Source organism: Bubalus kerabau, chromosome 20 (assembly GCF_029407905.1).
Source record: "Bubalus kerabau isolate K-KA32 ecotype Philippines breed swamp buffalo chromosome 20, PCC_UOA_SB_1v2, whole genome shotgun sequence".
Taxonomy (NCBI): Eukaryota; Metazoa; Chordata; class Mammalia; order Artiodactyla; family Bovidae; genus Bubalus; species Bubalus kerabau.
Window position 1 is genome coordinate 110,791 of NC_073643.1, and position 71,492 is coordinate 182,282.

Genomic DNA, 71,492 nt, shown 5'->3' on the forward strand with positions numbered 1-71,492 from the left:
ACAAAGGCTGTGAAAAGAGACAAAGAAGGTCACTACATAATGATCAAAGGATCAATCCAAGAAGAAGATATAACAATTATAAATATATATGCACCCAACGCGGCAGCACCACAGTATGTAAGACAAATGCTAACAAGTATGAAAGGAGAAATTAACACTAACACAATAATAGTTGGAGATTTTAATACCCCACTCACACCTATGGATAGATCAACTAAACAGAAATTTAACAAGGAAACACAAACTTTAAATGATACAATAGACCAGTTAGACCTAATTGATATCTATAGGACATTTCATCCCAAAACAATGAATTTCACCTTTTTCTAAAGTGCACATGGAACCTTCTCCAGGATAGATCACATCCTGGGCCATAAAGCTAGCCTTGGTAAATTCAAAAATATAGAAATCATTCCAAGCATCTTTTCTGACCACAATGCAGTAAGATTAGATCTCAATTACAGGAGAAAAACTATTAAAAATTCCAACATATGGTGGCTAAACAACACGCTGCTGAATAACCAACAAATCACAGAAGAAATCAAAAAAGAAATCAAAATTTGCATAGAAACGGATGAAAATGAAAACACAACAACCCAAAGCCTGTGGGACACGGTAAAAGCAGTCCTAAGGGGAAAGTTCATAGCAATACAGGCACACCTCAAGAAACAAGAAAAAAGTCAAATAAATAAACTAACTCTACACCTAAAGCAACTAGAAAAGGAAGAAATGAAGAACCCCAGGGTTAGTAGAAGGAAAGAAATCTTAAAAATTAGAGCAGAAATAAATGCAAAAGAAACAAAAGAGACCATAGCAAAAATCAACAAAACCAAAAGCTGGTTCTTTGAAACGATAAATAAAATTGACAAACCATTAGCCAGACTCATCAAGAAACAAAGGGAGAAAAATCAAATCAATAAAATTAGAAATGAAAATGGAGAGATCACAACAGAAAACACAGAAATACAAAGGATCATAAGAGACTACTATCAACAATTATATGCCAATAAAATGGACAACGTGGAAGAAATGGACAAATTCTTAGAAAAGTACAACTTTCCAAAACTGGACCAGGGAAGAACTAGAAAATCTTAACAGACCCATCACAAGCACGGAAATGGAAACTGTAACCAAAAATCTTCCAGCCAACAAAAGCCCAGGTCCAGACGGCTTCACAGCTGAATTCTACGAAAAATTTAGAGAAGAGCTAACACCTATCCTGCTCAAACTCTTCCAGAAAATTGCAGAGGAAGGTAAACTTCCAAACTCATTCTATGAGGCCACCATCAGCCTAATACCAAAACCTGACAAAGATCCCACAAAAAAAGAAAACTACAGGCCAATATCACTGATGACATAGATGCAAAAATCCTTAACAAAATTCTAGCAATCAGAATCCAACAACACATTAAAAAGATCATACACCATGACCAAGTGGGCTTTATCCCAGGGATGCAAGGATTCTTCAATATCCACAAATCAATCAATGTAATACACCACCTTAACAAATTGAAAAATAAAAACCATATGATTTTCTCAATAGATGCAGAGAAAGCCTTTGACAAAATTCAACATCCATTTATGATAAAAACTCTCCAGAAAGCAGGAATAGAAGGAACATACCTCAACATAATAAAAGCTATATATGACAAACCCACAGCAAACATTATCCTCAATGGTGAAAAATTGGAAGCATTTCCTCTAAAGTCAGGAACAAGACAAGGGTGCCCACTTTCACCATTACTATTCAACATAGCTTTGGAAGTTTTGGCCACAGCAATCAGAGCAGAAAAAGAAACAAAAGGAATCCAAATTGGAAAAGAAGAAGTAAAACTCTCACTGTTTGCAGATGACATGATCCTCTACATAGAAAACCCTAAAGACTCCACCAGAAAATTACTAGAACTAGTCAATGACTATAGTAAAGTTGCAGGATATAAAATCAACACACAGAAATCCCTTGAATTCCTATACACTAATAATGAGAAAACAGAAAGTGAAATTAAGGAAACAATTTCATTCACCATTGAAATGGAAAGAATAAAATACTTAGGAATATACCTACCTAAAGAAACTAAAGACCTATATATAGAAAACTATAAAACACTGGTGAAAGAAATCAAAGAGGACACTAATAGATGGAGAAATATACCATGTTCATGGATTGGAAGAATCAATATAGTGAAAATGAGTATACGACCCAAGGCAATTTATAGATTCAATGCAATCCCTATCAAACTACCAAAAGTATTCTTCACAGAGCTAGAACAAATAATTTCAGAATTTGTATGGAAATACAAAATACCTCGAATAGCCAAAGCGATCTTGAGAAAGAAGAATGGAACTGGAGGAATCAACCTACCTGATTTCAGGCTCCACTACAAAGCCACAGTTATCAAGACAGTATGGTACTGGCACAAAGACAGAAATATAGATTAGTGGAACAAAATAGAAAGCCCAGAGATAAATCCACACACATATGGACACCTTATCTTTGACAAAGGAGGCAAAAATATACAATGGATTAAAGACAATCTCTTTAACAAGTGGTGCTGGGAAATCTGGTCAACCACTTGTAAAAGAATGAAACTAGAACACTTTCTAACACAATACACAAAAATAAACTCAAAATGGATTAAAGATCTAAACGTAAGACCAGAAACTATAAAACTCCTAGAGGAGAACATAGGCAAAACACTCTCTGAAATACATCACAGCAGGATCCTCTATGACCCACCTCCCAGAATATTGGAAATAAAAACAAAAATAAACAAATGGGACCTAATTAACCTTAAAAGCTTCTGCACATCAAAGCAAACTATTAGCAAGGTGAAAAGACAGCCTTCAGAATGGGAGAAAATAATAGGAAATGAAGCAACTGACAAACAACTAATCTCAAAAATATACAAGCAACACCTACAGCTCAACTCCAGAAAAATAAGTGACCCAATCAAAAAATGTGCCAAAGAACTAAATAGACATTTCTCCAAAGAAGACATACAGATGGCTAACAAACACATGAAAAGATGCTCAAAATCACTCATTATCATAGAAATGCAAATCAAAACCACTATGAGGTACCATTTCACGCCAGTCAGAATGGCTGCAATCCAAAAGTCTACAAATAATAAATGCTGGAGAGGGTGTGGAGAAAAGGGAACCCTCTTACACTGTTGGTGGGAATGCAAACTAGTACAGCCACTATGGAGAACAGTGTGGAGATTCCTTAAACAACTGGAAATAGAACTGCCTTATGATCCAGCAATCCCACTGCTGGGCATACACACTGAGGAAACCAGAAGGGAAAGAGACACGTGTACCCCAATGTTCATCGCAGCACTGTTTCTAATAGCCAGGACATGGAAGCAACCTAGATGTCCATCAGCAGATGAATGGATAAGAAAGCTGTGGTACATATACACAATGGATTATTACTCCGCCTTTAAAAAGAATAGAATGAATCAGTTCTAATGAGGTGGATGAAACTGGAGCCTATTATACAGAGTGAAGTAAGCCAGAAAGAAAAACACCAATACAGTATACTAACACATATATATGGAATTTTGAAAGACTGTAACAATAACCCTGAGTACAAGACAGCAAAAGAGACACTGAGGTATAGAAGAGTCTTATGGACTCTGTGGGAGAGGGAGAAGGTGGGAAGATGTGGGAGAATGGCATTGAAACATGTAAAATATCATGTATGAAAAGAGTTGCCAGTCCAGGTTTGATGCATGACACTGGATGCTTGGGGCTAGTGCACTGGGACGACCCAGAGGGATGCTATGGGGGGGAGGAGGGAGGAGGGTTCAGGATGGGGAGCACATGTATACCTGAGGCAGATTCATTTTGATATTTGGAAAAACTAATACAATTATGTAAAGTTTAAAAATAAAATAAAATTTTAAAAAAAATCCACAGGAGGCTTGACTCCCTTTAGGCCACTCAGTGGTCTCCAAGAAATACCCGTCGGGACTCGAGAGCAGAGCAGAGTCCTTTCCTTCCTCTCGAAATGAGGACTGACTCCTCGGGTGCGTCTAAAATGCAACCCCGAGATCTCTGTCGCCCCTGGAGAGGAACATTAGGTCCTGGACACAAGCTTAAATGAGGTCTCTTTTGCCCTGACTCGAGAGCAATCCCTAGCTCTCTCTCGCAACTCGAATGGAGGATTGGACTTCCCTGGGCCAACACAAGAGGAAGCCTGAATTCCCCATCGTAACTCAAGAATCCCGCCGAAACTCGAGAAAAACCACATGGTTACCCCGTCATCGCAAGATGAGGCCCTTGCCCGCTACAGCGTCTAAAGAGAAGTCCCACGTTTCTTCTTGAAGTGTTTTCACACTTCAAGTGTGAAAACTCGGCACCCTTGATGCGATTCCAAAAGTTCCCCGACACCCTGTTCTCTCTCGAGGGGAACACCGAGGTTCCCGGTACGACTTCATCTGAGTCACTTCTCCCCTCCTGATTGCGACTGGAGGGTCGACTCCCGTGCTTTGTCTGGAAGGGGTTCCCAACCTTCCCGGCGCACCTCAGGATGAGGCCGGTCTAACGAGAATATTTGAGACGTAGCTTCATGGGTGGTAACACATGCTGAAAGACCCCGATTCCCCGGTCCGCTCTTGATAAGAACCCGATGCCCGGACACCTCTTCAAAGGCAACCCTGTGGAAGAAGGCACTACACGAAGGGGCACTGACACCCTCGTGCATCGTCTGGAAAAACCCGCAGATTCCAAACACAGTTCGACAAGTTGCCTGTCACCGCGTGAATAACTCGAGAGGCAAGCGTAGTTCCATTCCTCCTTACAAGACGAGGCATGACTCTCCTGTCCCAACTCTGCAGGGACCCTGCGATCAGAGTCAGAAATGGAGACGAACCCTGAGGTTCCTGCCTCCACTCGAGATGAGGCCCTCTTCTATTGCACCAAACCCGGTGGAGTCCCGAGAGGGCCCTCCCAACTCCAGGGTATCCCTGACTTCTCAGAGGCACACTGAGAAGCTCCCTGAGGCCACCGGCACTAGTCGAGGGAACCCAGGGTTTACTGCCGTGACCCAAGAAACACCTTGAAAGTCCTTCTTTAACGGTTCTTGAGGCCCGATACACCTACCATGACTCTAGAGCAATGACGCGCTCCCCCTCGCAATGCGCATGGAGACCTGACTTCCCAAGTGCCACATGAGAGGCTCCTTGAGCTCCCCGTAGTACCTCATGAGAAACCCCACACTGGCGCTGCAGCTCGAGAAAACCCACGAGACGCCCCCTTCATCGCGAGATGATGGCCTTCTTTTCCTGCATGGCCTGGAGAGCAATCCCGAGTCCTCTCTCCAAACTCCACAGGAGGCTTGACTCCCTTTAGGCCACTCAGTGGGCTCCAAGAGATACCCGTCGCAACTCGAGAGGAGAGCAGAGTCCTTTGCTTCCCCTCGAGACAAGGACTGACTCCCCGGGTGCATCAGGAAAGCAACCCCGAGATCCCTGTCCCCCCTGGAGACGAACATTATGTCCTGGACACAAGCCTAGATAAGGTCTCTTTTGCCCTGCAGTAACTCAAGCGCAATCCCTAGCTCTCCCTCGCAACTCGAATGGAAGACTGGACTTCCCTGGGCCAACACAAGAGGAAGCCTGAATTTCCTGACCTAACTCGAGAATCCCGCCACAACTCGAGAAAAACGACGTGGTTAACCCGTCACCACAAGATGAGGCCCTTGCCAGCTACAGCGTCTCAAGAGAAATCTCACGTTCCGTCTTGAAGTTTGAAACGGTACTTAGCACCTTTGATGCGACCCCAAAAGTTCCCCGATATCCCAGTTTTACTCGAGGGGAACATCGAGGTTCCCGGCACCACTTCATCTGAGCCCCTTCTCCCCTCCTGATCGGGACAAGAGGGTCGATTCACTTGCTTTGTCTGAAAGGGTTACCGACTTTCCTGGTGCACCTCAGGTTGAGGTCCGTCTCAAGAAGAAATTCGAGACGTAGGCTTGTGGGTGGTGCCACATGCCGAAAGACCCTGATTTCCTGGTCTGCTCTTGATAAGAACCTGAAGGCTGGATACCTCTTCGAAGGCAACCCTGTGTATGAAGGCAAAAAACAAAGGGGAACTGACACCCCCATGCATCGTCCGGATAAAACCGCAGGTTCCACACACAGCTCGACAAGTGGCCTGTTATCCGGTGAACAACTCGAGAGTCCAGTGGAGTTCCATTCCTCCACACAAGACGAGGCCTGACTCTCCTGTCCTAACTCTGTAGGGACTCTGTGTTCAGAGTCAGAAATGGAGAGCAACCCTGAGGTTCCTGCTTCAAATCGAGATGAGGCCCTCTTCTGACAAGGTCCAGCCTCGGCTGGTCCAGGGTTTTCGAAGGGGAGACAGAGTAGGCGACCTATTGATTTATTTATCAAAGATATAAAGAGTAATAGAATGAGGATAGCTCAGTAGGAAAATTTAGTGGAGAAAAGAAGCTGAGTAGCTTGGTTTATGCGGAAAATCAGTATAACCCGTGACACCAGGTTAGCTCTGACCACGGAGGCCGCAGGCTCCCTCTCGAATAGCGAAAAGTGCCCCACCTTAGACACCTTCTCAAGTGGTCATCGAAGCCCAGGCAAATAAATGGTCGCAGAAGATATCAGCGCTCCAGACGGACACTCATCTGAAAATTGAGGGGAAGAATGACATTAGGAGACTAAGCGTTGGCAATCAAGGCCGTAGCTTTATTTTCAACAGGGTTTTTTTTTACCCTAAGTTACACATAGAGGATAATGGGGATGCAAAGTCAGCAGCCTTTGATCCTTATCAAAAACCAGGGTTTCTTTCCTGCAAATGTATCTTATACAAATGGTTTAGGTGATTTACATCATCTTCTAGCCAGAAGGCCTATTAACATTTTATGACTCTTGACAAAGACTTATCAACCGTAAGACTTATTTTCTCTAAGAGTAATTATTTTAAGGTTTGGCCCCATCTTTCGAAGATAAAATTGCATTCCTATAGGGCGGATGTGTAATGGGTTTACAACAAAGGAAAGAATTTATTACCTTAAGGGTCTAAAGTTAGTAACACCAAGGCCACTACTTATTTCTTCTACATACCAACTATATTAATTAATACACATTCAAGGATACAATTCAGGGGATGTGGAAACTTGGCAACAAGCATTGGTTCATCAATGAAATCTTTTACTAGTTTTATTCTGACAGTTTCTAACTCTCTGAGAGGCTCTAAGCTATTTGAATATCTTAAGCTTCCCGTGCCTCTCGAGGCTCGGAGACTGTAAACAATTGTATGCCTTGCTGTAGGAGACCGGGTAAACTTGTCAGGAGAGTTAGAGAGCCATCTGACGTGTTTGGATTTAAACACTCCTAATTGCCCAGGAACTTTATTAACTGGAGCTGTAAGTTAGCTCTTTGACAGAAAGAGGGAGATGGTGGTGGGGGACAGCCCCCAGGAAAGTCAGAGGGGAGAGCACAAAGCAATAAAGTAGGCAGACTCTGGTTTTGGGGGGTAGATGCTCAAGAATATCCGGGAGGACTCCCGAGGCTCGATCCCGCCTTTGTGTATGCCCAGCCTCCTTCCTCATGACCTTTGTCACGAGTGGAATGTCTCTCGCCGGCTCCCGGCATCTCCCCATTTTTTATTTCTTAAAACAGCCAGATGTAGCTCAGTCGCGAACCTCTGAATACTCTGCTGAAGAATCCTGACAATACAAGGAAGAATGATTATGAGAAGCAGAATTAAAGCAGCCACCGCAGCATAGCTAAAGACATGAGACAGAATATTCTTTCCTGAGATGTAGTTAGGGAAAGTATGGAAGAAATCATTTGCTGTTCCAGCAGCAGTAAAATCTAATCGGGAGTGCTCCATGGTTGCTATTTGATAGTGAAGTTTCCCTACGTCTCAACCAATGTCAGAGCTGTTCCAGATACCTGAAATATGGTTTTTAATCTTTTTCCATTCAAAATCTGTCTCATTTACTTTCAGGGGTGTTCCACATATCCACCGATAGTCAGCATGACAAGACAATGCCATTTTCACCTTTAAAGCCTGCAATTCAGTCCCAATATGTATTACTGCTTCCTCTAGGGCGTCTACCCTCATTTCTAATTTTCTCTCTATAGCTTCCTGTGTTGCCAATGTTAAAGAAACATTTTTGGACATAGAATCAACATATTGAGCAGTATGTACTTGTTGAGTCAATGATATTTCTGCCACAGTAACAGAAGTGATTGCACTTATCAAAGCTGCTGTTCCCAAGATAATTAAGCCCACAAACCGTCGTGTTTGCATTAAATCCTGTAGTTGTTGTAATACAACAAGACCATAATTCAATAAGTGGTTACATCATAAGATAAGGTGGATGTTGTAGCATTACAAAGGAGCAAACATTATATTGAGGGTTTAAACAAGATGAACCAGGGAGCAGCTGTAGGCGTCGGCCCGGGGGAGCAGTGTCCCCAGCATCAGGAGGCAGAACGCGAGCGGCAGGCTGTGGGCCAAGGCGCCTATGGCGGGCGGAGGGGCAGGGTTCATGGTTTAGGGCTAGCCGCCACCGCTTGGGCTCAAGGCGGTCCCCTCTTGCCAGTGGGGCCACGCTGGTCTGGATGGCACTCCGCAGGCGCGCTTTCCTCTCTGGCCCTCACTCGCTGCACAGACTTCTTTGCTCTAGGTCACGGGGTGCAGCGAGGAGGGTGCGAGGCGCTGCTGGTGGCATGGAGGTGAGAGCTGGCTGGGGGAGGGGGAGCAAGTGAGTGCGCACGCCGCGAACCTGGTCTTTGGGGAATGTGACATGACGAATTTGTCTGAGATCCAAACCGGAGAATCTGCATTCTGTAGAAATATACAAGCATACCCTCTCCCACAAATTAGCAACACATCTGGCTTTTTCACTCTCCCGTAAGGAGGCCTTTTTACTTGACCAGGGGCCGAGTCGTAGCCTGTAATTCAGGCATCTAGTGTCTCATCATTGTAGTCTGCCCCTGTGTGTTTACGTTTAAGTGATTAATTACAATTGGAACATAACTTCACTATTTGTCTAGCTGTTTCCCTATGGATATGTTAATTTAGGTCTAATGTTTAGTTTAGGTCTCTGTATAAATTAAAGTAATAAATGTATAACCTCCTTATCTCATTTTGGTATACAGGTATACAGATATACCTAAATGCAAAATGCATTTATATATGTATTTATATATGGCAACAAGTATAAAGTTATTGACATATAATATATATAAATCAATATACTTGAATTAATCTTTATAATTAATATATTAATTAATATATATTACAGCAATACAACACATACACAGCTAATACCAACCAACACAAACCAATATACTGTAATAATACATGTCACACATTTATAATTATACAGTATATAGAACATATATCATCACAGCACATCAATCCATACCAATTAATATCAGCCACACACACATTATATTACTGCCATATATATTTAATTATACAGTATATATATATGTGTGTGTATATAGTATACATATTAATTTATATACAAATTAATTAAGTATAGATCTATAAATAGAATTAGGTATACCTTTATTATATTTTATTTATACCCATACCTAATTAGGCAAACTGTAATTAGGCAAATATATTTATATTATGTATTTATAAAAATATATAATGTATTGTTAAGTGTACCACCTGTACAGCATCTCCACCCCACATACCACTTTCTCTAATCCCACCAACTCATTTTCAGTATTATGTGTTGGCCAGGAGCTGGGCCAGTCTTTCCCAGCAATGTTAAGAGACGTCTGTTCCTGTGTCTAATAGCCCTGGCGTTTTATTCTCTTGAAGTAAAAGATATTTTAAAGGCCTTGAAACTGTAATTTCCTGCACCCAAAAGGCTAGATCACTAGATCCAAATGTTTTGTGGCTCTTAGCTTGAGAAGTCAAGTTTTTCCTTGTCTGATAGTATGGTAAAAGTAAAAGCTGTGTTACTCTTTGACCTTTATTAATTTGTACAGTTTTGATAGGCAGTGAGATCAAGACTTTAATTTCTCAATATCATCAGAATCTACTACACCATGCACCAGCGAAATTTCTTTTCTTTCTTTTTTTTTTTGTTTAATTTTTTTTTTAAAAGAAAGCGAGCTACGCCCCAGGACAAATCTTACAATGTCGTCAGATAGGGGGCCAGCCACTCCGGTTGGAATTGGAGTAAGCGGCACATCAGGGGTTAATATTGTTATTAAATCTCCTTGCCTTTTTGCTTTTCTCCTAGCCTGGGTGAGACCCCCCTGAGGGAGTTTTCTCCAAGGAGCACGCTCTGAATATTGTGTACTAAAAGCTCCTTTGTTTAAAAAACTTTTTATCTTCCTCAGTCTTAGGCAACACTTTGGGAGGCATTTGGGGCAAAGTGGGGAACTCCTGGGTCCTGGGAGGCACAATCGAAGGCGGTGGCGGTCTCCTTAAATCAGAAAGTGGTGGATAAGTTTTTTAAACGTTTGTGCAGAGGGGGAGGGAGCTCGCCAGGGCTCTCGGCCGCAGCGTCCTGTAAGCCCTCTCCTTCCTCGGGAGGTAGACCACTTTCCCCCTCCTTTTTTTTTTTTCAATGGCAGAAAATATGATCTGTGCAGTAAATGGAGACTCACCACCATCCACCTCTATAGCCTCCCCCATAGGCTATTTAACAGCCTCGTGACGGAGGTCCAGGACATTTCTAATCATATTCCACAGTCAATAAATATTTGTCTATTCTTTGATGCAGAGAAATCCATTTTTAATTTTTTTTTTTAATTTTAGAGAATATTTTTATTTATTTTGTAACCTCTTTACCCTGGCTAAACTGCAGAGGGGACTAGAAAAGAAGCCTCAAGGTGAGGATCAAGTTCATCCTTGGGACTAGAGAAAATCCTTCTCCGGGAAACTCCTAGCGGTGGCCCTTTACCCTGACATGGAGGAGGAGGCATAGGGGGATGGGAGCGTCCCGAAGTTTTCCTCTTCTGTTCCGGAGATCCTTTAACTGTTTGGTAACTAAATCTTACGAACTGTCTGATCGGGGATGTTTCCCTCAACCTCCTAGGAGCGGATGGTCTGATTAGGGATGTTTTCTTAAACTTTTAGGAGCATCTTTAGCTAAAAAAAAAAACAATCCTCATCAGAATGGCATCGAGCTGCTCTTTCCTCTAAACCTTTTTCAAATTGAGGGGAGAGCTGATCTTTCTTTTCATCCCTATCTTTTACATGCTCATTGGCAGTCATAGCGGCTAGCCATTCATTTAGCTGTCGATAGCTAGGTATAGCCTCTTCATTTTCACTTTTCTTTATAACAGGTACCTTTTCAGATTTGCTTTTTTGTTTAACAGGTACTTTTCCAACTTTACTTTCCTCTTTAACAGGTACCTTTTCAAATTCATGAGCTGGATCTAAAACATCTCTAGTCATATTCCACAGAGGAAAGGTGTAAGTAGGGATTTTTTCCAAACCTTGCTGAGCACAATAAGCTCTTAGCTGTCTTCCTAGTTTTTTCAAGATACCTAGGTTAACAGTGCCTTGTTGTAGAAACCAAGGGCAGTGGTCTTGTACAAATGTAAAAAATGATTGAATGGAAGATGTTTTAACCTTGATTCTTCTTTTACTTAATAACTGTAAAATTACTCCTATAAAGAGCTGTCTTTCATTTGATTCAGTGTTGCCCATGTCAGAAACTTAAGGATAGTAAAAGATTTTGCTTTTAGCTATCTAAAGATTAGGCCTTTTTTGTCAGCCTTTTTAGAAACCGTTTTTTCTCTCTAACTCTTCAACACTTCCCACTCCTCTCGCCCTGTCTATTCTACAGGGGGATCTGCAGCCCCCTAAGTGGGATCCTATCTGTCCCGAAAACTGAACACTGGGGGAATGGGGTTGGGGATTTACCTTCGAAATGCCTGTCTCGGGCGCCACCTGCAGAGGTCCAGCCCCAGCTGATCCAGGGTATTCGAAGGGAAGATGGAGTAGGCGACCTATGTATTTATTTATTTATTCATCAAAGATATAAAGAGTAATAGAATGAGGATAGCTCAGTAGGAAAATTCAGTGGAGAAAAGCAGCTGAGTAGCTTGGTTTACGCGGAAAATCAATATAACCCGTGACACCAGGTTAGCTCTGACCACGGAGGCTGCAAGTGCCCTCTAGAATAGAGGAAGGTGCCCCACCTTAGACACCTTATCGAGTGGGTCTTCGAACCCCAGGCAAATAAATGGTCGCAGAGGATATCCGCGCTCCAGATGGACACTCATCTGAAAATTGAGGGGAATAATGACATGGGGAGACCAAGCGTTGGCGAGCAAGGCCCGTAGCTTTATTTTCAACACAGGTTTTAATACCCTAAGTTACACATAGAGGATAATAGGGGATGCAAAGTCAGCAGTCTTTAATCCTTATCAAAAACCAGGGTTTCTTTTCTGCAGATTTATCGTATAAAAATGGTTTAGATGATTTACATCATCTTCTGGCCAGAAGACCTATTAACATTTTATGACTCTTGACAAAGACTTATCAACCATAAGAGTTATTTTCTCTAAGAGTAATTGTTTAAGGTTTGGCGCCATCTTTCGAAGATAAAATTGCATTCCTATAGGGCGGATGTGTAATGGGTTTACAACAAAGAAAAGAATTTATTACCTTAAGGGTCTAAAGTTACCAACATCAAGGCCACTACTTATTTTTTCTACATACCAACTATATTAATTAACACACATTCAAGGATACAATTCAGGGGATGCGGAAACTTGGCAAAAAGCATTGGTTCATCAATGAAATCTTTTACTAGTTTTATTCTGACAGTTTCTAACTCTCTGAGAGCCTCTAAGCTATTTGAATATCTTAAACTTCCCGTGCGTCTCGAGGCTGGGAGACTGTACACAATCGTATGCATAGCTGTAGGAGACCGGGTAAACTTGTCAGGCGAGTTAGAAAACCATCTGAGGGGTTTGGATTTAAACACTACTAATTGCACAGGAACATTATTAGTTGGAGCTGTAAGTTAGCTCTTTGACAGAGAGAGTGAGATGGTGGTGGGAGACATCCCCAGTAATGTCAGAGGTGAGAGAACAAAGCAATAAAGAAGGCAGACTTTGGTTTTTGGGGGTAGATGCTGAAGAATATACGGGGGAACTCCCGGAGGCTCGATCCCGCCTTTGCGTATGCCGAGACTCTTTCCTCATGACATTTGTCACGAGTGGAATGTCTCTCGCTGGCTCCCGGCAATCTTCCATTGCACCAAACGCAGTGGAGTCCCGAGAGGCCCCTCCCAACACCACAGTATCAGTGTCTTCTCAGAGGCACCCTGAGAAACTCCCTGAGGTCACCGGCACAAGTCGAGGGAACACAGGGTGTCCTGCCGCAACCCGAGAAAGACCTCAAGAGTCCATCTTCAACGCGTCTTGAGGCCGGATTCCCCTACCATGACTCGAGAGCAATGACACGCTCCCCCTCGCCATGCGCATGGACACCTGACTTCCCTGGCGCCACATGAGAGGCTCCCTGAGCTCCCCGTCATACCTCGTGAGAAACCCCACACTGGTGCCGCAGCTCGGGAAAACCCATGAGACGCCACCGTCATCGCGAGATTGGGGACTTCTTTTCCTGCCTGACCTGGAGAGCAATCCCTGGTCCTTTCTCCAAACTTCACAGGAGGCTTTACTCCCTTTAGGCCACTCAATGGGCTCCAAGAGATACCTGTCGCGACTTGAGAGGAGAGCAGAGTACTTTGTTTCCCCTCGAGATGAGGCCTTACCTCGGGTGAGTCTGGAATGCAACCCCGAGATCCCTGTTGCCCCTGGAGAGGAACATTATGTCCTGGACAAAAGCCTAGATGAGGCCTATTTTGCCCTACAGTGACTCGAGAGCAACACCCATCTCTCCCTCGCAATTCGAATGGAAGATTAGTCTTCACTGGGCCAACACAAGAGGAAGTCTGAATTTCCCGTTGTAACTCGAGAATCCCGCCGCAACTCTTAAAAACCACGTGGTTCCCCATTCATCGCAATATGAGGCCTTTGCCCGCTATAGAATGTCAAGAGAAGTCCCATGTTTCGTCATAAAGTTCGAAATGCTACTTGGCACCCTTGATGCGACCCCAAAAGTTCCCCAATATACCGGTCTCACTCCAAGGGAACACCAAAGTTCCTGGCACCACTTCATTTGAGCCCCTTCTCCCCTCCTGATCACGGCAGGAAGGTCGATTCCCCTGCTTTGTCTAGAAGGGGTTCACAACCTTCATGGCGCACCTCAGGATGAGGCCAGTCTCACGAAGAAATTCGAGATGTAGCCTCATGTTGGTGCCACGTGCTGAAAGACCCCGATTTCTCGGTCTTGCTCTTGATAAGAACCCGATGCCCGGACACCTCTTCTAAGGCAACCCTGTGGATGAAGGCACTACACAAGGGGGCACTGGCAACCCTGTTCATCGTCCGGAAAATCCCGCAGGATCCACATACAGCTCCACAACTGGCCTGTCACCCCTTAAACAACGAGAGAGGCAAGCGGAGTTCCCTTCCTCAGACAAGACGAGGCCTGAGTATCCAATCCCAACTCTGCAGGCACGCTTCGATCTGAGTCAGAAATGGAGAGGAAACCTGAGGTTCCTGCCTCAACCCGAGATGAGGCCCTCTTCCATTAAAACAAACCCAGTGGAGTCCCGAGAGGCCCCTCCCATCTCCACAGTATCCCTGACTTCTCATAGGCATTCTGAGAAGCTCCTTGAGGCCACCGGCAAACGTCGAGGGAAATAAGGGTTTCCTGCCACAACCGAAGAAAGACTTCGAGAGTCCTTCTTCAATGCGTCTTGAGGTCAGATTCCCCTACCATAGCTCGAGAGCAATAACCCGCTCCCCCTCGCCACGCACAAGGAGACCTGACTTCCCTGGCGCCACACGAGAGGCTCCCTGAGCTCCCTGTCGTACCTCGTGTGAAACCCCACACTGGCGCCGCAGCTCGAGAAAACACACAAGACCCCTCCGTCATCGCGAGATGAGGGCCATCTTTTCCTGCATGGCCTGGAGAGCAGTCCCAAGTCCTCTCTCCAAACTTCACAGGATGCTTGACTCCTTTTAGGCCACAAAGTGGGTTCCAAGAGGTGCCCGTCGCGACTCGAAAGGAGAGCGGAGTCCTTTGCTTCCCTTCGACACGAGGCCTGACTCCCTGGGTGAGTCTGGAATGCAAACCTGAGATCCCTGTGGCCCTTGGAGAGGAACATTAGGTCCTGGACACAAGCCTAGATGAGGTCTCCTTTGCCCTGCAGTGACTCGAGCACAACCCCCAGCTCTCCCTCGCAACTCGAATGGATGATTGGACTTCCCTGGCCCAACACAAGAGGAAGCCTGAAATCCCCGTCGTAACTCGAGAATCCCGCCGCAACTCGAGAAAAACCACGTGGCTCCCCCGTCATCGCAAGATGAGGCCCTTGGCCGCTACAGCGTATCAAGGGAAGTCCCACGTTCCATCCTGAAGTACAAAACGGTACTTGGCACCCTTGATGCGACCCCCAAAGTTCCCTGACATACCGGTCTCACTCGAGGGAAACACCAAAGTTCACGGCACCACTTCCTGTGAGCCCCTTCACCCCTCCTGATCGCGACAGAAGGGTCGATTCCCATGTTTTGTCTGCAAGGGGTTCCCGACGTTCCCCGCGAACCTCCGGATGAGGCCGGTCTCATGAGGAAATTCGAAAAGTAGCCTCATGGTTGGTGCCATATGCTGAAAGATCCCGAATTCCCGGTCCACTCTAGATAAGAACCTGACGCCCGGACATCTCTTCGAAGGCAACCCTGTGGATGAAGGCACAACACGAAGGGACACTGACATCCCCATGCATCGTCTGGAAAAACCCGCAGATTCCACTCACAGCTCCAAATGTGGACTGTCACCTCGTGAACAACTCGAGAGGCAAGTGAAGCTGCATTCCTTCACACAAGACGAGGCCTTACTCTCCTGTCCCAACTCTTCAGGGACCCTGCAATTGGAGTCAGAAATGGAGAGGAACCCTGAGGTTCCTGCCTCAACTAGAGAAGAGGCCCTCTTCCATTGAACCAAACTCAGTGGTGTCCCGAGAGGCCCCTCCCAACACCACAGTATCCCTGAATTCTCAGAGGCTCCCTGAGAAGCTACCTGAGGTCACTGGCACAAGTCGAGGGAACCCAGAGTTTCCAGAAGTAACCCGAGAAAGACTTGGAGAGTCATTTTTCAACGTCTTTTGATACCCGATTCCCCTACCATGACTCCAGAGCAAGGACGCGCTCCCCTCGCCACAAGCAGGAAAACTGACTTCCCTAGTACCACACAAGAGGCTCCCTGAGTACCCCATCGTGCCTCGTGAGAAAACCCACACTGGCGCCGCAGTTCGAGAAAAACCACAAGATGCCCCCGTCAAGGAGAGATGGGGGCCTTCTTTTCCTGCCTGACCTGGAGAGCAATTCCTGGTCCTCTCTCCAAACTTCACAGGAGGATTGACTCCCTTTAGGCCACTCAGTTGGGTCCAAGAAATACCCGGTGCGACTCGAGAGGAGAGCGGAGTCCTTTGCTTCCCTGGAGACGAGGCCTGACTCCCCGGGTGAGTTTGGAATGCAACCCCGAGATCCATGTCACCCCTGGAGTGGAACATTATGTCCTAGACACAAGCCTAGATGAGGTCTATTTTGCCCTACAGTGACTCGAGAGCAACCTCCATCTCTCCCTCACAATTTGAATGGAAGATTGGTCTTCCCACGGTCAACCCAAGAGGAAGTCTGAATTTCCCATCGTAATTCGAGAATTCAGCCTCAAGTCTTAAAAACCATGTGGTTCCCCCTTCATCGCAATATGAGGCCCTTGCCAGCTAGAGTCTCAAGAGAAGTCCCACGTTCCATCTTAAAGTTCGAAATGCTACTTGGCACCCTTGATGCGACCCCAAAGTTCCCCAACATACTGGTCTCACTCCAGGGGAACACCGAAGTTCCCGGTGTCTCCAGGGAAGTCCCATGTTCCGCCCTGAAGGGCGAAACGGTACGTGACACCCTTGATGCGACCGCAAAAGTTCCCCGACACGCTGGGTTCCCTCGAGGGGAACACCGAGGGTCCCGGCACCACTTCATCTGAGCCCCTTCTCCCCTCCTGATCGTGACAGGAGAGTCGATTCCCCTGCTTTGTCTGGAAGGGGTTCCCGGCCTTCCTGGCGCACCTCAGGATGAGGCTGGTCTCAGGAGGAAATTCGAGACTAGCCACGTGTGAGGTGCCACGTGCCTAACGACTCCGATTTTCCGGTCCGCTCTTGATAAGAACCCGATGCCCAGACACCTCTTCGAAGGCAACCCTGTGGGTGAAGGCACAACACGAAGGTGCACTGACACCTCCGTGCATCATCCGGAAAAACCCGCAGGGTCTACACACAGCTCGACAAGGGGCCTGAGACTCCCGGAACAACTCGAGAGGCAACCAGAATTCCATTTCTCAGACAAGACGAGGCATGACTCTAGTGTCCCAACACTGCAGGGACCGTGCAATCGGAGTCCGAAACCCAGAGGAAGCCTGAGGTTCCTGCCTCCCCTCGAGATGAGGCCCTCTTCCATTGCGCCGAACCCAGCAGAGTCCCGAGAGGCCCTGCCAACTACACAGCATCCCTCACCTCTCAGAGGCACCGTGGGAAGTTCCCTAAGGTCCCCTGCAGAAGTCGAGGGAAACGAGGGTTTCCCGCCGCAACCCGAGAAAGACCTCGAGAGTCCTTCTTCAACGCCTCTTGAGGACCTAGCCACTTCCCATGACTCGAGAGTGATGACCAGCTCCCCCTCGCCATGCGCATGGAGACCTGACTTCCCTGGCGCCGCACGAGAGGCTCCCTGAGGTCCTCGTCGTGCCTCGTGATAAAACCCCCATGGGCGCAGCAGCCTGAGGAAACCCATGAGACACCCCCGTCATCGCGAGATGAGGGCCTTCTTTTCCTGCCTGGCCTGGAGAGCAATCCTGAGTCCTCTCTCCAAACTGAAGAGGAGGCTCGACACCCTTGAGTCCACTCAGTGGGCTCCAAGAGATCCGTGTCGCGACTTGAGAGGAAAGCGGAGTCCTTTGCTTCCCCTCCAGGCGAGTCCTGACCCCCCGGGGGAGTCTGGAATGGAAACCCGTGATCCCTGTCTTCCCTTGAGAGGAATATTAGGTCCTGGACACACGCCTCGATGAGGTCTCTTTGGCCCTGTAGTGACTCGAGCAGAACCCCCAGCTTTCCATCGCAACTCGAATTGAAGATTGGGCTTCCCAGGGCCAACCCAAGAGGAAGCCTGAAATTCCTGTCGTTTTCGAGAATCCCGATGCAACTCGAGAAAAACGACGTGGTTCCAACGTCTTCACAGGATGAGGACCTTGCCCGCTACAGCATCTCCAGGGAAGTCCCATGTTCCGTCCTGAAGTGGGAAACGGTACTTGGCTCCCTTGATGCTACCCCTAGAGTTCCCTGAAACGCCGGGTTCCCTCGAGTGGAACACCGAGGGTCCCGGCACCACTTCATCTGAGCCCCATCTCCCCTCCTGATCGCGACAGGAGAATCGATTCCCCTACTTTGTGTGGAAGGGGTTCCCGGCCTTCCCGGCGCACCTCAGGATGATGCTGGTCTCACGAGGAAATTCGAGATGAGCCACGTGGGTGGTGCCACATGCCGAATGACCCCGATTTCCCGGTCCGCTCTTGAAATGAACCCGATGCCCGGACACCTCTTTGAAGGCAACCCTGTGGGGGAAGGCACAAAACGAAGGGGCACTGACACCCCCATGCATCTTCTGGAAACACCCGCAGGTTCCACACACAGCTTGTCAAGGGCCCTGAGACCCCCTGAACGACTCGAGAGGCAAGCAGAGTTCCGTTACTCAGACAAGACGAGGCCTGACTCTCCTGTCCCAACTCTGCAGGGACCCTGCGGTCGGAGTCAGAAATGGAGAGGAAGCCTGAGGTTCCTGCCTCCAATCGAGATGAGGCCCTCTTTCATTTCGTCAAACCTAGTGGATTCCCGAGAGGCCCCTCTAACTCCTCAGTATCCCTCACCTCTCAGAGGCACCTGGGAAGTTCCCTAAGGTCCCGTGTAGAGGTCGAGGGAAACGAGTGTTTCCCGCCCCAACCCAAGAAAGACCTTGAGAGTCCTTCTTAAATGCCTCTTGAGGCCCTAGTCCCTCCCATGACCTGAGAGCAATGACGCGATCTGCCTGGCCACACGCATGGAGTCAGGCTTCTCTGGCGCTGCACAAGAGGATCCCTGAACTCCCCATCATATCTCGTGAGAAACCCCACACTGGCGCCGCAGCTCGAGAAAACCCATGAGACGCCCCCGTCATCACGAGAGGAGGGCCATCTTTAACTGCATGGTATGCAGATCAAGCGTGAACCTTCTGTCCAAGCTACACAGGACGCTTGACTCCCTTTAGGCCACTCATTGGGCTCCAAGAGTTACGCGTCCCGACTCGAGAGGATAGTGGAGTCCTTTGCTTCCACTCGAGACGAGGCGTGACCCACTGGGTGAGACTGGAATGCGACCCCGATATCCCTGTCGCCCCTGGAGAGGAACATTACGTCCTGGACCCAAGCCTAGATGAGGACTCTTTGCCCTGAAGTGACTCGAGAGCAACCCCCAGCTCTCTCTGACAAGTTGAATGGAAGATTGGACTTCCTGGGCCAACACAAGAGGAAGCCTGAATTCCCCGTTGTAACTCGAGAATCCCGCCTCAACTCGAGAAAAACCACGTGTTTCCCTCGTCATCGCAATATGAGGCCCTTGCCCGCTACAGAATCTCCAGAGAATTCCTACGTTCCGTCTTGAAGTGCGAAATTGTACTTGGCACCCTTGATGCGACCTCAAAAGTGACGTGACATACCGGTCTCACTCGAGGGGACCACCGAGGTTCCCGGCACCACTTCATCTGAGCCCCTTCTCCCATTCTGATCGCGACCGGTGGGTCGACTCCTCTGGTTTGTCTGCAAGGGGTTCCCGAGCTTCCCGGCGCACCTCAGGATGAGGCCGGTCTCCCGAGGAAATTCGAGACGTAGCCTCGTGGGTGGTACCACATGCTGAAAGACCCCAATTTTCCGGTACGCTCTTGAAAAGAACCCGATGCCCGGAAACCTCTTTGAAGGCAACCCTTTGGATGAAGGCACAACACGAAGGGGCACTGACACCCCCGTGCATCGTCCAGAAAGACCCGCAGGTTCCACACTCAGCTCAACAAGTGGCCTGTCACTCCGTGAACAACTCGAAAGGCAAGGGGAAATCCATTCCTCCACAATAGACGAGGCGTGACTCTCTTGTCCATACTCTGCAGGTACCCTGCGACCCGAGTCAGAAATGGAGAGGACCCCTGAGGTTCCTGCCTCCATTCGAGATGAGGCCCTCTTCCATTGCACCAAACCCAGTTGAGTAACGAAAGGCCCCTCCCAAATCCACAGTGTCCCTGACTTCTCAGAGGCACCCTTAGAAGTTGCCTGAGGTCACCGACACAAATCAAGGGAACCCAGGGTTCCCTGCCGCAACCCGAGAAAGACCTCAAGAGTCCTTCTTCAATGCGTCTTGAGGCCCGATTCGCCTACTATGACTCGAGTGCAATCACGCACTCCCGTTCACCACTCGTACAGAGACCTGACGTCCCTAGCACCACACGAGAGGCTCTCTGAGCTCCCCGTTGTACCTCGTGAGAAATCTGATACTGGCGCCGCAGCTGGAGAAAACCCACGAGATGCCCCCGTCATCGCGAGATGAGGGCCTTTTTTCCTGCATGGCCAGGAAAACAATCCCGAGTCATCTCTCCAAACTCCATAGGAGGCTTCACTCCCTTTACGCCACGCAGTGGGCTCCAAGAGATACCCGTCGCGACTCGACAGGAGAGCGGAGTCCTTTTTTTCCCCTCAAGACGAGGCCTGACTCTCCGGGTGAGTCGAGAATGCAACCCTGAGATCCCTGTCGGCCCAGTAGTGGAACACTAGGTCCTGGACACAAGCGTAGATGAGGTCTACTTTGCCCTGCAGTGACTGGAGAGCAATCCCCAGTTCTAACTTGCAACTCGAATGGAATACTGGATTTTCCTGGCGCCATACAAGAGGCTCCCTGAGATCCCCGTGGTACCTCATGAGACACCCCACACTGGCGCAGCAGCTCGAGAAAACCCATGAGACGCCACCGTCATCTCGAGATGAGGGCCTTCTTTTCCTGCATGGCCTGGAGTCCAATCCCGAGTCCTCTCTCCAAACTCCACAGGAGGCTTGACTCCCTTTAGTACACACAGTGGGCTTCAAGAGATACCCATCCCGACTCGAGACGAGAGCGGAACTCTTTGCTTACCCTCGAGGTGAGAACTGACTCCCCGGATGAGTCTGGAATGCAAACCCGAGATCCCTGTCGCCCCTGGAGAGCAACGTTAGATCCCGGACACAAGCCTAGATTAGGTCTCTTTTGCCCTGCAGTGACTCTAGCGCAATCCCCAGCTCCCCCTCGCAACCCGAATGGAAGATAGGATTTCAAGGCCAACAAAAGGAAGCCTAAATTCCCGGTCATAACTCGAGAATCCCGCCGCAACTCGAGCAAAACCACGTGGTTCTCCCGTCATCGCAAGATGAGGCCCTTGCCCGCTACAGCGTTTCAAAAGATGTCCCAGGTTCCATCTTGAAATGCGAAACGGTACTTGGCACCCTTGATGCGACCCCAAAAGTCCCCCAACACGCCGGTCTCACTCAAGGGGAACACCGAGGTTCCCGGCACCACTTCATTTAAGCCCCTTCTCCCCTCCTGATCGTGACCGGTGGGTCGATTCCCCTGCTTTGTCTGCAAGGGGGCCCGACCTTCCCTGCACAACTCAGGATGAGGCCGGTCTCATGGGGAAATTCGATACGTAGCTTTGTGGGTGGTGCCACTTGCTGAAAGACTCCAATTTCCCGGTCTGCTCTTGATAAGAATCCGATGCTCGGACACCTCTTGGAAGGCAGCCTTGAGTATGAAGGTACAACACGAAGGGGCACTAACACACCTGTGCATCATCCGGAAAAACGGGCAGGTTACACACACAGCTCGACAAGTGGCCTGTCACCTCGAGAACAACTCGAGAGGCAAGAGGAGTCCCATCCTCCAGAAAAGACGAGGCCTGACTCTCCTGTACCAACATGCAGGGACCTTGCGATCTGAGTCAGAAATGGAGAGGAACACTGAGGTTCCTGCTTCAACTCGAGATGAGTCCCTCTTACATTCCACCAAATGCAGAGGAGTCTCGAGAGGCCCCTCCAAACTGCACAGTATCCCTGACTTCTCAGAGGCACTCTGAGAAGCTCCCTGAGGTCGCAGGCACAAGTCAAGGGAACCCTGGGTTTTATGCAGTGACCCGAGAAAGACCTCGAGAGTCCTTCTTCAACCCGTCTTGAGGCCCGATTACCCTACCATGACTCGAGAGCAATGACGAGCTCCCCCTAGCCATCTCATGGGGACTTGACTTCCCTGGCGCCACACGAGAGGCTCCCTGAGCTCCCTCTCGTACCTCGTCAGAAACCTGGCACTAGCGCAGCAGTCTAGAAAACCCACGAGACGCCGCCATCATCGCGAGATGAGGGCCTTCTTTTCCTGCATGGCCTGGAGAGGAATCCCGAATCCTCTATCCAAACACCACAGGAGGCTTGACTCCCTTTAGGGCACACAGTGGGCTCCAAGAGATACCCATCGTGACTCAAAAGGACAGCAGAGTTCTTTGCTTCCCCTCGAGACGAGGCCTGATTCCCCGGGTGAGTCTGGTATGCAACCCCAACATCCCTGTCGCCCCTAGGGACGAACATTAAGTCCTGGACACAAGCCTAGATGAGGTCTATTTTGCCCTGCAGTGACTCGAGAGCAATCCCCAGCTCTCCCTTTAAACTCGAATGGAAGATAGGACTTCCCTGGCCCAACACATGAGGAAGACTGTATTCCCCGTCGAAACTCAAGAATCCCGCCACAACTCGAGAAACGCCACGTGGTTCCCCCGTCATCCCAAGATGAGGCCCTTGCCCCCTACAGCGTCTCAAGAGAAGTCCCACGTTCCGTCTTGAAGTACGAAACGGTATTGGCACCCTTGATGCGCCCTCAAAAGTTCCTCGACACACCAGTCTGACTCGAGGAGAACACCGAGGTTCCCGGCACCACTACATCTGGGCCCCTTCTCCCCTCCTGATCGCGACAGGAGGGTCGATTCCCCTGTTTTTTCTTGAAGGGGTTCCCACCTTTCCCAGTGCATCTCAGGATGAGGCCGGTCTCACGAGGATATTCGAGACATACCACGTGGATGGTGACACATGCCGAAAGACCCCGATTTCCCGGTCTGCTCTTGATAAGATCCTGATGCCCGGACACCTCTTTGAAGATAACCCTTTTGATGAAGGCACAACACTTAGGGGCACTGACACCCCTGGGTATCATCTGGAGAAACCCGCAGGTACCACACACAGCTCGAGAAGTGACCTGTCACCCCGTGAACAACTGGAGAGGCAAGCAGAGTTCCATTCCTCCACACAAGACGAGGCCTGACTCTCCTGTTCGAACTCTGCAGCGAAACTGCGATCCGAGTCAGATCTGGCCCAGGGGAAGTCAGGAGAGGAAACATGAGTTTCCTGCCTCCACTCAAGATGAGGCCCTCTTCCATTGCACCGAACCCAGTGGAGTTCCGAGAGGCCCCTCCCAACTCCACAGTGACCCTGACTTCTCAGAGGCACGCTGAGAAGCTTCCTGAGGTCACTGGAACAAGTCGATGGAACCCAGGGTTTCCTGCTGCAACCCAAGAAAGACCTCGAGAGTCCTTCTTTAACACGTTTTCAGGCCCAATTCCCCTACCATGACTCGAGAACAATGACGGGCTCCCTCTCACCACGTGCACAGAGACCTGACTGCCCTGGCACCACATGAGAGGCTCACTGAGCTCCCAGTCTTGCTTCGTGAGAAACCCCACACTAGCGCCACAGCTCGAGAAAACCTACGAGACGCCCCAATCATCAGGAGATGAGGGCCTTCATTTCCTGCATTGCCTGGAGAGCAATCCCGTGTCCTCCCTCCAAACACCAGAGGAGGTTTGACTCCCTTTAAGCCACTCAGTGGGCTCCAAGACATACCCGTCCGACTCGAGAGGAGAGCAGAGTCCTTTGCTTCCCCTCGAGACGAGGCCTGACTCCAGGGTGAGTCTGGAATGCAACCCCGAGATTCCTGTCGCCCCTTGACATGAACATTAGGTCCTGCACACAAGCCTTGGTGGGGTCTCTTTTGCCTTCATTGACCAGACAGCACCTCCAGCTCTTCCTCGAATCTCGAATGGAAGATAAGACTTTTGTGGGCCAACACAAGAGGAAGCATGAATTCCCTGTGGTAACTCAAATATCCCACCGCAACTAGAGAAAAACCAAGTGGTTCCCCAGTCATTCGAAGATGAGGCCCTTGCCCGCTGGAGCACCCCAAGAGAAGTCCCACGTTCCAATTTGAAGAGCGAAACGGTACTTGGAACGCGTTATGCGACCCCAAAAGTTACCCGACATACCTGTCTCACTTGAGGGAAACACCGAGGTTCCCAGCAGCACTTCATCTGAGCCACTTCTCCCCTCCTGATCGCCACAGGAGGGTCGAATCCTCTGCTTTGTCTGGAAGGGTTTTATTACCTTCGCGGCACACCTCAGGATGAGGCCGGTTTCATGAGGAAATTCGAGACTAGCCACGTGGGTGGTGCCAAATGCGGAACGACCCCGATTTCCCAGTCCGCTCTTCATAAGAACACGATGCCCGGACACCTCTTCGAAGGCAACCCTGTGGATGAAGACACAAAACGAAGGGGCACTGCCACCCCCGGGCATCGTCTGGAAAAACCTGCAGATTCCACAAACAGTTTGACAAGGGGCCTGAAACCCCATGAACAACTCGAGAGGCAAGCGGAGTTCCATTCCTCAGAAAAGACATAGCCTGACTCTCCTGTCCCAACTCTGCAGGGACCCTGCGGTCGGAGTCCGAAACGGAGAGGAAGCCTGAGGTTCCTGCCTCCCCTCGAGGTGAAGCCCTCTTCCATTGCGCCAGACCCAGCGGAGTCCCGAGGGGCCCCGCCACCTCCACAGGATCCCTCGCCTCTCAGAGGCACCCTGGGAAGTTCCCTAAGGTCCCCGGCAGAAGGCGAGGGACACGAGGGTTTCCCGCCGCCCCCCGAGAAAGACCTCGAGAGTCCTTCTTCAACGCGTCTCGAGGCCCTAGTCCCCTCCCGTGACTCGAGAGCCAGGACGCGCTCCCCCTCGCCACGCGCATGGAGACCTGACTTCCCTGGCGCCGCACGAGAGGCTCCCTGAGATCCTCGTCGTGCCTCGGGAGAAAACCCCCACGGGCGCCGCAGCTCGAGGAAACCCCTGAGACGCCCCCGTCCTCGCGAGCTGAGGGCCTTCTTTTCCTGCATGGCCTGGAGAGCAATCCCGGGTCCTCTCTCCAAACGGAAGAGGAGGCTGGACTCCCTTGAGGCCGCTCAGGGGGCTCCAAGAGACCCGCGTCGCGACTCGAGAGGAGAGCGGAGTCCTTGGCTTCCCCTCGAGACGAGGCCTGACTCCCCGGGGGAGCCTGGAATGCAACCCCGAGATCCCTGCCTTCCCTGGAGAGGAATATGAGGTCCCGGACACACGCATAGGTGAGGTCTCTTCGGCCCTGCAGTGACTCGAGCGCAACCCCCAGCTTTCCCTCGCAACCCGAGGGGAAGATTGGGCTTCCCAGGGCCAACCCAAGGGGAAGGCTGAGATCCCCGTCGTAACTCGAGAATCCCGCCGCAACTCGAGAAAAACCACGTGGTTTCCATCTCTTGGCAAGATGAGGCCCTTGCCCGCCACGGCGTCTCAAGGGAAGTCCCCTGTTCCGCCCTGAAGGGCGAAACGGTCCCTGACAGCCTTCCTGCGACCCCCAAAAGTCCCCCGAAACGCCGGGTTCCCTCGAGGGGAACACCGAGGGTCCCGGCACCGCTTTCTTTGAGCCCCTTCTCCCCTCCTGATCGCGACAGGAGAGGCGATTCCCCTGCGTGGTCTGGAAGGGGTTCCCGGCCTTCCCGGCACACCTCAGGAGGAGGCCGGTCTCACGAGGAAATTCGAGACGAGCCACGTGGGTGGGGCCACATGACGAACGCCCCCGATTCCCCGGTCCGCCCTTGAGAAGGACCCGAGGCCCGGACCCGTCTTCAAAGGCAACCGTGTGGGTGAAGGCACAACACGAAGGGGCACTGCCACCCCCGTGCATCGTCCGCAAAGACCCGCGGGTTCCACGCACAGCTCGACGAGGGGCCTGAGACCCCCTGAGCAACTCGAGAGGCCAGCGGGGTTCCCTTCCTCAGACAAGACGAGGCCTGACTCTCCTGTCCCAACTCTGCAGGGACCCTGCGGTCGGAGTCCGAAACGGAGAGGAAGCCTGAGGTTCCTGCCTCCCCTCGAGGTGAGGCCCTCTTCCGTTGCGCCAGACCCAGCGGAGTCCCGAGGGGCCCCGCCACCTCCACAGGATCCCTCGCCTCTCAGAGGCACCCTGGGAAGTTCCCTAAGGTCCCCGGCAGAAGGCGAGGGACACGAGGGTTTCCCGCCGCCCCCCGAGAAAGACCTCGAGAGTCCTTCTTCAACGCGTCTCGAGGCCCTAGTCCCCTCCCGTGACTTGAGAGCCAGGACGCGCTCCCCATCGCCACGCGCATGGAGACATGACTTCCCTGGCGCCGCACGAGAGGCTCCTTGAGGTCCTCGTCGTGCCTCGGGAGAAAACTCCCACGGGCGCCGCAGCTCGAGGAAACCCCGGAGACGCACCCGTCCTCGCGAGCTGAGGGCCTTCTTTTCCTGCATGGCCTGGAGAGCAATCCCGGGTCCTCTCTCCAAACGGAAGAGGAGGCTGGACTCCCTTGAGGCCGCTCAGGGGGCTCCAAGAGACCCGCGTCGCGACTCGAGAGGAGAGCGGAGTCCTTGGCTTCCCCTCGAGACGAGGCCTGACTCCCCGGGGGAGCCTGGAATGCAACCCCGAGATCCCTGCCTTCCCTGGAGAGGAATATGAGGTCCCGGACACACGCATAGGTGAGGTCTCTTCGGCCCTGCAGTGACTCGAGCGCAACCCCCAGCTTTCCCTCGCAACCCGAGGGGAAGATTGGGCTTCCCAGGGCCAACCCAAGGGGAAGGCTGAGATCCCCGTCGTAACTCGAGAATCCCGCCGCAACTCGAGAAAAACCACGTGGTTTCCATCTCTTGGCAAGATGAGGCCCTTGCCCGCCACGGCGTCTCAAGGGAAGTCCCCTGTTCCGCCCTGAAGGGCGAAACGGTCCCTGACAGCCTTCCTGCGACCCCCAAAAGTCCCCCGAAACGCCGGGTTCCCTCGAGGGGAACACCGAGGGTCCCGGCACCGCTTTCTTTGAGCCCCTTCTCCCCTCCTGATCGCGACAGGAGAGGCGATTCCCCTGCGTGGTCTGGAAGGGGTTCCCGGCCTTCCCGGCACACCTCAGGAGGAGGCCGGTCTCACGAGGAAATTCGAGACGAGCCACGTGGGTGGGGCCACATGCCGAACGCCCCCGATTCCCCGGTCCGCCCTTGAGAAGGACCCGAGGCCCGGACCCGTCTTCAAAGGCAACCGTGTGGGTGAAGGCACAACACGAAGGGGCACTGCCACCCCCGTGCATCGTCCGCAAAGACCCGCGGGTTCCACGCACAGCTCGACGAGGGGCCTGAGACCCCCTGAGCAACTCGAGAGGCCAGCGGGGTTCCCTTCCTCAGACAAGACGAGGCCTGACTCTCCTGTCCCAACTCTGCAGGGACCCTGCGGTCGGAGTCCGAAACGGAGAGGAAGCCTGAGGTTCCTGCCTCCCCTCGAGGTGAGGCCCTCTTCCGTTGCGCCAGACCCAGCGGAGTCCCGAGGGGCCCCGCCACCTCCACAGGATCCCTCGCCTCTCAGAGGCACCCTGGGAAGTTCCCTAAGGTCCCCGGCAGAAGGCGAGGGACACGAGGGTTTCCCGCCGCCCCCCGAGAAAGACCTCGAGAGTCCTTCTTCAACGCGTCTCGAGGCCCTAGTCCCCTCCCGTGACTTGAGAGCCAGGACGCGCTCCCCCTCGCCACGCGCATGGAGACATGACTTCCCTGGCGCCGCACGAGAGGCTCCTTGAGGTCCTCGTCGTGCCTCGGGAGAAAACTCCCACGGGCGCCGCAGCTCGAGGAAACCCCGGAGACGCACCCGTCCTCGCGAGCTGAGGGCCTTCTTTTCCTGCATGGCCTGGAGAGCAATCCCGGGTCCTCTCTCCAAAAGGAAGAGGAGGCTGGACTCCCTTGAGGCCGCTCAGGGGGCTCCAAGAGCCCCGCGTCGCGACTCGAGAGGAGAGCGGAGTCCTTGGCTTCCCCTCGAGCCGAGGCCTGACTCCCCGGGGGAGCCTGGAATGCAACCCCGAGATCCCTGCCTTCCCTGGAGAGGAATATGAGGTCCCAGACACACGCCTAGGTGAGGTCTCTTCGGCCCTGCAGTGACTCGAGCGCAACCCCCAGCTTTCCCTCGCAACCCGAGGGGAAGATTGGGCTTCCCAGGGCCAACCCAAGGGGAAGGCTGAGATCCCCGTCATAACTCGAGAATCCCGCCGCAACTCGAGAAAAGCCACGTGGTTCCCACCTCTTGGCAAGATGAGGCCCTTGCCCGCCACGGCGTCTCAAGGGAAGTCCCCTGTTCCGCCCTGAAGGGCGAAACGGTCCCTGACAGCCTTCCTGCGACCCCCAAAAGTCCCCCGACACGCCGGGTTCCCTCGAGGGGAACACCGAGGGTCCCGGCACCGCTTCCTCTGAGCCCCTTCTCCCCTCCTGATCGCGACAGGAGAGGCGATTCCCCTGCGTGGTCTGGAAGGGGTTCCCGGCCTTCCCGGCGCACCTCAGGATGAGGCCGGTCTCACGAGGAAATTCGAGACGAGCCACGTGGGTGGGGCCACATGCCGAACGCCCCCGATTCCCCGGTCCGCCCTTGAGAAGGACCCGAGGCCCGGACCCCTCTTCGAGGCAACCCTGAGGGTGAAGGCACAACACGAAGGGGCACTGCCACCCCCGTGCATCGTCCGCAAAGACCCGCGGGTTCCACGCACAGCTCGACGAGGGGCCTGAGACCCCCTGAGCAACTCGAGAGGCCAGCGGGGTTCCCTTCCTCAGACAAGACGAGGCCTGACTCTCCTGTCCCAACTCTGCAGGGACCCTGCGGTCGGAGTCCGAAACGGAGAGGAAGCCTGAGGTTCCTGCCTCCCCTCGAGGTGAGGCCCTCTTCCGTTGCGCCAGACCCAGCGGAGTCCCGAGGGGCCCCGCCACCTCCACAGGATCCCTCGCCTCTCAGAGGCACCCTGGGAAGCTCCCTAAGGTCCCCGGCAGAAGGCGAGGGACACGAGGGTTTCCCGCCGCCCCCCGAGAAAGACCTCGAGAGTCCTTCTTCAACGCGTCTCGAGGCCCTAGTCCCCTCCCGTGACTCGAGAGCCAGGACGCGCTCCCCCTCGCCACGCGCATGGAGACCTGACTTCCTAGCGCCGCACGAGAGGCTCCCTGAGATCCTCGTCGTGCCTCGGGAGAAAACCCCCACGGGGGCTGCAGCTCCAGGAAACCCCTGAGACGCCCCCGTCCTCGCGATCTGAGGGCCTTCTTTTCCTGCATGGCCTGGAGAGCAATCCCGGGTCCTCTCTACAAACGGAAGAGGAGGCTGGACTCCCTTGAGGCCGCTCAGGGGGCTCCAAGAGCCCCGCGTCGCGACTCGAGAGGAGAGCGGAGTCCTTGGCTTCCCCTCGAGACGAGGCCTGACTCCCCGGGGGAGCCTGGAATGCAACCCCGAGATCCCTGCCTTCCCTGGAGAGGAATATGAGGTCCCGGACACACGCCTAGGTGAGGTCTCTTCGGCCCTGCAGTGACTCGAGCGCAACCCCCAGCTTTCCCTCGCAACCCGAGGGGAAGATTGGGCTTCCCAGGGCCAACCCAAGGGGAAGGCTGTGATCCCCGTCGTAACGCGAGAATCCCGCCGCAACTCGAGAAAAACCACGTGGTTCCCACCTCTTGGCAAGATGAGGCCCTTGCCCGCCAAGGCGTCTCAAGGGAAGTCCCCTGTTCCGCCCTGAAGGGCGAAACGGTCCCTGACAGCCTTCCTGCGACCCCCAAAAGTCCCCCGACACGCCGGGTTCCCTCGAGGGGAACACCGAGGATCCCGGCACCGCTTCCTCTGAGCCCCTTCTCCCCTCCTGATCGCGACAGGAGAGGCGATTCCCCTGCGTGGTCTGGAAGGGGTTCCCGGCCTTCCCGGCGCACCTAAGGAGGAAGCCGGTCTCACGAGGAAATTCGAGACGAGCCACATGGGTGGGGCCACATGCCGAACGCCCCTGATTCCCCGGTCCGCCCTTGAGAAGGACCCGAGGCCCGGACCCCTCTTCGAAGGCAACCCTGTGGGTGAAGGCACAACACGAAGGGGCACTGCCACCCCCGTGCATCGTCCGCAAAGACCCGCGGGTTCCACGCACAGCTCGACGAGGGGCCTGAGACCCCCTGAGCAACTCGAGAGGCCAGCGGGGTTCCCTTCCTCAGACAAGACGAGGCCTGACTCTCCTGTCCCTACTCTGCAGGGACCCTGCGGTCGGAGTCCGAAACGGAGAGGAAGCCTGAGGTTCCTGCCTCCCCTCGAGGTGAGGCCCTCTTCCGTTGCGCCAGACCCAGCGGAGTCCCGAGGGGCCCCGCCACCTCCACAGGATCCCTCGCCTCTCAGAGGCACCCAGGGAAGCTCCCTAAGGTCCCCGGCAGAAGGCGAGGGACACGAGGGTTTCCCGCCGCCCCCCGAGAAAGACCTCGAGAGTCCTTCTTCAACGCGTCTCGAGGCCCTAGTCCCCTCCCGTGACTCGAGAGCCAGGACGCGCTCCCCCTCGCCACGCGCATGGAGACCTGACTTCCTGGCGCCGCACGAGAGGCTCCCTGAGATCCTCGTCGTGCCTCGGGAGAAAACCCCCACGGGGGCTGCAGCTCCAGGAAACCCCTGAGACGCCCCCGTCCTCGCGAGCTGAGGGCCTTCTTTTCCTGCATGGCCTGGAGAGCAATCCCGGGTCCTCTCTCCAAAAGGAAGAGGAGGCTGGACTCCCTTGAGGCCGCTCAGGGGGCTCCAAGAGCCCCGCGTCGCGACTCGAGAGGAGAGCGGAGTTCTTGGCTTCCCCTCGAGCCGAGGCCTGACTCCCCGGGGGAGCCTGGAATGCAACCCCGAGATCCCTGCCTTCCCTGGAGAGGAATATGAGGTCCCGGACACACGCCTAGGTGAGGTCTCTTCGGCCCTGCAGTGACTCGAGCGCAACCCCCAGCTTTCCCTCGCAACCCGAGGGGAAGATTGGGCTTCCCAGGGCCAACCCAAGGGAAAGGCTGAGATCCCCGTCATAACTCGAGAATCCCGCCGCAACTCGAGAAAAGCCACGTGGTTCCCACCTCTTGGCAAGATGAGGCCCTTGCCCGCCACGGCGTCTCAAGGGAAGTCCCCTGTTCCGCCCTGAAGGGCGAAACGGTCCCTGACAGCCTTCCTGCGACCCCCAAAAGTCCCCCGACACGCCGGGTTCCCTCGAGGGGAACACCGAGGGTCCCGGCACCGCTTCCTCTGAGCCCCTTCTCCCCTCCTGATCGCGACAGGAGAGGCGATTCCCCTGCGTGGTCTGGAAGGGGTTCCCGGCCTTCCCGGCGCACCTCAGGATGAGGCCGGTCTCACGAGGAAATTCGAGACGAGCCACGTGGGTGGGGCCACATGCCGAACGCCCCCGATTCCCCGGTCCGCCCTTGAGAAGGACCCGAGGCCCGGACCCCTCTTCGAGGCAACCCTGAGGGTGAAGGCACAACACGAAGGGGCACTGCCACCCCCGTGCATCGTCCGCAAAGACCCGCGGGTTCCACGCACAGCTCGACGAGGGGCCTGAGACCCCCTGAGCAACTCGAGAGGCCAGCGGGGTTCCCTTCCTCAGACAAGACGAGGCCTGACTCTCCTGTCCCAACTCTGCAGGGACCCTGCGGTCGGAGTCCGAAACGGAGAGGAAGCCTGAGGTTCCTGCCTCCCCTCGAGGTGAGGCCCTCTTCCGTTGCGCCAGACCCAGCGGAGTCCCGAGGGGCCCCGCCACCTCCACAGGATCCCTCGCCTCTCAGAGGCACCCTGGGAAGCTCCCTAAGGTCCCCGGCAGAAGGCGAGGGACACGAGGGTTTCCCGCCGCCCCCCGAGAAAGACCTCGAGAGTCCTTCTTCAACGCGTCTCGAGGCCCTAGTCCCCTCCCGTGACTCGAGAGCCAGGACGCGCTCCCCCTCGCCACGCGCATGGAGACCTGACTTCCTAGCGCCGCACGAGAGGCTCCCTGAGATCCTCGTCGTGCCTCGGGAGAAAACCCCCACGGGGGCTGCAGCTCCAGGAAACCCCTGAGACGCCCCCGTCCTCGCGAGCTGAGGGCCTTCTTTTCCTGCATGGCCTGGAGAGCAATCCCGGGTCCTCTCTACAAACGGAAGAGGAGGCTGGACTCCCTTGAGGCCGCTCAGGGGGCTCCAAGAGCCCCGCGTCGCGACTCGAGAGGAGAACGGAGTCCTTGGCTTCCTCTCGAGACGAGGCCTGACTCCCCGGGGGAGCCTGGAATGCAACCCCGAGATCCCTGCCTTCCCTGGAGAGGAATATGAGGTCCCGGACACACGCCTAGGTGAGGTCTCTTCGGCCCTGCAGTGACTCGAGCGCAACCCCCAGCTTTCCCTCGCAACCCGAGGGGAAGATTGGGCTTCCCAGGGCCAACCCAAGGGGAAGGCTGTGATCCCCGTCGTAACGCGAGAATCCCGCCGCAACTCGAGAAAAACCACGTGGTTCCCACCTCTTGGCAAGATGAGGCCCTTGCCCGCCACGGCGTCTCAAGGGAAGTCCCCTGTTCCGCCCTGAAGGGCGAAACGGTCCCTGACAGCCTTCCTGCGACCCCCAAAAGTCCCCCGACACGCCGGGTTCCCTCGAGGGGAACACCGAGGATCCCGGCACCGCTTCCTCTGAGCCCCTTCTCCCCTCCTGATCGCGACAGGAGAGGCGATTCCCCTGCGTGGTCTGGAAGGGGTTCCCGGCCTTCCCGGCGCACCTAAGGAGGAAGCCGGTCTCACGAGGAAATTCGAGACGAGCCACATGGGTGGGGCCACATGCCGAACGCCCCTGATTCCCCGGTCCGCCCTTGAGAAGGACCCGAGGCCCGGACCCCTCTTCGAAGGCAACCCTGTGGGTGAAGGCACAACACGAAGGGGCACTGCCACCCCCGTGCATCGTCCGCAAAGACCCGCGGGTTCCACGCACAGCTCGACGAGGGGCCTGAGACCCCCTGAGCAACTCGAGAGGCCAGCGGGGTTCCCTTCCTCAGACAAGACGAGGCCTGACTCTCCTGTCCCAACTCTGCAGGGACCCTGCGGTCGGAGTCCGAAACGGAGAGGAAGCCTGAGGTTCCTGCCTCCCCTCGAGGTGAGGCCCTCTTCCGTTGCGCCAGACCCAGCGGAGTCCCGAGGGGCCCCGCCACCTCCACAGGATCCCTCGCCTCTCAGAGGCACCCTGGGAAGCTCCCTAAGGTCCCCGGCAGAAGGCGAGGGACACGAGGGTTTCCCGCCGCCCCCCGAGAAAGACCTCGAGAGTCCTTCTTCAACGCGTCTCGAGGCCCTAGTCCCCTCCCGTGACTCGAGAGCCAGGACGCGCTCCCCCTCGCCACGCGCATGGAGACCTGACTTCCTGGCGCCGCACGAGAGGCTCCCTGAGATCCTCGTCGTGCCTCGGGAGAAAACCCCCACGGGGGCTGCAGCTCCAGGAAACCCCTGAGACGCCCCCGTCCTCGCGAGCTGAGGGCCTTCTTTTCCTGCATGGCCTGGAGAGCAATCCCGGGTCCTCTCTCCAAAAGGAAGAGGAGGCTGGACTCCCTTGAGGCCGCTCAGGGGGCTCCAAGAGCCCCGCGTCGCGACTCGAGAGGAGAGCGGAGTTCTTGGCTTCCCCTCGAGCCGAGGCCTGACTCCCCGGGGGAGCCTGGAATGCAACCCCGAGATCCCTGCCTTCCCTGGAGAGGAATATGAGGTCCCGGACACACGCCTAGGTGAGGTCTCTTCGGCCCTGCAGTGACTCGAGCGCAACCCCCAGCTTTCCCTCGCAACCCGAGGGGAAGATTGGGCTTCCCAGGGCCAACCCAAGGGGAAGGCTGAGATCCCCGTCATAACTCGAGAATCCCGCCGCAACTCGAGAAAAGCCACGTGGTTCCCACCTCTTGGCAAGATGAGGCCCTTGCCCGCCACGGCGTCTCAAGGGAAGTCCCCTGTTCCGCCCTGAAGGGCGAAACGGTCCCTGACAGCCTTCCTGCGACCCCCAAAAGTCCCCCGACACGCCGGGTTCCCTCGAGGGGAACACCGAGGGTCCCGGCACCGCTTCCTCTGAGCCCCTTCTCCCCTCCTGATCGCGACAGGAGAGGCGATTCCCCTGCGTGGTCTGGAAGGGGTTCCCGGCCTTCCCGGCGCACCTCAGGATGAGGCCGGTCTCACGAGGAAATTCGAGACGAGCCACGTGGGTGGGGCCACATGCCGAACGCCCCCGATTCCCCGGTCCGCCCTTGAGAAGGACCCGAGGCCCGGACCCCTCTTCGAGGCAACCCTGAGGGTGAAGGCACAACACGAAGGGGCACTGCCACCCCCGTGCATCGTCCGCAAAGACCCGCGGGTTCCACGCACAGCTCGACGAGGGGCCTGAGACCCCCTGAGCAACTCGAGAGGCCAGCGGGGTTCCCTTCCTAAGACAAGACGAGGCCTGACTCTCCTGTCCCAACAATGCAGGGACCCTGCGGTCGGAGTCCGAAACGGAGAGGAAGCCTGAGGTTCCTGCCTCCCCTCGAGGTGAGGCCCTCTTCCGTTGCGCCAGAGCCAGCGGAGTCCCGAGGGACCCCACCACCTCCACAGGATCCCTCGCCTCTCAGAGGAACCCTGGGAAGTTCCCTAAAGTCCCCGGCAGAAGGCGAGGGACACGAGGGTTTCCCGCCGCCCCCCGAGAAAGACCTCGAGAGTCCTTCTTCAACGCGTCTCGAGGCCCTAGTCCCCTCCCGTGACTCGAGAGCCAGGACGCGCTCCCCCTCGCCACGCGCATGGAGACCTGACTTCCCTGGCGCCGCACGAGAGGCTCCCTGAGATCCTCGTCGTGCCTCGGGAGAAAACCCCCACGGGCGCCGCAGCTCGAGGAAACCCCTGAGACGCCCCCGTCCTCGCCAGCTGAGGGCCTTCTTTTCCTGCATGGCCTGGAGAGCAATCCCGGGTCCTCTCTCCAAACGGAAGAGGAGGCTGGACTCCCTTGAGGCCGCTCAGGGGGCTCCAAGAGACCTGGGTCGCGACTCGAGAGGGGAGCGGAGTCCTTGGCTTCCCCTCGAGACGAGGCCTGACTCCCCGGGGGAGCCTGGAATGCAACCCCGAGATCCCTGCCTTCCCTGGAGAGGAATATGAGGTCCCGGACACACGCCTAGGTGAGGTCTCTTCGGCCCTGCAGTGACTCGAGCGCAACCCCCAGCTTTCCCTCGCAACCCGAGGGGAAGATTGGGCTTCCCAGGGCCAACCCAAGGGGAAGGCTGAGATCCCCGTCGTAACGCGAGAATCCCGCCGCAACTCGAGAAAAACCACGTGGTTCCCACCTCTTGGCAAGATGAGGCCCTTGCCCGCCACGGCGTCTCAAGGGAAGTCCCCAGTTCCGCCCTGAAGGGCGAAACGGTCCCTGACAGCCTTCCTGCGACCCCCAAAAGTCCCCCGACACGCCGGGTTCCCTCGCGGGGAACACCGAGGATCCCGGCACCGCTTCCTCTGAGCCCCTTCTCCCCTCCTGATCGCGAAAGGAGAGGCGATTCCCCTGCGCGGTCTGGAAGGGGTTCCCGGCCTTCCCGGCGCACCTAAGGAGGAAGCCGGTCTCACGAGGAAATTCGAGACGAGCCACATGGGTGGGGCCACATGCCGAACGCCCCTGATTCCCCGGTCCGCCCTTGAGAAGGACCCGAGGCCCGGACCCCTCTTCGAAGGCAACCCTGTGGGTGAAGGCACAACACGAAGGGGCACTGCCACCCCCGTGCATCGTCCGCAAGACCCGCGGGTTCCACGCACAGCTCGACGAGGGGCCTGAGACCCCCTGAGCAACTCGAGAGGCCAGCGGGGTTCCCTTCCTCAGACAAGACGAGGCCTGACTCTCCTGTCCCAACTCTGCAGGGACCCTGCGGTCGGAGTCCGAAACGGAGAGGAAGCCTGAGGTTCCTGCCTCCCCTCGAGGTGAGGCCCTCTTCCGTTGCGCCAGACCCAGCGGAGTCCCGAGGGGCCCCGCCACCTCCACAGGATCCCTCGCCTCTCAGAGGCACCCTGGGAAGCTCCCTAAGGTCCCCGGCAGAAGGCGAGGGACACGAGGGTTTCCCGCCGCCCCCCGAGAAAGACCTCGAGAGTCCTTCTTCAACGCGTCTCGAGGCCCTAGTCCCCTCCCGTGACTCGAGAGCCAGGACGCGCTCCCCCTCGCCACGCGCATGGAGACCTGACTTCCTGGCGCCGCACGAGAGGCTCCCTGAGATCCTCGTCGTGCCTCGGGAGAAAACCCCCACGGGGGCTGCAGCTCCAGGAAAACCCTGAGACGCCCCCGTCCTCGCGAGCTGAGGGCCTTCTTTTCCTGCATGGCCTGGAGAGCAATCCCGGGTCCTCTCTACAAACGGAAGAGGAGGCTGGACTCCCTTGAGGCCGCTCAGGGGGCTCCAAGAGCCCCGCGTCGCGACTCGAGTGGAGAGCGGAGTCCTTGGCTTCCCCTCGAGACGAGGCCTGACTCCCCGGGGGAGCCTGGAATGCAACCCCGAGATCCCTGCCTTCCCTGGAGAGGAATATGAGGTCCCGGACACACGCCTAGGTGAGGTCTCTTCGGCCCTGCAGTGACTCGAGCGCAACCCCCAGCTTTCCCTCGCAACCCGAGGGGAAGATTGGGCTTCCCAGGGCCAACCCAAGGGGAAGGCTGAGATCCCCGTCGTAACTCGAGAATCCCGCCGCAACTCGAGAAAAACCACGTGGTTCCCACCTCTTGGCAAGATGAGGCCCTTGCCCGCCACGGCGTCTCAAGGGAAGTCCCCTGTTCCGCCCTGAAGGGCGAAACGGTCCCTGACAGCCTTCCTGCGACCCCCAAAAGTCCCCCGACACGCCGGGTTCCCTTGAGGAGAACACCGAGGGTCCCGGCACCGCTTCCTCTGAGCCCCTTCTCCCCTCCTGATCGCGACAGGAGAGGCGATTCCCCTGCGTGGTCTGGAAGGGGTTCCCGGCCTTCCCGGCGCACCTCAGGATGAGGCCGTGTCACGAGGAAATTCGAGACGAGCCACGTGGGTGGGGCCACATGCCGAACGCCCCCGATTCCCCGGTCCGCCCTTGAGAAGGACCCGAGGCCCGGACCCCTCTTCGAAGGCAACCCTGTGGGTGAAGGCACAACACGAAGGGCCACTGCCACCCCCGTGCATCGTCCGCAAAGACCCGCGGGTTCCACACACAGCTCGACGAGGGGCCTGAGACCCCCTGAGCAACTCGAGAGGCCAGCGGGGTTCCCTTCCTCAGACAAGACGAGGCCTGACTCTCTTGTCCCAACTCTGCAGGGACCCTGCGGTCGGAGTCCGAAACAGAGAGGAAGCCTGAGGTTCCTGCCTCCCCTCGAGGTGAGGCCCTCTTCCGTTGCGCCAGACCCAGCGGAGTCCCGAGGGGCCCCGCCACCTCCACAGGATCCCTCGCCTCTCAGAGGCACCCTGGGAAGTTCCCTAAGGTCCCCGGCAGAAGGCGAGGGACACGAGGGTTTCCCGCCGCCCCCCGAGAAAGACCTCGAGAGTCCTTCTTCAACGCGTCTCGAGGCCCTAGTCCCCTCCCGTGACTTGAGAGCCAGGACGCGCTCCCCCTAGCCACGCGCATGGAGACATGACTTCCCTGGCGCCGCACGAGAGGCTCCCTGAGATCCTCGTCGTGCCTCGGGAGAAAACCCCCACGGGCGCCGCAGCTCGAGGAAACCCCTGAGACGCCCCCGTCCTCGCGAGCTGAGGGCCTTCTTTTCCTGCATGGCCTGGAGAGCAATCCCGGGTCCTCTCTCCAAACGGAAGAGGAGGCTGGACTCCCTTGAGGCCGCTCAGGGGGCTCCAAGAGCCCCGCGTCGCGACTCGAGAGGAGAGCGGAGTCCTTGGCTTCCCCTCGAGCCGAGGCCTGACTCCCCGGGGGAGCCTGGAATGCAACCCCGAGATCCCTGCCTTCCCTGGAGAGGAATATTAGGTCCCGGACACACGCCTAGGAGAGGTCTCTTCGGCCCTGCAGTGACTCGAGCGCAACCCCCAGCTTTCCCTCGCAACCCGAGGGGAAGATTGGGCTTCCCAGGGCCAACCCAAGGGGAAGGCTGAGATCCCCGTCGTAACTCGAGAATCCCGCCGCAACTCGAGAAAAACCACGTGGTTCCCACCTCTTGGCAAGATGAGGCCCTTGCCCGCCACGGCGTCTCAAGGGAAGTCCCCTGTTCCGCCCTGAAGGGCGAAACGGTCCCTGACAGCCTTCCTGCGACCCCCAAAAGTCCCCCGACACGCCGGGTTCCCTCGCGGGGAACACCGAGGGTCCCGGCACCGCTTCCTCTGAGCCCCTTCTCCCCTCCTGATCGCGACAGGAGAGGCGATTCCCCTGCGTGGTCTGGAAGGGGTTCCCGGCCTTCCCGGCGCACCTCAGGATGAGGCCGGTCTCACGAGGAAATTCGAGACGAGCCACGTGGGTGGGGCCACATGCCGAACGCCCCCGATTCCCCGGTCCGCCCTTGAGAAGGACCCGAGGCCCGGACCCCTCTTCGAAGGCAACCCTGTGGGTGAAGGCACAACACGAAGGGGCACTGCCACCCCCGTGCATCGTCCGCAAAGACCCGCGGGTTCCACACACAGCTCGACGAGGGGCCTGAGACCCCCTGAGCAACTCGAGAGGCCAGCAGGGTTCCCTTCCTCTGACAAGACGAGGCCTGACTCTCCTGTCCCAACTCTGCAGGGACCCTGCGGTCGGAGTCCGAAACGGAGAGGAAGCCTGAGGTTCCTGCCTCCCCTCGAGGTGAGGCCCTCTTCCGTTGCGCCAGACCCAGCGGAGTCCCGAGGGGCCCCGCCACCTCCACAGGATCCCTCGCCTCTCAGAGGCACCCTGGGAAGCTCCCTAAGGTCCCCGGCAGAAGGCAAGGGACACGAGTGTTTCCCGCCGCCCCCCGAGAAAGACCTCGAGAGTCCTTCTTCAACGCGTCTCGAGGCCCTAGTCCCCTCCCGTGACTCGAGAGCCAGGACGCGCTCCCCCTCGCCACGCGCATGGAGACCTGACTTCCCTGGCGCCGCACGAGAGGCTCCCTGAGATCCTCGTCGTGCCTCGGGAGAAAACCCCCACGGGCGCCGCAGCTCGAGGAAACCCCTGAGACGCCCCCGTCCTCGCGAGCTGAGGGCCTTCTTTTCCTGCATGGCCTGGAGAGCAATCCCGGGTCCTCTCTCCAAACGGAAGAGGAGGCTGGACTCCCTTGAGGCCGCTCAGGGGGCTCCAAGAGCCCCGCGTCGCGACTCGAGAGGAGAGCGGAGTCCTTGGCTTCCCCTCGAGACGAGGCCTGACTCCCCGGGGGAGCCTGGAATGCAACCCCGAGATCCCTGCCTTCCCTGGAGAGGAATATTAGGTCCCGGACACACGCCTAGGAGAGGTCTCTTCGGCCCTGCAGTGACTCGAGCGCAACCCCCAGCTTTCCCTCGCAACCCGAGGGGAAGATTGGGCTTCCCAGGGCCAACCCAAGGGGAAGGCTGAGATCCCCGTCGTAACTCGAGAATCCCGCCGCAACTCGAGAAAAACCACGTGGTTCCCACCTCTTGGCAAGATGAGGCCCTTGCCCGCCACGGCGTCTCAAGGGAAGTCCCCTGTTCCGCCCTGAAGGGCGAAACGGGCCCTGACAGCCTTCCTGCGACCCCCAAAATTCCCCCGACACGCCGGGTTCCCTCGCGGGGAACACCGAGGGTCCCGGCACCGCTTCCTCTGAGCCCCTTCTCCCCTCCTGATCGCGACAGGAGAGGCGATTCCCCTGCGTGGTCTGGAAGGGGTTCCCGGCCTTCCCGGCGCACCTCAGGATGAGGCCGGTCTCACGAGGAAATTCGAGACGAGCCACGTGGGTGGGGCCACATGCCGAACGCCCCCGATTCCCCGGTCCGCCCTTGAGAAGGACCCGAGGCCCGGACCCCTCTTCGAAGGCAACCCTGTGGGTGAAGGCACAACAAAAGGGGCACTGCCACCCCCGTGCATCGTCCGCAAAGACCCGCGGGTTCCACACACAGCTCGACGAGGGGCCTGAGACCCCCTGAGCAACTCGAGAGGCCAGCGGGGTTCCCTTCCTCTGACAAGACGAGGCCTGACTCTCCTGTCCCAACTCTGCAGGGACCCTGCGGTCGGAGTCCGAAACGGAGAGGAAGCCAGAGGTTCCTGCCTCCCCTCGAGGTGAGGCCCTCTTCCGTTGCGCCAGACCCAGCGGAGTCCCGAGGGGCCCCGCCACCTCCACAGGATCCCTCGCCTCTCAGAGGCACCCTGGGAAGCTCCCTAAGGTCCCCGGCAGAAGGCAAGGGACAAGAGGGTTTCCCGCCGCCCCCCGAGAAAGACCTCGAGAGTCCTTCTTCAACGCGTCTCGCGGCCCTAGTCCCCTCCCGTGACTCGAGAGCCAGGACGCGCTCCCCCTCGCCACGCGCATGGAGACCTGACTTCCCTGGCGCCGCACGAGAGGCTCCCTGAGATCCTCGTCGTGCCTCGGGAGAAAACCCCCACGGGCGCCGCAGCTCGAGGAAACCCCTGAGACGCCCCCGTCCTCGCGAGCTGAGGGCCTTCTTTTCCTGCATGGCCTGGAGAGCAATCCCGGGTCCTCTCTCCAAACGGAAGAGGAGGCTGGACTCCCTTGAGGCCGCTCAGGGGGCTCCAAGAGCCCCGCGTCGCGACTCGAGAGGAGAGCGGAGTCCTTGGCTTCCCCTCGAGACGAGGCCTGACTCCCCGGGGGAGCCTGGAATGCAACCCCGAGATCCCTGCCTTCCCTGGAGAGGAATATTAGGTCCCGGACACACGCCTAGGTGAGGTCTCTTCGGCCCTGCAGTGACTCGAGCGCAACCCCCAGCTTTCCCTCGCAACGCGAGGGGAAGATTGGGCTTCCCAGGGCCAACCCAAGGGGAAGGCTGAGATCCCCGTCGTAACTCGAGAATCCCGCCGCAACTCGAGAAAAACCACGTGGTTCCCACCTCTTGGCAAGATGAGGCCCTTGCCCGCCACGGCGTCTCAAGGGAAGTCCCCTGTTCCGCCCTGAAGGGCGAAACGGTCCCTGACAGCCTTCCTGCGACCCCCAAAAGTCCCCCGACATGCCGGGTCCCTCGAGGGGAACACCGAGGGTCCCGGCACCGCTTTCTCTGAGCCCCTTCCCCCCTCCTGATCGCGACAGGAGAGGCGATTCCCCTGCGTGGTCTGGAAGAGGTTCACGGCCTTCCCGGCGCACCTCAGGATGAGGCCGGTCTCACGAGGAAATTCGAGACGAGCCACGTGGGTGGGGCCACATGCCCAACGCCCCCGATTCCCCGGTCCGCCCTTGAGAAGGACCCGAGGCCCGGACCCCTCTTCGAAGGCAACCCTGTGGGTGAAGGCACAACAAAAGGGGCACTGCCACCCCCGTGCATCGTCCGCAAAGACCCGCGGGTTCCACACACAGCTCGACGAGGGGCTTTAGACCCCCTGAGCAACTCGAGAGGCCAGCGGGGTTCCCTTCCTCAGACAAGACGAGGCCTGACTCTCCTGTCCCAACTCTGCAGGGACCCTGCGGTCGGAGTCCGAAACGGAGAGGAAGCCTGAGGTTCCTGCCTCCCCTCGAGGTGAGGCCCTCTTCCGTTGCGCCAGACCCAGCGGAGTCCCGAGGGGCCCCGCCACCTCCACAGGATCCCTCGCCTCTCAGAGGCACCCTGGGAAGCTCCCTAAGGTCCCCGGCAGAAGGCAAGGGACACGAGGGTTTCCCGCCGCCCCCCGAGAAAGACCTCGAGAGTCCTTCTTCAACGTGTCTCGAGGCCCTAGTCCCCTCCCGTGACTCGAGAGCCAGGACGCGCTCCCCCTCGCCACGCGCATGGAGACCTGACTTCCCTGGCGCCGCACGAGAGGCTCCCTGAGATCCTCGTCGTGCCTCGGGAGAAAACCCCCACGGGCGCCGCAGCTCGAGGAAACCCCTGAGACGCCCCCGTCCTCGCGAGCTGAGGGCCTTCTTTTCCTGCATGGCCTGGAGAGCAATCCCGGGTCCTCTCTCCAAACGGAAGAGGAGGCTGGACTCCCTTGAGGCCGCTCAGGGGGCTCCAAGAGCCCCGCGTCGCGACTCGAGAGGAGAGCGGAGTCCTTGGCTTCCCCTCGAGCCGAGGCCTGACTCCCCGGGGGAGCCTGGAATGCAACCCCGAGATCCCTGCCTTCCCTGGAGAGGAATATTAGGTCCCGGACACACGCCTAGGAGAGGTCTCTTCGGCCCTGCAGTGACTCGAGCGCAACCCCCAGCTTTCCCTCGCAACCCGAGGGGAAGATTGGGCTTCCCAGGGCCAACCCAAGGGGAAGGCTGAGATCCCCGTCGTAACTCGAGAATCCCGCCGCAACTCGAGAAAAACCACGTGGTTCCCACCTCTTGGCAAGATGAGGCCCTTGCCCGCCACGGCGTCTCAAGGGAAGTCCCCTGTTCCGCCCTGAAGGGCGAAACGGTCCCTGACAGCCTTCCTGCGACCCCCAAAAGTCCCCCGACATGCCGGGTCCCTCGAGGGGAACACCGAGGGTCCCGGCACCGCTTTCTCTGAGCCCCTTCCCCCCTCCTGATCGCGACAGGAGAGGCGATTCCCCTGCGTGATCTGGAAGAGGTTCACGGCCTTCCCGGCGCACCTCAGGATGAGGCCGGTCTCACGAGGAAATTCGAGACGAGCCACGTGGGTGGGGCCACATGCCCAACGCCCCCGATTCCCCGGTCCGCCCTTGAGAAGGACCCGAGGCCCGGACCCCTCTTCGAAGGCAACCCTGTGGGGGAAGGCACAACACGAAGGGGCACTGCCACCCCCGTGCATCGTCCGCAAAGACCCGCGGGTTCCACACACAGCTCGACGAGGGGCCTGAGACCCCCTGAGCAACTCGAGAGGCCAGCGGGGTTCCCTTCCTCTGACAAGACGAGGCCTGACTCTCCTGTCCCAACTCTGCAGGGACCCTGCGGTCGGAGTCCGAAACGGAGAGGAAGCCTGAGGTTCCTGCCTCCCCTCGAGGTGAGGCCCTCTTCCGTTGCGCCAGACCCAGCGGAGTCCCGAGGGGCCCCGCCACCTCCACAGGATCCCTCGCCTCTCAGAGTCACCCTGGGAAGCTCCCTAAGGTCCCCGGCAGAAGGCAAGGGACACGAGGGTTTCCCGCCGCCCCCCGAGAAAGACCTCGAGAGTCCTTCTTCAACGCATCTCGAGGCCCTAGTCCCCTCCCGTGACTCGAGAGCCAGGACGCGCTCCCCCTCGCCACGCGCATGGAGACCTGACTTCCCTGGCGCCGCACGAGAGGCTCCCTGAGATACTCGTCGTGCCTCGGGAGAAAACCCCCACGGGCGCCGCAGCTCGAGGAAACCCCTGAGACGCCCCCGTCCTCGCGAGCTGAGGGCCTTCTTTTCCTGCATGGCCTGGAGAGCAATCCCGGGTCCTCTCTCCAAACGGAAGAGGAGGCTGGACTCCCTTGAGGCCGCTCAGGGGGCTCCAAGAGCCCCGCGTCGCGACTCGAGAGGAGAGCGGAGTCCTTGGCTTCCCCTCGAGACGAGGCCTGACTCCCCGGGGGAGCCTGGAATGCAACCCCGAGATCCCTGCCTTCCCTGGAGAGGAATATTAGGTCCCGGACACACGCCTAGGTGAGGTCTCTTCGGCCCTGCAGTGACTCGAGCGCAACCCCCAGCTTTCCCTCGCAACCCGAGGGGAAGATTGGGCTTCCCAGGGCCAACCCAAGGGGAAGGCTGAGATCCCCGTCGTAACTCGAGAATCCCGCCGCAACTCGAGAAAAACCACGTGGTTCCCACCTCTTGGCAAGATGAGGCCCTTGCCCACCACGGCGTCTCAAGGGAAGTCCCCTGTTCCGCCCTGAAGGGCGAAACGGTCCCTGAAAGCCTTCCTGCGACCCCCAAAAGTCCCCCGACACGCCGGGTTCCCTCGAGGGGAACACCGAGGGTCCCGGCACCGCTTCCTCTGAGCCCCTTCTCCTCTCCTGATCGCGACAGGAGAGGCGATTCCCCTGCGTGGTCTGGAAGGGGTTCCCAGCCTTCCCGGCGCACCTCAGGATGAGGCCGGTCTCACGAGGAAATTCGAGACGAGCCACGTGGGTGGGGCCACATGCCGAACGCCCCCGATTCCACGGTCCGCCCTTGAGAAGGACCCGAGGCCCGGACCCGTCTTCGAAGGCAACCCTGTGGGTGAAGGCACAACACGAAGGGGCACTGCCACCCCCGTGCATCGTCCGCAAAGACCCGCGGGTTCCACGCACAGCTCGACGAGGGGCCTGAGACCCCCTGAGCAACTCGAGAGGCCAGCGGGGTTCCCTTCCTCAGACAAGACGAGGCCTGACTCTCCTGTCCCAACTCTGCAGGGACCCTGCGGTCGGAGTCCGAAACGGAGAGGAAGCCTGAGGTTCCTGCCTCCCCTCGAGGTGAGGCCCTCTTCCGTTGCGCCAGACCCAGCGGAGTCCCGAGGGGCCCCGCCACCTCCACAGGATCCCTCGCCTCTCAGAGGCACCCTGGGAAGCTCCCTAAGGTGCCCGGCAGAAGGCGAGGGACACGAAGGTTTCCCGCCGCCCCCCGAGAAAGACCTCGAGAGTCCTTCTTCAACGCGTCTCGAGGCCCTAGTCCCCTCCCGTGACTCGAGAGCCAGGACGCGCTGCCCCTCGCCACGCGCATGGAGACCTGACTTCCCTGGCGCCGCACGAGAGGCTCCCTGAGATCCTCGTCGTGCCTCGGGAGAAAACCCCCACGGGCGCCGCAGCTCGAGGAAACCCCTGAGACGCCCCCGTCCTCGCCAGCTGAGGGCCTTCTTTTCCTGCATGGCCTGGAGAGCAATCCCGGGTCCTCTCTCCAAACGGAAGAGGAGGCTGGACTCCCTTGAGGCCGCTCAGGGGGCTCCAAGAGCCCCGCGTCGCGACTCGAGAGGAGAGCGGAGTCCTTGGCTTCCCCTCGAGACGAGGCCTGACTCCCTGGGGGAGCCTGGAATGCAACCCCGAGATCCCTGCCTTCCCTGGAGAGGAATATTAGGTCCCGGACACACGCCTAGGTGAGGTCTCTTCGGCCCTGCAGTGACTCGAGCGCAACCCCCAGCTTTCCCTCGCCACCCGAGGGGAAGATTGGGCTTCCCAGGGCCAACCCAAGGGGAAGGCTGAGATCCCCGTCGTAACTCGAGAATCCCGCCGCAACTCGAGAAAAACCACGTGGTTCCCACCTCTTGGCAAGATGAGGCCCTTGCCCGCGGCGGCGTCTCAAGGGAAGTCCCCTGTTCTGCCCTGAAGGGCGAAACGGTCCCTTACAGCCTTCCTGCGACCCCCAAAAGTCCCCCGACACGCCGGGGTGCCCCGAGGGGAACACCGAGGGTCCCGGCACCGCTTCCTCTGAGCCCCTTCTCCCCTCCTGATCGCGACAGGAGAGGCGATTCCCCTGCGTGGTCTGGAAGGGGTTCCCGGCCTTCCCGGCGCACCTCAGGATGAGGCCGGTCTCACGAGGAAATTCGAGACGAGCCACGTGGGTGGGGCCACATGCCAAACGCCCCCGATTCCCCGGTCCGCTCTTGAGAAGGACCCGAGGCCCTGACCCCTCTTCGAAGGCAACCCTGTGGGTGAAGGCACAACACGAAGGGGCACTGCCACCCCCGTGCATCGTCCGCAAAGACCCGCGGGTTCCACGCACAGCTCGACGAGGGGCCTGAGACCCCCTGAGCAACTCGAGAGGCCAGCGGGGTTCCCTTCCTCAGACAAGATGAGGCCTGACTCTCCTGTCCCAACTCTGCAGGGACCCTGTGGTCGGAGTCCGAAACGGAGAGGAAGCCTGAGGTTCCTGCCTCCCCTCGAGGTGAGGCCCTCTTCCGTTGCGCCAGACCCAGCGGAGTCCCGAGGGGCCCCGCCACCTCCACAGGATCCCTCGCCTCTCAGAGGCACCCTGGGAAGTTCCCTAAGGTCCCCGGCAGAAGGCGAGGGAAACGAGGGTTTCCCGCCGCCCCCCGAGAAAGACCTCGAGAGTCCTTCTTCAACGCGTCTCGAGGCCCTAGTCACCTCCCGTGACTCGAGAGCCAGGACGCGCTCCCCCTCGCCACGCGCATGGAGACCTGACTTCCCTGGCGCCGCATGAGAGGCTCCCTGAGATCCTCGTCGTGCCTCGGGAGAAACACCCACGGGCACCGCAGCTCGAGGAAAACCCTGAGACGCCCCCGTCCTCGCGAGCTGAGGGCCTTCTTTTCCTGCATGGCCTGGAGAGCAATGCCGGGTCCTCTCTCCAAACGGAAGAGGAGGCTGGACTCCCTTGAGGCCGCTCAGTTGGCTCCAAGAGACCCGCGTCGCGACTCGAGAGGACAGCGGAGTCCTTGGCTTCCCCTCGAGACGAGGCCTGACTCCCTGGGGGAGCCTGGAATGCAACCCCGAGATCCCTGCCTTCCCTGGAGAGGAATATTAGGTCCCGGACACACGCCTAGGTGAGGTCTCTTCGGCCCTGCAGTGACTCGAGCGCAACCCCCAGCTTACCCTCGCACCCCGAGGGGAAGATTGGGCTTCCCAGGGCCAACCCAAGTGGAAGGCTGAGATCCCCGTCGTAACTCAAGAATGCCGCCGCAACTCGAGAAAAACCACGTGGTTCCCACCTCTTGGCAAGATGAGGCCCTTGCCCGCGACGGCGTCTCAAGGGAAGTCCCACGTTCCTACTGAAGTGCAAAACGGTACTTGGCACCCATGATGGCACCCCCAAAGTTCCCCAGCTTACAGGCCTCACTCGAGGGTAACACCCATGTTCCCCGCACCACCTCATTTGAGCCCCTTCTCCGCTCCTGATTGCAACAGGAGTGTCGATTCTCCTGCTTTGTGTGGAAGGGGTTACCGATCTTCCCAGCGCACATCAGGATGAGGCCTGTCTCACGAGGAAATTGGAGATGTAGCCTCGTGGGTGGTGCCACATGCGGAAAGACCCCATTTCCCGGTCAGCTATTAATAAGAACCCGATGCCCGTACACTTCTTGGAATGCATCCCGTAGGATGAAGGCACAACAAGGAGGGACCCTGAACACCCGTGCATCTTTTGGAAAATTCTGCAGGTTCCACATACAGCTCGACAAGTGACCTGTTACCTCGTGAACAACTCGAGAGGCAAGCTAAGTTTCATTTCTCCACAGAATACGAGGCCTGACTCTCCTGTCCCAACTCTGCAGGAATCCTGAGATCGGAGTCTGAAATGGAGAGGAACCCTGAGGTTCCTTCCTCAACACGAGATGAGGCCCTCTTGTATTATACCACACCCAGTGGAGTCCCTAGAGGCCCCTCCCAACTCCATAGTATCAGTGTCTTCTCAGAGGCACCCTGAGCAACTCCCTGAGGTCACCGGCACAAGTCGAGGGAACACAGGGTATACTGCCGCAACCCGAGAAAGACCTCAAGAGTCCGTCTTCAACGTGTCTTGAGGACGGATTCCCCTACCATGACTCGAGAGCAATGACACGCTCCCCCTCGCCATGCACATGGACAGCTGACTTCCCTGGCGCCACATGAGAGGCTCCCTGAGCTCCCCGTCATACCTCGTGAGAAACCCCACACTGGCCCCGCAGCTCGGGAAAACCCACCATCATCGCAAGATTGGGGACTTCTTTTCCTGCCTGACCTGGAGAGCAATCCCTGGTCTTTTCTCCAAACTTCACAGGAGGCTTTACTCCCTTTAGGCCACTCAATGGGCTCCAAGAGATACCTGTCGCGACTTGAGAGGAGAGCAGAGTACTTTGTTTCCCCTCGAGACGAGGCCTTACCTCGGGTGAGTCTGGAATGCAACCCCGAGATCCCTGTTGCCCCTGGAGAGGAACATTATGTCCTGGACAAAAGCCTAGATGAGGTCTATTTTGCCCTACAGTGACTCAAGAGCAACACCCATCTCTCCCTCGCAATTCGAATGGAAGATTGGTCTTCACTGGGCCAACACAAGAGGAAGTCTGAATTTCCCGTTGTAACTCGAGAATCCCGCCGCAACTCTTAAAAACCACGTGGTTCCCCATTCATCGCAATATGAGGCCTTTGCCCGCTACAGAGTCTCAAGAGAAGTCCCATGTTTCGTCATAAAGTTCGAAATGCTACTTGGCACCCTTGATGCGACACCAAAAGTTCCCCAATATACCGGTCTCACTCCAAGGGAACACCGAAGTTCCTGGCACCACTTCATTTGAGCCCCTTCTCCGCTCCTGATCACGGCAGGAAGGTCGATCCCCTTTGCTTTGTCTAGAAGGGGTTCCCGACCTTCATGGCGCACCTCAGGATGAGGCCAGTCTCACGAAGAAATTTGAGACGTAGCCTCGTGTTGGTGCCACGTGCCAAAAGACCCCGATTTCTCGTTCTTGCTCTTGATAAGAACCCGATGCCCGGACACCTCTTCTAAGGCAACCCTGTGGATGAAGGAACTACACGAGGGGGCACTGGCAACCCTGTTCATCGTCCGGAAAACCCCGCAGGATCCACATACAGCTCCACAACTGGCCTGTCACCCCTTAAACAATGAGAGAGGAAAGCGGAGTTCCCTCCCTCAGACAAGACAAGGCCTGAGTATCCAATCCCAACTCTGCAGGCACGCTTCGATCTGAGTCAGAAACGGAGAGGAAACCTGAGGTTCCTGCCTCAACCCGAGATGAGGCCCTCTTCCATTAAAACAAACCCAGTGGAGTCCCGAGAGGCCCCTCCCATCTCCACAGTATCCCTGACTTCTCATAGGCATTCTGAGAAGCTCCTTGAGGCCACCGGCAAAAGTCGAGGGAAATAAGGGTTTCCTGCCACAACCGAAGAAAGACCTCGAGAGTCCTTCTTCAATGTGTCTTGAGGTCAGATTCCCCTACCATATCTTGAGAGCAATAATGCGCTCCCCCTCGCCATGCACATGGAGACCTGACTTCCCTGGCCCCACACGAGAGGCTCCCTGAGCTCCCTGTCGTACCTCGTGTGTAACCCCACACTGGCGCCGCAGCTCGAGAAAACCCACAAGATCCCTCCGTCATCGCGAGATGAGGGCCATCTTTTCCTGCATGGCCTGGAGAGCAGTCCCAAATCCTCTCTCCAAACTTCACAGGAGGCTTGACTCCCTTTAGGCCACAAAATGGGCCCCAAGAGGTGCCCGTCGCGACTCGAAAGGAGAGCGGAGTCCTTTGCTTCCCTTCGACATGAGGCCTGACTCCCTGGGTGAGTCTGGAATGCAAACCTGAGATCCTTGTGGCCCTTGGAGAGGAACATTAGGTCCTGGACACAAGCCTAGATGAGGTCTCCTTTGCCCTGCAGTGACTCGAGTGCAACCACCAGCTCTCCCTCGCAACTCGAATGGATGATTGGACTTCCCTGGCCAAACACAAGAAGAAGACTGAAATCCCCGTTGTAACTCGAGAATCCCGCCGCAACTCGAGAAAAACCACGTGGCTCCCCCGTCATCGCAAGATGAGGCCCTTGGCCGCTACAGCGTATCAAGAGAAGTCCCACGTTTCATCCTAAAGTACAAAACGGTACTTGGCACCCTTGATGCGACCCCCAAAGTTCCCTGACATACCGGTCTCACTCGAGGGAAACACCAAAGTTCACGGCACCACTTCCTGTGAGCCCCTTCACCCCTCCTGATCGCGACAGAAGGGTCGATTCCCATGTTTTGTCTGCAAGGGGTTCCCGACGTTCCCCGCGAACCTCCGGATGAGGCCGGTCTCATGAGGAAATTCGAAAAGTAGCCTCATGGTTGGTGCCATATGCTGAAAGATCCCGAATTCCCGGTGCACTCTAGATAAGAACCTGACGCCCGGACATCTCTTCGAAGGCAACCCTGTGGATGAAGGCACAACACGAAGGGACACTGACATCCCCATGCATCGTCTGGAAAAACCCGCAGATTCCACTCACAGCTCCAAATGTGGACTGTCATCTCGTGAACAACTCGAGAGGCAAGTGATGTTGCATTCCTTCACACAAGACGAGGCCTTACTCTCCTGTCCCAACTCTTCAGGGACCCTGCAATTGGAGTCAGAAATGGAGAGGAATCCTGAGGTTCCTGCCTCAACTAGAGAAGAGGCCCTCTTCCATTGAACCAAACTCAGTGGTGTCCCGAGAGGCCCCTCCCAACACCACAGTATCCCTGAATTCTCAGAGGCTCCCTGAGAAGCTACCTGAGGTCACTGGCACAAGTCGAGGGAACCCAGAGTTTCCTGAAGTAACCCGAGAAAGACTTGGAGAGTCCTTTTTCAACGTCTCTTGATGCCCGATTCCCCTACCATGACTCCAGAGCAAGGACGCGCTCCCCTCGCCACAAGCAGGAAAACTGACTTCCCTAGTACCACACAAGAGGCTCCCTGAGTACCCCATCGTACCTCGTGAGAAAACCCACAGTGGCGCCGCAGTTCGAGAAAAACCACAAGATGCCCCCGTCAAGGAGAGATGGGGGCCTTCTTTTCCTGCCTGACCTGGAGAGCAATTCCTGGTCCTCTCTCCAAACTTCACAGGAGGATTGACTCCCTTTAGGCCACTCAGTTGGGTCCAAGAAATACCCGGTGCGACTCGAGAGGAGAGCGGAGTCCTTTGCTTCCCTCGAGACGAGGCCTGACTCCCCGGGTGAGTTTGGAATGCAACCCCGAGATCCCTGTCGCCCCTGGAGTGGAGCATTTTGTCCTAGACACAAGCCTAGATGAGGTCTATTTTGCCCTACAGTGACTCGAGAGCAACCTCCATCTCTCCCTCACAATTTGAATGGAAGATTGGTCTTCCCACGGTCAACACAAGAGGAAGTCTAAATTTCCCATAGTAATTCGAGAATTCAGCCTCAAGTCTTAAAAACCATGTGGTCCCCCCTTCATCGCAATATGAGGCCCTTGCCAGCTAGAGTCTCAAGAGAAGTCCCACGTTCCATCTTAAAGTTCGAAATGCTACTTGGCACCCTTGATGCGACCCCAAAGTTCCCCAACATACCGGTCTCACTCCAGGGGAACACCGAAGTTCCTGGCGTCTCCAGGGAAGTCCCATGTTCCGTCCTTAAGTGCGAAACGGTACTTGACACCCTTGATGCGACCGCAAAAGTTCCCCGACACGCTGGGTTCCCTCGAGGGGAACACCGAGGGTCCCGGCACCACTTCATCTGAGCCCCTTCTCCCTTCCTGATCGCGACAGGAGAGTCGATTCCCCTGCGTGGTCTGGAAGGGGTTCCCGGCCTTCCTGGCGCACCTCAGGATGAGGCCGGTCTCAGGAGGAAATTCGAGACTAGCCACGTGTGAGGTGCCATGTGCCGAACGTCCCCGATTTTCCGGTCCGCTCTTGATAAGAACCCGATGCCCGGACACCTCTTCGAAGGCAACCCTGTGGGTGAAGGCACAACACGAAGGGGCACTGACACCCCCGTGCATCATCCAGAAAAACCCGCAGGGTCTACACACAGCTCGACAAGGGGCCTGAGACTCCTGGAACAACTCGAGAGGCAAGCAGAATTCCATTCCTCAGACAAGACGAGGCATGACTCTCCTGTCCCAACACTGCAGGGACCGTGCAGTCGGAGTCCGAAACCGAGAGGAAGCCTGAGGTTCCTGCCTCCCCTCGAGATGAGGCCCTCTTCCATTGCGCCGAACCCAGCAGAGTCCCGAGAGGCCCTGCCAACTACACAGCATCCCTCACCTCTCAGAGGCACCCTGGGAAGTTCCCTCAGGTCTCCGGCAGAAGTCGAGAGAAACGAGGGTTTCCTGCCGCCATCCGAGAAAGACCTCGAGAGTCCTTCTTCAAAGTGTCTTGAGGCCCTTGTCCCCTCCCTGGACTAGAGAGCAAAGACGCGCTCCCCCTCGCCTCGCCCATGGAGACCTGGCTTCCCTGGTGCCGCACGAGAGGCTCCTGAGATCCTCGTCGTGCCTTGTGAGAAAGCCCCCACGGGCGCCGCAGCTCGAGGAAACCCCTGAGATGCCCCCGTCCTCTCGAGGTGAGCGCCTTCTTTTCCTGCCTGGCCTGGAGAGCAATCCCGAGTCCTCTCTCCAAACTGAAGAGGAAGCTTGACTCCCTTTAGGCCAATCAGTGGGCTCCAAGAGATCCGCGTCGCGGCTCGAGAGGAGAGCGCAGTCCTTTGCTTCCCCTCGAGGTGAGGCCTGACTCCCCGGGGGAGTCTGGAGTGCGACCCCGAGATCCTTTTCTTCCCATGAGAGGACTATTAGGTCCTGGACACACGCCTAGATGAGGTCTCTTTGGCCCTGCATTGACTCGAGCACAACCCCCAGCTTTCCCTCGCAACTCGAAGGGAAGTTTGGGCTTTCCAGGGCGAACACAAGAGGAAGCCTGAAATCCCCGTCGTAACTCGAGAATCCCGCCGCAACTCAAGAAAAACCACGTGGTTCCATCGTCTTCGCAGCATGAGCCCCTTGCCCGCCACAGCATCTCAAAAGAAGTCCCACGTTAACACTGAAGTGCAAAACGGTACTTGGCACCCATGATGGCACTCCCAAAGTTCCCCAACATACATGCCTCACTCGAGGGGAACACCCATGTCCCCACACCACATCATTTGAGCCCCTTCTCCCCTCCTGATTGCAACAGGAGTGTCGATTCTCCTGCTTTGTCTGGAAGGGGTTACCGATCTTCCCATTGCACCTCAGGATGAGGCCGGTCTCTCGAGGAAATTGGAGATGTAGCCTCGTGGTGGTGCCACATGCGGAAAGACCCCATTTCCTGGTCCGCTATTAATAAGAACCCGATGCCCGTACACTTCTTCGAATGCATCCCGTTGGATGAAGGCACAACAAGGAGGGGCCCTGCACACCCGTGCATCTTTTGGAAAATTCTGCAGGTTCCACATACAGCTCGACAAGTGACCTGTTACCTCGTGAACAACTCGAGAGGCAAGCTAAGTTTCATTTCTCCACAGAATACGAGGCCTGACTCTCCTGTCCCAACTCTGCAGGAATCCTGAGATCGGAGTCTGAAATGGAGAGGAACCCTGAGGTTCCTTCCTCAACACGAGATGAGGCCCTCTTGCATTATACCACACCCAGTGGTGTCCCGAGTGGCCCCTCCCAACTCCACAGAATCCATGACTTCTCAGAGGCACCATGTTAAGCTCCCTGAGGTCACCGGCACAAGTCGAGAAAAACCAGGGTTTCCTGCCGCAACCAGAGAAAGACCTTGAGAGTCGTTCTTCAACGCCTCTTGAGGCCCGATTCCCCTACCATGACTCGAGAGCAATGACGCGCTCCCCCTCCACACGTGCATGGAGACCTGACTTTCCTGTCACCACACGAGAGACTCCCTGAGCTCCCCATCGTATCTTGTGAGAAACCCCATCCTGGCACCGCACCTCAAGAAAATGCACAAGACGCCTCCGTCATCACGATATGAGGGCCTTCTTTTCCTGCATGGCCTGGAGAGCAATCCCGAGTCGTCTCTCCAATCTCCACAGGAGGCTTGACTCCCTTTAGGCCACACAATGGGCTCTAAGAGATACCCGTCGCGACTCAAGAGGAGAGGGGAGTCCATTCATTACCCTCTTTAAGAGGCCTGACTCCTCGGGAGGATCTGGAATGCAACTCCGAGATCCCTGTTGCCCCTTGAAAGGAACATTAGGTCCTAGACACAAGCCTAGATGAGGTCTCTTTTGCCCTGCAATAACTCGAGCCAACCCCCAGCTCTAGCTCTCAACTCGTATGGAAATTTGGACTTCCCTGGGCCAACACAAGAGGAAGCCTGAATTCCCTGCCGCAACTCGAGAAAAACCACGTGGTTCCCCCGTCATCACAAGATGGGGCCCGTGCTCACTACAGCGTCTCAAGAGAAGTCCCACGTTCCGTGTTGAAGTGCGAAACGTTACTTGGCACCCTTAATGCGACCCCAAATGTTCCCCGACACACCGGTTTCATTTGAGGGGAACACCGAGGTTCCCGGCACCACTTCTTTTGAGCCCCTTCTCCCCTCCTGATAGCGACAAGAGGGTCGATTCCCATGCTTTGACTTAAAGGGGTTCCCGACATTCACGGTGCACCTCAGGATGAAGCCGGACTCATGGGAAATTTCGAGACGTGGCCTCGTGGGGGGTGCCACATGCCGAAAGACCCCGATTTCCCAGTACACTCTTGAGAAGAACCCGATGACCAGACACCTCTTTGAAGACAACCCTGTGGATGAAGGTACAACAAAAGGGGCACTGACACCCCTGTGCATCGTCTGGAAAAACCCGCAGGTTCCACATACAGCTCTACAAGAGGCCTGTCACCCCGTGAACAACTCGAGATGCAAGCGGATTTCCATTCCTCCACACAAGATGAGTCCTGACTCTCCTCTCCCATCTCTGTAGGAACATGCGATTCGAGTCAGAAATGAAGAGGAAACCTGATGTTCCTGCTTTATCTAAAGATGATGCCTTTTTCCATTTCACCAAACCCAGTGGAGTTCCGAGAGGTCACTCCCAACTCCACAGTATCCCTGATTTCTCAGAGGCACCTGAGAAGCTCCCTGACGTAACATGCATGAGTCGAGGGAACCCATGGTTTCCTGCCACAACCTGAGAAAGACCTTGAGAGTCCTTCTTCAATGCGTCTTGAGGTCCAAATCCCCTATCATGACAAGAGAGCAATGACGCACTCCCCCTCGCCACGCGCATGGAGACCTGACTTCCCTGGCGCCACACAAGATGCTCCCTGAGCTCCCAGCATACCACGTGGGAAACACCACACTTGTGCCTCAGCTCGAGAAAACCCACGAGATGCCCCTGTCATCGCGAGATGAGGGCCTTCTTTTTCTGCATGGCCTGGAGAGCAATACCGAGTCCTCTCTCCAAAATCCACAGGAAGCTTGGCTCCCTGTAGGCCACTCAGTGGGCTCCAAGAGATATCCGTCTCGACTTGAGAGGAGAGTGGAGTCATTTGCTTCCCCTCGAGATGAGGCCTGACTCCCCGGGTGAGTCTGGAATGCAACCCCGAGATCCCTGTCGCCCCTGGAGAGGAACATTAGATCCTGGACACAAGCCAAGATGAGGTCTCTTTTTCCGTACAGTGACTCGTGCGCAATCCCCAGCTCTCCCTCGCAGCTCGAATTGAAGATTGGACTTCCCTGGGCCAACACAAGAGGAAGCCTGAAATCCCCGTCGTAACTCTAGAATCCCGCCGTAACTCGAGAAAAACCAAGTGGTTCCCCCATCATCGCAATATGAGGCACTTTCCCGCTACAGCGTCTCAAGAGTAGTCCCACGTTCCATCTTGAAGTGCGAAACAGTACTTGGCACCCTTGATGCGACCCCAAAAGTTCCCCAACATACCGGTCTCACTTGAGGGGAACACCGAAGTTCCCGGCACCATTTCTTTTGAGCGCCTTCTCCCCTCCTGATCACGACAGGAGGGTCGATTCCCCTGCTTTGTCTGCAAGGGTTTCCCGACCTTAACGGCGCACCTCAGGATGATGCCGGTCTCACGAGGAAGTTCGAGACGTAGCCTCGTGGTGGTGCCACATGCCGAAAGACTCCGATTGCCCGGTCTGCTCTTGATAAGAACCCGATGCCGGGACACCCCTTAGAAGGCAACCCTGTGGATGAAGGCACAACACGAAGGGGCACAGACACACCCGTGCATCGTCCGGAAAAACCTACAGGTTCCACACACAGCTCGACACGTGGCCTGTCACCCCGTGCACAACTCGAGAGGCAAGCTGAGTTCCATCCTCCACACAGGACGAGGCCTGACTCTCCTGTCCCAAATCTGCTGGGACCCTGCAATCCGAATCAGAAATGGAGAGGAACCCTGAGGTTCCTGCCTCAACTCGAGATGAGGCCCTCTTCCATAGCACCAAAACCACTGGAGTCCCGAGAGGTCCCTCCAACCCACAGTGTCCCTGACTTCTCAGAGGCACCCTGACAAGCTCCCTGAGATCTCCAGCACAAGTCGATGGAACCCAGGGTTTCCTGCCGCAACCCGAGAAAGACTGGATAGTCCTTCTTTGATGCGTCTTGAGGCCCAATTCCCCTACCATGTCTCAAGAGCAATGAAGCGCTCCCAGTACCCACGCGCATGGAGACTTAACTTCCCTGGCACCTCATGAGAGGCTCCCTGAGGTCCCCGTCGTACCTCGTGAGAAACCCCACACTGGCGCCGCAGCTCGAGAAAACCCACGAGACGCCCCCGTTATCGTGAGATGAGGGCCATCATTCACTGCATGGCCTGGAGGGCAATCCCGAGTCGTCTCTCCAAACTCCACGGGAGGCTTGACTCACAAAGACTACTCAGTGCGCTCAATAGGTACCCGTCGCGACTCGAGAGGAAAGCGGAGTACTTTGCTTCCTCTAGAAACAAGGCCGGACTTCCCGGGTGAGTCTGGAATGCCACCCCGAGATCCCTGTCACCCCTGGAGAGGAATATTCGGTCCTGGACACAAGCCTAGATATGGTCTATTTTGCCCCGCAGTGACTCGAGTGGGATCCCAGCTCACCCTCGCAACTCGAATGGAAGATTGGACTTCCATGGGCCAACACAGGAGGAAATCTGAATTCCCCGTCGAAACTCGAGACTCCCGCCGCAATGCGAGCAAAACCACGTGGTTCACTCGTCATCCCAAGATGAGGCCCTGGCCCGCTACAGCGTCTCAAGTGAGGTCCCACGTTCCGTCTTGAAGTGCGAAATGCTACTTTTCACCCTTGATGTAACCCCAAAAGTTCCCCGACACACCGTTCTCACCGAGGGGAACACCGAAGTTCCCGGCACCACTTCATCTGATGACTTTCTCCCCTCCTGATCACGACAGGAGGGTAAATTCCCCTGCTTTGTCTAGAAGGAGTTCCCGCCCATCATGGCGCACCTAAGGATGAGGCCTTTCTCAGGAGGAAATTCGAGACGTAGCCTCGTGGGTGGTGCCACATGCCGAAAGACCCCGATTGTGCGGTCCGCTCTGGATAAGAATCCGATGCCCCGACACCACTTCGAAGGCAACCCTGTGGATGAAGGCACAACAGAAGGGTTACTAAAACTCCCGTGCATCGTCCAGAAAAACCCACAGGTTCTACACACAGCTCGACAAGTGGAATGTCACCCCGTGAACAACTCGATAGGCGAGCGGAGTTCAATTCCTCCACACAAGATGAGGCCTGACTCTCCTGTCCCAACTCTTCAGGGACCCTGCCATCCGAGTTAGAAATGGAGAGGAAACCTGAGGTTCCTGCCTCAACTCGAGATGAGGCCCTCTTCCATTGCACCAAACCCAGATGAGTCGCGAGAGGCCCTTCCCAACTCCACAGTATCCTTGAATTCTCAGAGGCACCTTGAGAATCTACCTGAGGTCACTGGCACAAGTCAAGGGAACCCAGGGTTTCCTGCTGCGACCCGAGAAAGACCTTGAGAGTCCTTCGGCGCGTCTTGAGGCCCAATTCCCCTACCATGACTCGAGAGCAAAGACCCGCTTCCCATCGCCATGCGCATGGAGACCTGACTTCCCTGACGCCTGAAGAGAGTCTCCCTGAGCTCCCCGTCGTACCTCTTCGGAAACCCCATTCAGGCACCGCAGCTCGAGAAAACCCACGATACGCCCCCGTCATCATGAGATGAGGGACTTCTTTCCTGCCTGGCATGGAGAGCAAAACCGAGTCCTCTCTCCAGACTCCACAGGAGGCTTGACTCTCTTTAGGCCTCTCAGTTGGCTCCAAGAGATACCTGTCAGGACTTGAAGGGAGAGCGGAGTCCTTTGCTTCCCCTCGAGACGAGGCCTGACTCCCCGTGTGAGTCTGGAATGCAACCCCGAGTTCCTGTCGCACCTGGAGAGGAAAACTCGGTCCTGGACACAAGTCTAGATGAGGTCTATTTTGCACTGCAGTTACTAGAGAGCAATCGCCAGCTCTCCCTCTCAAATCGAATGGAAGATTGGACTTCCCTGGGCCAATACAATTGGAAGCCTGAATTCGACATCGTAACTCGAGAATCCTGCCGAAACTCGAGAAAATCCACGTGGTTCCCTCATCAGCGCTAGATGAGGCCCTTGCCCTCTACAGCGACTCAAGAGAAGTCCCACGTTCTGTCTTGAAGTGCGAAACAGTACTTGGCACCCTTGATGCAATCTCAAAATTCCCCGACATACCGGTCTCACTCGAAAGGAACACCGAGGTTCCCGGAACCACTTCATTTGAGCTCCTTCTCCCCTCGTGATCGCGACAGGAGTGTCGATTCCCCTGCTATGTCTGGAAGGGGTTCCCGACCTTTCCAGCACGCCTAAGGATGAGGCAGGTCTCACGAGGAAATTCGAGACGTAGCCTCGTGGGTGGTGCCACAAGCCGAAAGACCCCGATTTCCCGGTCTACTCTTGATAAGAACGCGATGCCCTGACACCTTTACGAAGGAAAGCCTGTGGATGAAAGCACAACACGAAGGGGCACTGACACCCCCGTTTATCATCCAGAAAAACCCGCAGGTTACAAACACAGTTCAACAAGTGGTCTGTCACCCCGTGAACAACTCGAGAGACAAGTGGAGTTCCATTCCTCCACACAAGACGAGACCTGATTTTCTGTACCAACTCTGCAGGGAAACTGCGATCCGAGTCAGTACCGGCGCCAGGAAACCCAGGAGAAGAAACATGAGGTTCCTGCCTCCACTCGAGATGAGGCTCTCATCCATTGCACCAAACCCAGTGGAGTCCCGAGAGGCCCCTCCCAACTCCACAGTACTCCTGACTTCTCAGAGGCACCCGGAGAAGCTCCATGAGGTCACCGGCACATGTCGAGGGAACCCAGGGTTTCCTGACACAATGGGAAAAAGACCTCGAGAGTCCTACTTCAACGTGTCTTGAAGCCCGAATCTGCTTCCATGGCTCTATAGAAATGACACGCACCCCCTCGCCACGCACATGGAGACCTGACTTCCCTGGCGCCATAAGAGAGGCTCCCTGAGCTCCCCATCGTACCTCGTGAGAAACCCCACAATGATGCCGCAGCTCGAGAAAACCCACCATATGCCCCTGTCATCGCGAGATGAGGGCCTTCTTTTCCTGCATGGCCTGGAGAGGAATCCCGAATCCTCTTTCCAAACTCCACAGGAGGCTTGACTCCCTTTAGGCCACTTAGTGGGCTCCAAGAGATACCCGTTGCGACTCGAGAGGAGAATGGAGTCCTTTGCTTCCCCTCGAGACAAGGCCTGACTCACCAGGTGGGTCTGGAATGCAACCCCGAGATCCCTGTCTCCCCTGGAGAGGAACATTAGGTCCTGGAAACAAGCCTAGATGAGGTCTCTTTTGCCCTTCTGTAACTCGAGAGAAATCCCCCGCTCTCCCTAACAACTTGAATGGAAGATTGGACTTCCCTGGGCCAACACAAGAGGAAGCCTGAATTCCCCTTCGTAACTCGAGAATCCCGCCACAACTCGAGAAAAAGCACTTGGTTCCCTCGTCATCGCAAGATGAGGCCCTTGCCCGCTACAGCTTCTCAAGAAAAGTCCCACGTTCCGTCTTGAAGTGCGAAACGATACTTGACACCCTTGATGTGACCCCAAAAGTTCCCCGAAATATCGGTCTCACTCGAGGTGAACACCGAGGTTCCCGGCACCAGTTTATCTGAGCCCCTTCTCCCTTCCTGTTCGTGATAGGAGGGTCACTTTCCCTGCTTTGTTTGTAAGGGGTTCCCGACCTTCACGGGGCACTTCAGGATGAGGCCGGTCTCACGAGGAAATTCGAGACGTAGCTCGCGGGTGGTGCCACATGCGAAAAGACTATGATTTCTCGGTACGCTCTTGATAAGAACCCGATGCCTGGACACCTCTTCGAAGGCAACCCTGTGGATGAAGGCACAACACAAAGGGGCACTGACACCCTCGTGCATCGTCTGGAAAAACCCGCAGGTTCCACATACAGCTCAACAAGTGGCTTGTCACCACTGAAGAACTCGAGAGGCAAGTGGGGTTTCATTCCTCTACACAAGACGAGGCCTGACTCTCCTGTCCCAACTCTGCAGGGACTTTGCGATCCGAATCAGACCAGCGCCAGTGAAGTCACGAGAGGAACGCTGAGGTTCCTGCCTCCACTCGAGATTAGGACCTCTTCCATTGCACGAAACCCAGTGGAGTCCCGAGAGACGCGTCCCAGCTCCACAGTATCCCTGACTTCTCAGAGGCACCCTGAGAAGCTCCCTGAGGTCACCAGCGCAATTCGAGTGAACCCAGGGTTTACTGCCGCCACCATAGAAAGAACTCAAGAGTCCTTCTTCAACACGCTTTGAGGCCTGATTCCCCTACCATGACTCGAGGGCAATGACGCACTCCCTCTGCTACACTCATGAAGCCCTGACTTCCCTGGCGCCACACGAGAGGCTCCTTGTGCTCCCCGTCATACCTCGTGAGAAACCCCACACTGGCGCCGCAGATAGAGAAAACCCACGAGACGCCCCCGTTTTCGCGACATGACGGCCTTCTTTTCTAGCATGGCCTGGAGAGCAATCCCGAGTCCTCTCTCCAAACTCCACAGTAGGCTTGACTCCCTTTTGGTCACTCAGTGGACTCCAAGACATACCCGTCGCGACTCGAGAGGACAGCGGAGTCTTTTCCTTCCCCTCGAGGCGAGGCCTGACTCCTCGGGTGAGTCTGATATGCGAACCGGAGATCCCTGTCGCCTCTGGAGAGAAACATTAGGTCCTGGACACAAGCCTAGATGAGGTCTCTTTTTTCCTGCAGTGAGTCGAGAGCAATCCCCAACTCTCCCTCGCAACTCGAATGGAAGACTGGACTTCCCTGGGCCAACAGAAGAGGAAGCCTGAATTTCCCGTTGTAACTCAAGAATCCCGCCACAACTCGAGAAAAACCACGTCGTTCCCTCTTCATCGCAAGATGCGGCCATTGCCGCTACAGCGTCTCAAAAGAAGTCTTACGTTCCATCTTGAAGTGCGATATGATACTTGGCACCTTTGATGCGACCCCAAAGGTTCCCCAACACACTGGTCTCACTGGAGGGGAACACCGAGGTTCCCGGCATCACCTCATCTGTGCCCCTTCTCCCCTCCTGATCGAGACAGGAGGGTCGACTCCCCTGCTTTGTCTGCAAGGGCTTCCGACCTTCCCGGCGCACCTAAGGATGAGGCCGGTCTCACTAGGAAATTCGAGATGTAGCCTGGTGGGTGGTGCAACATGCGGAAAGACCCCGATTTCCCGGTCCGCTCTTAATAAGAACCCGATGCCCGGGCACCTCTTCGAAAGCAAACCTGTGGATGAATGCACAACACGAAGGGGTACTGACATCCCCATGCATAGTACGGAAAAACACGCAGATTTCAAACACAGATCGACAAGTGTCCTGTCATCCCTGGAGGAACTAGAGAGGCATGCGGAGTTCCATTCCTCCACACAAGAGAAGGCCTGACTCTCCTTTCCCAACTCTGCAGGGACCGTGCGATCGGAGTCAGAAATGTAGATGAAACCTGACGTTCCTGCATCAACTCGAAATGAGGCCCTCTTCCATTGCGCCATACCCAGTGGAGTCCCGAGAGGCCCCTCCCAACTCCACAGTATCCCTGACTTCTCAGAGGCACCCTCAGAAGCTCTCTGCGGTCACTGGCACAAGTCGAGTGAACCCAGGGTTTCCTGCTGCATTCTGAGAAAGACTTCGTGAGTCCTTCTTTACTGCGTCTTGAGGCCCGATACCCTACCATGACTGGAGAGCAATGACGCATTTCCCTCGCCACGCCCATTGAAACCTAACTTCCCTGGCGCCACACGAGAGGCTCCCTGCGCTCCCCGTCCTACCTCATGAAAACCCCACACTGGCACCTCCGCTCGAGAAAACACATGAGACGCCCCCGTCATCGTAAGATGAGGGCCTTCTTTTCCTACATGACCTAGACAGCAATCCTGAGTCCACTCTCCAAACTCCACTGGAGGCCTGTCTCCCTTTAGGCCACTCAGTAGCCTCCAAGAGATACACGTCGCTACTCTAGAGGAGAGCAGAGTCCGTTGCTTCCCCTCGAGCCGAGGCCTGACTACTTGGGTGAGTCTGGAATGGGATCCCGAGATCCGTGTCGCCCCTGTAGAGGAAAACTCGGTCCTGCAAACAAGCCTAAATGAGGTCTTTTTTGTCCTGCATTGACTCAAGTGCAATCCCCAGCTCTCCCTCGCAACTCGAATGGATGATTGGACTTCCCTGGGCCAACACAAGAGGAAGACTGTATTTCCCGTTGTAATTCGAGAATCCCGCGGCAACTGGAGAAAAACAACGTGGCTCCTCCGTCATCGAAATATGAGGCCCCTGTCAGCTATAGCGTCTCCAGCGAAGTCCCATGTTCCGTCTTGAAGTGTGAAACGGTACTTGACACCCTTGATGCGACCCCCAAATTTCCCTGACACCCCGGTCTCACTCGAGGAGAACATGGAGGTTCCCAGCACTGCTTCAGCTGAGCCTCTTCTCCCCTCCTGATGGCGACAGGAGGGTCGATTCCCCTGCTTTGTCTGGAAGGGGTTCCCAGACTTCCCGGCGAACCTCAGGATGACGCCAGTCTCACGAGGGAATTCGAGACATAGCCTCGTGTGTTGTGCCACATGCTGAAAGACCCCGATTTCCTGGTCCGCTATTGATAAGATCCCGATGCCCGGTCACCTCTTCGAAGGTAACCCTGTGGATGAAGGCACAACACGAATGGGCACTGACACCCCTGTGCATCGTCCCCCAAAACCGCAGGTTCCACATACAACTCGACAGGTGGCCTGTCATCCCGTGAACAACTCGAGAGGCAAGCGGAGTTCCATTACTCCACACAAGACGAGGTCTGACTCTCCTGTCACAACTCTGCAGGGACCCTGCTATCCGAGTCAGAAATGGAGAGGAACCCTGACTTAACTGCCTCAATCCGAGATTAGGTCCTCTTCAATTGCACCAGTCCCTGTGAAGTTCCGAGAAGCCCCTCTCAACTCCACAGTATCCCTGACTTCTCAGAGGAACCCCGCTAAGCTCCCTGAGGTTATGGGCACAAGTCGAGGGAACCCAGGGTTTCCTGCCACACCCCGAGAAAGACCTCGAGAGTTCTTCTTCGAAGCGTCTTGAGGCTCGATTCCCCTACCATGACTCGAGAGCAATGAGGCGCTCCCCCTCGTCACGTCCATGGAGACCTGACTTCCGTGGCACCACAGGAGTCTCCCTGTGCTCCCCGTCCTATCTTGTGAGAAACCCCAACCAGGCACTGCACCTTGAGAAAACCCACGAGACGCCCCCATCATCGCGAGATGAGGGCCTTCTTTTCCTGCATGGCCTAGAGAGCAATCCCGAGTCCTCTCTCCAAACTCCACAGGAGGCTTAACTCCATTTTGGCCATTCTTGGGCTCCAAGGGATACCCGTCGTGACTCGAGAGGAGAGCGGAGTCTATTCATTCCCTTCGAGACGAGGCCTGACTCCCCGGGTGAGTCTGGAATGCAACCCCGAGATCCCTGTCGCCCCTGGAGAGAAAAACTCGGTCCTGGACACAAACCTAGATGAGCTCTATTTTGCCCTGCAGTGAGTCAAGAGCAATCTCCAGCTCTCACTTGCAACTCGAATGGAAGATTGGACTTCCCTGGGCCAACACAAGAGGAAACCTGTATTCCCCGTCGTAAATCAAGAATCCTGCCGCAACTCGAGAAAAAACACGTGGGTCCCCCGTCAGCGCTAGATGAGGCCCTTGCCCACTACAGCGTCTAAAGAGAAGTCCCAGGTTCCGTCTTGAAGTGCGAAACGGTACTTGGCACCCTTGATGCAACCCGAAAAGTTACCCGACTTACCAGTTTCACTCAAGGGGAGCACCGAGGTTCCCGGCACTACTTCATCTGAGCCCTTTCTCTCCTCCTGATCCCGAAAGGAGGGTCGATTCCCCTGCTTTGTCTGGAAAGGGTTCCCGGATTTTCCTGCGCGCCTCAGGATGAGGCCGATCTCACGAGGAAATTCGAGACGTAGCCTCGTGTGTGGTGCAACATGCTGAAAGACCCTGATTTTCCGGTCCGCACTTGAGGAGAACCCGATGCCTGGACACCTCTTCGAAGGCAACCCTGTGGATGAAGGCACAACAGGAAGGAGCACTGACACCCCCGTGCATCTCCGAAAAACCCGCAGGTTCCACACACATCACGAAAAGTGGTGTCATCATTGAACAACTTGAGATGTAAGCGGAGTTCCATTCCTCCGCAGAACACGAGACCTGACACTCCTGAGCAAACTCAGCAGGGACCCTGCGATCTGAGTCAGATCCGGCTCCAGGAAGTCAGGAGCAGAACCCTGAGGTTCCTGCCTCAACTCGAGATGAGGCCCTCTTCCATTGCACCAAACCCAGAGGAGTCCCGAGAGGCCTCTCCCAAATCCACAGTATCCCTGATTTCTCAGAGGCACCCTGAGAAGCTCCCTGAGGTCACCGGCACAAGTCAAGGGAACCCAGGGTTTCCTGCTGCAACCCTAGAAAGACATCGAGAGTCCTTTTTCAACCCGTCATGAGGCCCGATTCCCCTACCCTGACTGGAGAGCAATGACGCGCTCCCCCTTGCCCCGCCCATGGAGACCTGACTTCCCTGTTGCCACACGAGAGGCTACCTGAACTCCCCGCCGTACCTTGTGAGAAGCCCCACACTGGCGCCACAGCTCGAGAAAACCCACGAGACGCCCCCGTCATCTCGAGATGTGGGCCTTCTCTTCCTGCATGGCCTGGAGAGCAATCCCGAGTCCTCTCTCCAAACTGAAGAGGAGGGTTGACTCCCTTTAGACCACTCAGTGGGCTCCAAGAGATATGCGTCGCAACTCGAGAGGAGAGCCGAGTCCTTTGCTTCCCCTCGAGACGAGGCCTAACTCCCCGGGTGAGTCTGTAATGCAAACCCGAGATCCCTGTCGCCCTTGGAGAGGATCATTGGGTCCTGAACACAAGGCTAGATGAGGTCGCTTTTGCCCTGCAGTAACTCGAGAGCACTCCCCAGCTTTCCCTCGCAACCCGAATGGAAGATGGACCTCCCTGGGCCAACACAAGAGGAAGCCTGAATTCCCAGTAGTAATTCGAGAATTCCGCCTCAACTCGAGAAAAACCACGTGATTCCCCCGTCATTGCAAGATGACGCCCTTGCCTGCTCCAGCGTCTCAAGAGTAGTACCACGTTCTGTCTTGAAGTGCGAAATGATATTTGGCACCCTTAATGCTACCCCAAAAGTACCCCGACATAAGGGTCGCATTCGAGGGGAACACCAAGGTTCCTGGCACCACTTCATCTGAGCCCCTTCTCCCCTCCTGATCGCGAAAGGAGGGTCGATTCCCCTGCTTTGTCTGCAAGGGGTTCCCAACCTTCTCCACGCACCTCAGATGAGGCTGTCTCACGAGGAAATTCGAGACGTAGCCTCGATGGTGGTGCCACATGCCGAAAGACCGCGATTTCCCGATCCGCTCTTGATAAGAACGTGATGCCCAGACACCTATTCGAAGATAGTGTGGATGAAGGCACAACACGAAGGGGCACTGACAACCCCGTGCATCATCCGGAAAAGACCACAGGTTACTCTTACAGCTCAACAAGTGCCTGTCACCCAGTGAACAACTCGAGAGGCAAGCGGAGATCCATTCCTGCACACAAGACGAGGCCTGACTCACCTCTCCCAACTATGCAGGGGGCTGCGATCGGAATCAGAAATGGAGAGGAACCCTGAGGTTCCTGCCTCCCCTCGAGATGAGGCCCCCTTCCATTTCACCAAACCCAGTGGAGTCCCGAGAGGTCTTTCCCAACTCCACAGTATCCCTGACTTCTCAGAGGCACCCGGAGAATCTCCCTGAGGTCACCGGCACAAGTCGAGGGAACCCAGGTATTCTTGCCAAGACCCGAGAGAGATCTTGAGAGTCCTTCTTCAACGCGTCTAGAGGCCTGATTCCCCTACCATGACTCGAGAGCAATGACGCACTCCCCCTCGCCACACGCATCGAGACCTAACTTCCCTGGCGCCACATAAGAGGCTCCCTGAGCTCCCCGTCGTACCTCCTGAGAAACCAACACAGGCGCTGCAGCTCGGTAAAACCACCGAGACCCCCCGTCATCGTGAGATGAGGGCCTTCTTTTCCTGCATGTCCTGGAGTGCAATCCCGAGTCCTCTCTCCAAACTCCAGAGGAGGCTTGACTCCCTTTAGTCCACTCAGTGGGCTCCAAGAAATACCCGTCGCGACTCGAGAAGAGAAAGAAGTCCTTTGTTTCCCCTCGAGATGACACCTGACTCCCGGGTGAGTCTGGAATGCAACCCCAAGATCCCAGTCATCCCTTGAGAGGAACATTAGGTCCTAGACACAAGCCTGGATGAGGTCTCTTTTGCCCTGCAGTGACTCGAGCGCAACCCCCAGCTCTCCCTCGCAACTCGAATGGAAGATTGGGCTTCCCTGGGCCAACACAAGAGGAAGCCAGAAATCCCCTTCGTAACTCGAGAATCCCGCCGCAACTCGAGAAAAACCACGTGTTTCCAACGTCATCCCAAGATGAGGCCCTTGCCTGCTATGGCGTCTCAAGAAAAGAACCACGTTCCGTCTTGAAGTGTGAAACGGTACTTTGCACCCTTGATGCGACACCAAATGTTCCCGGACACGCCGGTCTCACTCGACAGGAACACCGAGGTTCCCGCACCACTTCATCTGAGCACCTTCTCCCCTCCTGTTTGCGACAGGAGGGTCTATTCCCCTGCTTTGTTTGGAAGGGGTTCCCCACATTCCCGGCGCACCTCAGGATGAGGCCGGTCTCACGAGGAAATTCGAGACATAGCGTCGTGGGTGGTGTCACATGCCGAAATACCCCGATTTCCCGGCCCACTCTTGAGAAGAACCCGATGCCCGGACACCTCTTCGAAGGCAACCCTGTGGACGAAGGCACAAAACGAAGGGTCACTGACACTCCCGTGCATCATTCGGTAAAAGCCGCAGGTTCCACACACAGCTCAACAAGAGGCCTGTCATCCCATGAACAACACGAGAGGCAAGCAGAGTTCCATTCCTCCACTCAAGACGAGGCCTGACTCTCCGGTCCCAACTCTGAAGGGACCCTGCGATCGGAGTCCGAAATGGAGAGGAACCCTGAGGTTCCTGACTCCACTCGAGATGAGGCCCTCTTCCATTACACCAAAAACAGTGGAGGCCCGAGAGGCCCCTCCCAAATCCACAGTATCCCGACTTCTCAGAGGCACCCTTAGAAGCTCCCTGAGGTCACCGGCACAAGTCGAGGGAACACAGGGTTTCCTGACGCAACCCGAGAAAGACCTCGAAAATCCTCCTTCAATGCGTCTTGAATCCCGATTCCCCTACCATGACTCAAGAGCAATGACGCGTTCCCCCTCGCCACTCGCATGGAGATTTGACTTCCCTGGCGCCACACGAGAGGCTCCCTGAGCTCCCCGTCATACCTCGTGAGAAATCCCACACTGGCTCCCCAGCTCGAGAAAACCCACGAGACGCCTCCGTCGTCGCGAGATGAAGGCCTTCTTTTTCTGCATGGCCTGGAGAACATCTCGAGGCCTCTCTTCAAACTCCACAGGAGGCCTGACTCCCTTTAGGCCACTCTGTGGGCTCAAGAGATACCCGTTGGGACTCGAGAGGAGAGCGGAATTCTTTGCTTCCCCTATATACCAGGCCTGACTCCTCAGGTGAGTCTGGAATGCAACCCCGAGATCCCTGCCGCCCCTGGAGAGGAACATTAGGTCCTAGACACAAGCATAGATGAGGTCTCATTTGCCCTGAAGTGACTCGAGAGCAATCCCCTGCTCTCCCTCACACCTCGAATGGAAGAATGGACTTCCCTGGGACAACACAAGGGGAAGCCTGAATTCCCCGTCGTAATTCGAAAATCCCGCCGCAACTCGAGAAAAACCACGTGGTTCCCCCGTCATCGCTAGATGAGGCCCTTGCCAGCTACAGCGTCTCAGGAGAAGCCCCACGTTCCATCTTGAAGTTTAAAATGATAATTGGCAACCTTGATGTTATCACAAAAGTTCCCCGACACCCTGGTCTCACTCGAGGGGAACACCAAGGTTCGGTGCACCGCTTGTTCTGAGCCCCTTATCCCCTCCTGATCGCGAAGGGAGGGTCGATTACCCTGCTTTGTCTGGAAGGGGTTCCGGACCTTCCCGGCGCACCTCAGGATGAGGCCGGTCTCACGAGGAAATTCGAGACGTAGCCTTGTGGTTGGTGCCACACGCCGAAAGACCCCGATTTCCGTGTCTGCTCTTGATAAGAACCCAATGCTAGGACACCTCTTCGAAGGCAATCCTGTGGATGAAGGCACAAAACGAAGGGGTCTGACACCCTCGTTTATCGTTGGAAAAGCCCGCAAGTTCCACATACAGATCGACAAGTGGCTTGTCACCCCATGAACAACTCGAGAGGCAAGAGGAGTTCAATTCCTCCACACAAGACGAGGCATGACTCTCCTGTCCCAACTCTGCATGGACACTGAGATCCGATTCAGAAATGGAGAGGAACCCTGAGGTTCCTGCCTCAACTCGAGATAAGGCCCTCTTCTACTGCACCAAACCCAGTGGAGTTCGGAGCGGCCCCTCCCAACTGCACAGTATCCCTGACTTCTCAGAGGCACCCTGAGAAGCTCCCTGAGGTCACGGGCATAAGTCGAGAGAACCCAGGGTTTCCTGCCATAACCTGAGGAAAACCTTGAGAGTCCTTCTTCACGCGTCTTGACGCCCGATTCCTCTACCATGACTGGAGAAAAATGACGCGCTCCCCCTCGCCACGCGCATGAAGATCTGACTTCCCCGGCACCACATGAGAGGCTCCCTGAGCTCCTGATCGTACCTCGTGAGAAACCCCACACTGGCGCCGCAGCTCGAGAAAACCCACGAGACGCCCCTGTCATGGTGAAATGAGGGCCTTCTTTCCTGCATGACCTGAAGAGCAATCCCGAATCCTCTCTCCAAACTCCAAAGGAGGCTTGACTCCCTTTAGGTCACTCAGTGGGCTCCAAGAGATACCCGTCGATACTCAGGAGGAGAGCGGTGTCCTTTGCTTCCCCTCGAGATGAGGCCTGACTACGAGGGTGAGTCTGGAATGCAACCCTGGATCCCTGTCGCCCCTGGAGAGGAACCTTAGGTCCTGGACAAAAGCCTAGATGAGGTCTCTTTGGCCCTGCAGTGACTCAAGCGCAACCCCTAGCTTTCCCTTGCAACTCGAATGGAAGATTGGCCTTTCTGAGCCAACACAAGAGGAAGCCTGAATTTCCAGTTGTAATTTGAGAAACCCGCCGCAACTCGAGAAAAATCACGTGGTTCCCTGTATTGCAAGATGAGGCCCTTGCCCCCTACAGCGTCTCAAGAGAAGTCTCACATTCCGTCTTGAAGTGCAAAACAGTACTTGGCACCCTTGATGCGACCCCAAAAGTTCCCCTATATACCGATCTCACTAGAGGGGACACTGAAGTTCCCGGCACCACTTCAACTGAGGCCTTTCTCCTCTCCTGATCGCGACAGGAGGGTCGATTCCCATGCTTTGTCTGCAAGGGGTTCCCGACGTTCCCCGCGAACCTCCGGATGAGGCCGGTCTCATGAGGAAATTCGAAAAGTAGCCTCATGGTTGGTGCCACATGCTGAAAGATCCCGAATTCCCGGTCCACTCTAGATAAGAACCTGACGCCCGGACATCTCTTCGAAGGCAACCCTGTGGATGAAGGCACAACACGAAGGGACACTGACATCCCCATGCATCGTCTGGAAAAACCCGCAGATTCCACTCACAGCTCCAAATGTGGACTGTCACCCCGTGAACAACTCTAGAGGCAAGTGAAGTTGCATTCCTTCACACAAGATGAGGCCTTACTCTCCTGGCCCAACTCTTCAGGGACCCTGCGATCGGAGTCAGAAATGGAGAGGAACCCTGAGGTTCCTGCCTCAACTAGAGAAGAGGCCCTCTTCCATTGAACCAAACTCAGTGGTGTCCCGAGAGGCCTCTCCCAACACCACAGTATCCCTGAATTCTCAGAGGCTCCCTGAGAAGCTACCTGAGGTCACTGGCACAAGTCGAGGGAACCCAGAGTTTCCTGAAGTAACCCGAGAAAGACTTGGAGAGTCCTTTTTCAACGTCTCTTGATGCCCGATTCCCCTACCATGTCTCCAGAGCAAGGATGCGCTCACCTCGCCACAAGCAGGAAAACTGACTTCCCTAGTACCACACAAGAGGCTCCCTGAGTACCCCATCGTACCTCGTGAGAAAACCCACAGTGGCGCCGCAGTTCGAGAAAAACCACAAGATGCCCCCGTCAAGGAGAGATGGGGGCCTTCTTTTCCTGCCTGACCTGGAGAGCAATCCCTGGTCCTCTCTCCAAATTTCACAGGAGGATTGACTCCCTTTAGGCCACTCAGTTGGGTCCAAGAAATACCCGGTGCGACTCGAGAGGAGAGCGGAGTCCTTTGCTTCCCTGGAGACGAGGCCTGACTCCCCGGGTGAGTTTGGAATGCAACCCCGAGATCCCTGTCGCCCCTGGAGTGGAACATTATGTCCTAGACACAAGCCTAGATGAGGTCTATTTTGCCCTACTGTGACTCGAGAGCAACCTCCATCTCTCCCTCACAATTTGAATGGAAGATTGGTCTTCCCAAGGTCAACACAAGAGGAAGTCTGAATTTCCCATCGTAATTCGAGAATTCAGCCTCAAGTCTTAAAAACCATGTGGTTCCCCCTTCATCGCAATATGAGGCCCTTGCCAGCTAGAGTCTCAAGAGAAGTCCCACGTTCCATCTTAAAGTTCGAAATGCTACTTGGCACCCTTGATGCGACCCCAAAGTTCCCCAACATACCGGTCTCACTCCAGGGGAACACCGAAGTTCCCGGCGTCTCCAGGGAAGTCCCATGTTCCGTCCTTAAGTGCGAAATGGTAATTGACACCCTTGATGCGACCGCAAAAGTTCGCCGACACACTGGGTTCCCTCGAGGGGAACACCGAGGATCCCAGCACCACTTCATCTGAGCCCCTTCTCCCCTCCTGATCGCGACAGGAGAGTCGATTCCCCTGCTTTCTCTGGAAGGGGTTCCCGGCCTTCCTGGTGCACCTCAGGATGAGGCCGGTTTCAAGAGGAAATTCGAGACTAGCCATGTGTGAGGTGCCACGTGCCGAACAACCCCGATTTTCCGGTCCGCTCTTGATAAGAACCTGATGCCCGGACACCTCTTCGAAGGCAACCCTGTGAGTGAAGGCACAACACGAAGGGGCACTGACACCCCCGTGCATCATCCGGAAAACCCCGCAGGGTCTACACACAGCTCGACAAGGGGCCTGAGACTCCCGGAACAACTCGAGAGGCAACCAGAATTCCATTCCTCAGACAAGACGAGGCATGACTCTCCTGTCCCAACACTGCAGGGACCGTGCAGTCGGAGT